The 72,089-nt window shown below is 46.5% G+C and overlaps 2 protein-coding genes across 3 annotated transcripts; one reads left to right on the top strand and one right to left on the bottom strand.

The window, feature by feature from the left end:
• Positions 1 to 41,560: 41,560 nt before the first annotated feature.
• Positions 41,561 to 45,731, top strand: LOC123397686 (alanine aminotransferase 2-like). 2 transcript variants are annotated; one of them, XM_045092224.1, is made up of 15 exons: positions 41,566 to 41,731; positions 41,813 to 41,863; positions 42,134 to 42,184; positions 42,279 to 42,344; positions 42,456 to 42,517; positions 42,714 to 42,792; positions 42,942 to 43,046; positions 43,146 to 43,256; positions 43,468 to 43,605; positions 43,722 to 43,796; positions 43,878 to 43,998; positions 44,098 to 44,252; positions 44,760 to 44,834; positions 45,007 to 45,210; positions 45,327 to 45,731. In XM_045092224.1, exons 1-15 carry the CDS (start codon positions 41,681 to 41,683, stop codon positions 45,465 to 45,467), a joined length of 1,485 nt encoding a protein of 494 aa, XP_044948159.1. In that variant the 5' UTR covers positions 41,566 to 41,680; the 3' UTR covers positions 45,468 to 45,731. The 2 variants fall into 2 exon arrangements, with proteins under 2 accessions (XP_044948158.1, XP_044948159.1); XM_045092223.1 differs by having other exon boundaries at positions 41,561 to 41,731; positions 42,942 to 43,256.
• A 233-nt stretch (positions 45,732 to 45,964) lies between these two features.
• Positions 45,965 to 52,981, bottom strand: LOC123397685 (AT-rich interactive domain-containing protein 4). The gene is made up of 16 exons (XM_045092221.1): positions 51,741 to 52,981; positions 51,398 to 51,633; positions 51,133 to 51,321; positions 50,622 to 50,675; positions 50,329 to 50,417; positions 49,992 to 50,247; positions 49,833 to 49,889; positions 49,086 to 49,117; positions 48,607 to 48,742; positions 48,333 to 48,503; positions 47,488 to 48,084; positions 47,256 to 47,393; positions 47,047 to 47,145; positions 46,636 to 46,736; positions 46,458 to 46,548; positions 45,965 to 46,381 (listed from the first exon to the last, which is right to left on the bottom strand). The coding sequence occupies exons 2-16, from the start codon at positions 51,563 to 51,565 to the stop codon at positions 46,244 to 46,246; spliced, it is 2,316 nt and encodes a 771-aa protein (XP_044948156.1). The 5' UTR covers positions 51,566 to 51,633; positions 51,741 to 52,981; the 3' UTR covers positions 45,965 to 46,243.
• Positions 52,982 to 72,089: the final 19,108 nt, after the last annotated feature.

Raw genomic sequence — 72,089 nt, 5'->3', positions numbered from 1 at the left:
TGAGGATGCAGCAGCGACTAAGCATATATTTGGTGGCTAAACTTACGAGTACAAGAAATGAGAGGGGGAAGATCTACGCATAGCGGACGTAACTACTGATGATCAAATGAATGATCCTGAACACCTACCTACGTCAGACATAACCCCACCGTGTCCTCGATCGGAGAAGGAACTCACGAAAGAGACAGTCACGGTTACGCACACAGTTGGCATGTTTTAATTAAGTTAACTTCAAGTTACCTAGAACCAGTGTTAAACAAAGTTTCCACGTTGCCACATAACCGCGGGCACGGCTTTCCGAAAGATTTAACCCTGCAGGGGTGCTCCAACTAGTCCATCACAAATTACCACAAGCCGCATAGAAATCCTCAATCACGAAGCTCGCGATCTCGTCTGATTCCCTAGTGGAAAACCTCAACTCTGAGATCACCCAAAGCATCACCGAAATCCCGATGCACAAGATATCTCGTCAAAGGTAAAACTAATCCAGCAAGGCCGCCCGACGTGTCGACGATCCCGATAGGAGTCGCGTACCTCGTTCTCAGGACACGGCGGATGAGCTAGACGTCGGGATCGCTAAACCTCCGGGTGACCAGAGGGGCGCCGGACATCGCTCAGGTGGGACCAACACTCATGAGGAGCACTGGCCCGGGGTTTGATTAAATTTCCTCGGGTTAATTACTCCCTATGCAGTTCATTAGATATTAGGCAAATGTAGTACCAAAGTTGGGCCCTGACAGACCAGCTTTAATCTAAAACGAATTATCAAGGGGGTCCCCATAACAACCCCGATCGTGTTAGGAGCGCTCTTTTATGGAACATAACACCGGTAGCCGAAACTAAGGGGGCAAAGGTGGAACAAAGCACCAGGCTAGAAAGGCCGAGCCTTCCACCTTTTACCAAGTATATAGGTGCATTAAATTAAATAGCATTCATATGGTGATATAACAAGGAACCCATGTTATCACATGGAAGCATCTGCACCTGCAACTAGCAACGCTAACAACATGGGTAAGCAAGCGGTAACATAGCCAATCAATGGTTTGCTAGGTCGAACAGGTTGAAGGTATTCATGGCATTGTCAAGAGGCTGATATTTAACATGTGGTAGGCAACGATACATAATCGATAGCATCGAAATAACTAGCATGGCAATGATAGTAATGGTATCTGGGGAAATGATCATCTTGCCTGAGATCCCGCTTGGAAGAAGAACAACTCGGTGAAGTCAGCGAACCGACGTAGTCGAACGGTCCTCACATTCCGACACGCTTGCGGAACTCTATCAAGACGGAGGAAACCGGAAACAAACATCAACACAAGTATTCACTACCACAAAGCAAAACATGATGCAACCCTAATATGATGCACGAACAGGTCATCGTTGCACGGGATGGCACGGCAAAACACCTCACACATACACTACACATTAAATGAAGCTCGATATGCAACGGGTTGCATATCGACGAAACCCCACGTTTAAATATTTAATTAACTCCCGTTAATTATCACGGCAATATTAAATGTTGTTAACATGGCAAGGGGTGAGCGATGAACCTACATGACAACCTAGTCGACGGCACGTCGTACTTTGACCGGAGCTACGGCACAAGAACAAGCAACACAAAATATATACCATGAATGCGTCATGCATGAGAGTTCAACACATCACGACAAGGAGGGAAATAAACATGGTGTTGCCATGGCGAGGGAGAGGAAAACAAGGCGGCGAATCGGAAACGATGCGCCGGCAACGTTCCTATCCCGATACTCAACGAGATATCGGTGACAACGAATAGGGAGCGCGTGCGGGAACGGTAAATAAAGATGGGGTGATCCCGTATCTCGGGTTCCCGTGTGTCGATGGCTCGACGAAAAGGAAGACGACGTGCACGGGAAATAAACGGTGCAAACAAACGGTGCATACATGCATTCGACTTGTACAACACTCACATCCGTACAACACTAGCACACGGTACACGACATGTCCCTTCGGTATACCTTCGACGCGAGCGAATCGGAGGGGTTCGGTCGAAGCGGACATCGTGGTCGTCGTGGAAGTAGTCGTTCACGCGCCGGTAGTTGAAGTAGTGGTACACGGTCTCGTCGACGGTAGTCGTACGCTCGGCGTCGTGGTTCCCAGGTCTTCGGCGTCGGTAGTCGATCACGTCTCCGTCGATGCTCGGGGTCCGTCGATGTCGTCGTTGTACTTGCCGATCTCGTCGACGACTCACGGTAGGCGGGGATGGTCCACGCGGTGACGCAGGCGGCAGCACAAGCAAACAACACGGCAAGCAGGGCAAGCAAGCAACTGGACCTATCTGGCAGCCACAGCAATAAGCAGCGGCAGCTAGCGTCAGCCAGGCAAGGCATCGGGCAACAGCACTACAACTACCTAGCGGCGGCAGGCAAACTTAGCAGCTGTTAAGCTAGCTAGCAAAGCAAGCTAGCAGCCGGCTACCGCAAGAGCAAGAGCTATACGCAGTACAAGCTACATCTAGCCTCGGCTAGCAGCAAGCAGGGCAGGCAGCGATCAAGCATCAGCTAGCTCGACCAACATCTACAGCAAGGAGCTAGCAAGCAATGGCAGCATGCTCAGCAACAACAACTAGCGTAGGCAAGCAAAAACGGCAAGCAGCGGCTAACGACGACGGCAGCAGCACTCGGCGACACCCATCGGCAGCAGGAGCAGCAGCTAAGCACAGCAACAGCAAGATGCTCAGCAACAGCAAGACGCCCAGCAACAGCAACGGCAACCAGCAACTGCACACGGCAGCAAGTAGCGGCGCACCACACAGGCAGCAGCATCTACAGCAGGCGGCGGCCACCACAAACACCAGCAAAAGGCAGCAGAGTCTTCATGGCGGCACGGCAGCGGGGAACCAGCGCAGGAGACGGCGGCCACGCGAGCTCGGACAGGACGGCGCGGCGACGGGCATGGCGGCGGCGCGGGCAGGCGGTCCGAGGGGGTGGCGCGCGCAGCTCGGGAAGGCGCGGGCGAGGCGGCGAGCGGCGCAAGAGCTAGCGAGGCGGCGCGGCGTGCGGGAGACGGAGCAGGCGGACGCGGCGAACGGCGCGCGGCGGCGGGCATGGCGCGTCTGGAGCCGGCGAGCAGGCGACTGGAGGCGGGGTGCTGCGAGGCAGGGGTGAGGCGGCGGAGGAGAGGCCGGCGACGCGGGGCTGGCGCGGCGGAAGGCGAGGGCGGCACGGCGGCGTGCGGGCGCAGGCGGCGGGGAGTGACGCCGGCGCTGCGTCGCAGGGAGGCGGAGCAGGCGGCGCTGGGAGGCGAGGCGCGAGCTGGCGACGGGAGGACAAGGCGGCGGCATGAGGGGGCGCTGGGGCGCTCGGAAGGAAGAAGGGGACGAGGGGAACGAGCTGGGGAACGCTAGGGTTGGGGCCGGCCTGGGCCTTGGCCGGCTGGCCTGGGCTGGCTCCTCCCCCAAATGTTTTTTTTAAACACTTTTAAAACAAACAGTTTTTTAACTAAAAAAAAGGCTTTTAACAAAATAAAATAAAAAAAATGTTTCACCCCTTTTTGAAAAAATTATACCCCAACTCTAAAGATAGTTTGGGCATTTTTAAACAATAAAATGAAACCCCTTTTACGAATTAAAATAAAACCCTACTTAAAAGAATTTAAAAAAAAATCAAAACCCTTTTTAAAAGAATTAAAATCACAACCCTTTTAAAAAGAATTAAAAATAAGCTCTTTTAACAAGAAGATAAAAATAACCCCTTTTCGAAAGAATTAATTAAAACCTCTTTATTCAAAGAATAAACAAGAGCCTTTTAAAGGAGAAAATAAAACGACAGGGTTTTAAAAATGAAACAAACGGAGAGTAAAATTAAAACCTAAGGGTTGCCCCTACGTTTAATAAAAGGACTTTTTTTAAAAAAGAAGACGAATATTTTGGAAGAGGGGTAAAGTTAGAAATCTTTAGCAATACCACAAAACAACTTAGGAGGGGAGAGGAGGGGAGAAGGTCTGCGGTGCAACGGGGTTTAGCGGTGGCTCTCACGCTCCCTCGTTCATCGCGCCAACAAACGACGCCACTCACGAAACACTAACACCCAACAACACGAAGCCACAAGCAACACCGATAAAACACAGATGACATGATGCCATGCATGATGCGATGATGCAACTACATGACGATGCAACGAATAAAACTAAACACACGACGAAAACGGAATAAAAGGGGGGAATCTTCTGGAACATCGGTCTCGGGCTATCACACAGGGTCCGACTACGGACGAAACAAATGATAAAAGCACGACATCCATCGTTGCTATCCCAGGTTGTCGGCCTGGAACCCATCCTATATCGATGAAGAGGAAGAAGAAGAAACTCCAAATAGAACAATCATCACGCTCACATCAAAGTAACCTTTTACTTGTATCTGCAACTGGTGTTTTAGTAAACTGTGAGCCACACGGACTCAGCAATCTCATTTCGAAAGGTATCAAGACTAGCAAAGCTTAATGGGTGTGGTATGGTTAAGTGGTGAGGCTGCAGCAAGCGACTAAGCATTTATTTGAGTAGCTAACTTATGAGTACATGAATAAAGAAGGGATGATCTATGCATAATTGGACGTGAACTAATACTGGTCAAATGAATGATCCTGAACACCTACTTACGTTAGACACAACTCCATCGTGTCCTTAGTCGGAGAAGGAACTTGCGAGAGAGACAGTCACGGTTACGCACTCAGTTGGAAAGTTTTAATTAAGTTTACTTGAAGTTATCTAGAACCGGATGTTAAACAAAGTTTCCAAGTTTGCCACATAACCGCGGGCACGACTTTCTGAAAGATTTAACCCTGCAGGGGTGTTCCAACTAGTCCATCATAAATTACCAAAAGTCGTATAGAAAGCCTCGATCACGGAACTCGCGATCTCCTCTGATTCCTTAGTGGAAAACCTCAACTCTGAGAAATCCCAAAGCATCACCGGAATCCCGATGCACAAGATATTCCATCGAAGGTAAAAATAATCCAGCAAGGCCGCCCGACGTGTCGACGAACCCGATAGGAGACGCGTATCTCGTTCTCAGGACACGACGGATAAGCTACGCGTACGGTGGCCTGATAGAAATCACCCAAGTTATCGTGGGTTGGCCCCGCACAGTGCTCTGTTTTGGGCCAACACTCATGAGGAGCACTGGTCGGGGGTTGATTAATTATCCACGGGGTGATCAAGCCCTATGTGGTTCATTAGTTAATTAGGCGAATATAGTACCAAAGTTGGGCCCTGCCAGACCAGTTTTAATCTAAGACGAATTATCAAGGGGGTCCCCATAACAACCCCGATTGTGTTAGGAGTGCTCAATTATGGAATATAACACCGATAGCCGAAACTAGGGGGAGCAAAGGTGGAACAAAACACCAGGCTAGAAAGCCGAGCCTTCCACCTTTTACCAAGTATATGGTCCATTAAATTAATTAACAATTATATGGTGATATAACAAGGAACCCATGTAATCACATGGAAGCAAATGCACCCCCAACTAGCAACGCTAACACATGTTTAAGCAAGCGGTACATAGCCAATCAGTGATTTGTTGCTAGGTTGTAGAAAGGTTGATGGTTTCATGGCAATGTTAAGAGACTGACATTTAACAGGTGGTAGGCAACGAAACATAACAAAAGAAATGAGAGAACTAGCATGTCATTGATAGTAATGGTATCTAGGGAAATGGTCATCTTGCCTGTGATCCCGCTTGGAAGAAGAACGACTCCGTGAAGGAGACGAACCAACATAGTCGAACGGATCCTCACACTCCGAAGCGGTTCGGAAGTCTAACGAGAAGAAGCAAACCAGAAACAAGAATCAACACACGATATTCACCACGACACATCACGGTATGATGCACAACACATATGATGCATGTCCGGTCTAATGCAAGTCATGACATGACAATTCACAACAATCAAACACTACACATTAAGTGAAGCTCAATATGCAACGAGCTCCATACTGACGAAACTCCACATCCGAATTATTTAGTTCGCTCCCGTTTAGGTACGCAGAAATATTAAATTTTGCTAAACATGGCAGGAGGTTATGCGTAATTAAACTACCTATCTAGGTATTTTAAATGAGGTCGGAAACGACATATAGCATCTCTGAAATGACCCCATGCGTTAATTTATAAATCTGTCCAGATCTGACCTAAACATGTTTTATGTTCGTTAAACGACAAAATTAAGTGGTTCACGTGATTCTATACGCAATTCTAGTCGACTTACATATAGAGATAATTGCAAACGGAGCTACGATTTAAAAGATATGAACACCGCAAGATATGATGCCATGGATGCAATATGTATGGAAATGGCAGCCACAACATTCCAAACCATACAAGCAGCAAGATATTATGCAACTACACAAGATTCTACGCAAGTTTCATATATGACACGTTCAAAACGGAGCCACGGATCAACAATTACAAGCAAAACAAGAAATGACTACAATCTGCCAAAAACAGCAGCATGACATTTTCTACACCCTAAAACAACAAGCTACATAATTCTAAAATGCTCAAACAAGGCATGAGGCCGTAGTGGTCAAGATGCACAATAACCTTCTACAAAATACAACTACCATGGAAGCATGGACCACTAGCAAAAGAACTCACAAAATGGCAAGTTGCACACAGTGTCAGACTTACACAAAACAACAGTTTTGACAGTGCAGTTTTCAACCAGACGGCATATTGGCAGCAGCAAAACTATATTCAACATGGCATATAATTGCATGAAAATTTACAACATGCTATAGAATCTTAAGAACTAAAAATATCTCCATTACACCAATCCCAAAGGAGATGTAGATCACGAGAAAATCTCACGCTAAGACAACAACAAAATAATACAGATCCCAGACTTAGAAATATTTTAGCATCTCAAAACAACACTATTTTCTAGCATGTTGACAACAAGCAAACAACACCTAAACATGGATTTCTATAGCAACCAAAATTACCAGGGGCTAGCATACATATCCAAGGGCATATCTCATGTTCACAAGTAATTCATATCATGCACGGAATAATCCACCCGAAATAAACAAGAGGGCAACATGACAAAATATCATGCACACTAACTTACCCAAAATACAAAACTAAATATATAGTTAAATTCAATGGATTTTTCTACCCCGAAAACATATATAATATGTGGGGTTTGAAAATAAAACTAATGCCACCACACATATGCGAGAATATGACCTAAACCCGACATAGCAAACTATTTATGCCACCTACATGAAAACAACAAGACAACTATTTTTTACCATGCATGCAAATGCGATGCAAACAACATGAATATTTTACATACGGGGTTTGAGCAATCCGAATGTGCGCTTAAATAGCTATGGGATAATTCACCTAGACATGGTAGCACGCAAAAATATGCAAACAACAAGTTAAACAGTTTTAAATATGCATGCAAGTTGGAAAATATTAATCTACACGAAATTTTACATGTTTTACATATATAACTTATCTCGATACATCGCACTGATTAAAAGATATAAGCATTTTAATATATGCTAGTTTCTGAAATCCCTCGTAATTGGAAAAAAAACCACAAGCCGTTAAAAAAAATCTACACGGGGGATAGAGGCTCGGGTTTCCCACCTTGGTGGGCCTCGTCCCGGTGGAGAAGAGAGGAGGCAGGCCGGCGCTGGAGAGGTGGGCCGACGGCGTACTAGGCCGGCTGGCTCATGGCGCTGGGGACGGGCCGGCCTCGGCTTCGGCTGGACCTTCCAACGGGCCGCGAGGAGGCGATGGCGCGCCCACCTGGCGCTACGCTGTGGTGCATCGGCGCCTTGACCTCCCGCACGGGGCGAGGTCAACCGCATGGCGGCGGCGGCGGGAATGCACCAGTGGTGGTTGGGAGGAGTTGGAGCGGCGCTGGACAACGCGGGAGGGCACTCGGGCGTCGGATTTGGCGGGTGGGGCTCGGATCTGGCCGGCGTCCGATGATAGGTGGTGCAACCCGGTGGGGACGGTGGTTTCCGGCAACCCGACGAAGGTTGGGGACGGGACCTACAGTGAGGGGAGGTGGCTGCTGGCGCTGCGGCTCCGGCCAGCGGGCAGCTGGAAGCAGCGCAAGGCCACTCCGACGAGGTGGTTGGCCGGCGCAGTGAGGGGCGAGGCGGGGTTGCAGCTCGGCCATGGGGAGCGCTGGAGGGAGCTCCCGAAGCTCGGCCTCGCCGGGCACGGCGGCGTCGGCTTCGGGCCCGGGAGGGCCTCGGATGGGCCTCGCGGCCCGCTCAAGGTGGGAGGCGGCTGAGGCTATGGGAGGTGACGGCTAGGGTTGGTGGGGGTGCGGATTTTGAGGAAAGGCTGGTTTGTTTGTCTATTTATAGGCATGGGCTAGGGTTAGGGGATTGGCTCCGTTTTTGGACCATGGGATCGCAATTAGACGGCTTCGATCGAAGGGTGGTTTTGGTGGGCTGCAGTAGGATGTGGAGAGGGGTTGTGGGCTGAGAAGAGAGGGAAGGTGGCAGCCCGTAACAAAGTTTTAAAACACCGAAACGTCCGACAATTAAACATGCTATAATGCCCTATATATTTAACAGTACGGGTATCAAACAAACTCCGATTACGACAAAATTTGGCATGCGGCCTACATACATTAGAATAAAACTGCACACCAAGTTTCAATCCAATCAGAGAAAGTTTTATACACACTTTTAAAAATAATATTTTAAAGATGTCGCGGGCGTGTGCGTGTGTGGTTGGTCTTAAAATGTTCAACGACGAAAACGAAGAGAAATGGCAACTACTAACGGATGCAAGTTTCGAAAACTGGCGGCAATGAAGTGCCAATGCAATGCAGATGATGCGCATGATGTGATGATGAATCCGACAAACAATATAATCACAGGGCGGCAACGGAATAAAAAAGGGGAATCTTCTAGAGTGTCGGTCTCGGGTTGTTACAGAGTAGATACTCCTCTTTGTTGTCTTCATGGGTTTCAATATGAAAATCATTCTTACGGATATCTCAATAACTGATTAGGGTACGTGATGAGTCGGGATACAATAAAGCATCCTCTATCGTCACTTGTGTACCACTTGGGAGGGTGAATATGGCACGTCTAGTACCAACAATCATTGTATTGCGTCCAGCGGTAGTTAGAATATCTCCATTCATCTTTTTCATAGTTTGGAAATATTTCATCTCCCTCATATGGAGTTTGTGGTACCACTGTCCATAAGGCATAATTCCTCTTCCATCGGATTGTTCCCATAGATAACTATATAAAACAAAAGAATTTTCAATAAGAAAACCTTATGTTAATACATAGAATACAATCTTATTATATCAAATGTGCTGATACAATATAATACAAAGACAACAAAAAACTTATGTTCTTATTACAATCATCACAAATGGACATAATTAAGTACATCACTAAGGAGATCGAGGGACTAGTCAAAGTCGCCAAAGATATTGTTTGAGGTGTACTAAATCAACATGGCCTCCGTTTCAGCATGGTCCTGGCGTTGCTCGGTCCAGGAGGAACTTCGTGCGAATTGCCAGCTCCATTTGCGCTATGCGGATGAAGGTTGGAGTTAGCTTCAGGCCTTTTCCCTTGAGGTGCTTTGCGTCCCCAAGATTGCTGGTACAACATAACCAGATGCTTGGGCATTGAGCACTTTTGAGTAGAATGCGTGTAGCATCCACACTTGTTGCAAAGCTTAGATTTATCAAACTTGGCTTTGAAGTGCCTTTTCCCTTGCCTGAGTTTCTGAATTTTCTGTTTCCATTGCGCTTTCTCTTGTGCTCGAAATTGGACTGTTTACCCTGAAAGGTACCATTAAACTTCTGTCTATTTGCGACATTTAAATGAACTTCAGGTAAAGTTGTGCCCCAACTGGGCGCTGCGAGCCATTCTTAGCGAGTGGCTCATCATGCTTTTCACCCTGAATTAACATGTGAATAAGCTAGGAATAGATAGTGTAGTTATGAGCACGGTATTGCTGTTGGAGGATCTTGTCTGAAGGGAGCATGGTAGATAGAGTTTTTTCTATCTTCTCCCCCTTAATAGGTTCCTTCTCACGAAAGCGCTGTTTGGAACATATCTTATGAACATCATGAGTGTACTCACCAATGGACTTAAAATCCTGAAGGCGGAGATGAGTTCAATCATGCAGTGCTTCTCGCATGACTACTGCCTTCTGCTGTTATATCCTGAAGGCGTAGATGAGTCCAATCATGGAGGGCTAGAAACAGAGTACTAGGAGATTCCTCATGTAAATACTCAGACTTGAGATCTGGATGAATATGGTTCCTTATAATGAATACGGCAGCATAGTTCTGTTGTCCTATCAGCGGTGTGGCTTGAGCCGAGAGAGGAGTCTTCGGGGGCTGGATTGCACGCGCTATCCCACGGGATGCAAGACTGATCTTGATGTCCATAGCCCATGTAGGGTAGTTGTGGCCATTGAGGGCAAGCTCCTCAAACTCTTTGACAGTCATCTTTGCCTACATGGGGAACCAGAGATAATTAAAGTTTACGAACGATAAATTAAAAACATCATGGTTGTGTAATAAAAATGCAAAAAATTGATAGTCAAGTGAAAACTTGAAAAATTATCAACCTCAATTGTGTGAACATAAATAACATATTGAAGATCACTTAGATCTCAAAGTAATGGTCCACATTGCGATTATCTTGTGTATGCTACAATTCAGATATAGGGAATACACTATGGAGGTAATTGCTTGTCGAGATTGACAAAACGTAAACCTCACATAAGAGAGGATAGTGTGCAAATGAGCACTAGATCCTAACTCATTACCTTGTGATTCCAATAATACAGGAGAAAATATTCAAAAATTTACAAGTTTGACACGCAGGAGAAGCTGATCTCAATCGCAAAAAACATGTTCAAAAATATGTGGTAAACACATGGAACATGTCATACTTCTCGGATGAAATCCGGTACTTTTATATTATCAAGCCATTGCATAATATAAACATACTAATAATTACACAAGTCCTAATCTATAATAAATCTAGAACTATACTAAATATAAATAGTCAAACTAGTCACTAAACAATACTAGATATAGTCTAACATTGCACTAATACAATAATTAATACTACTATTTAAAGAAAGAAAAACAACTCCAGCCCGACAGCCATTCGGCTCACAACCACGGGGCAGCCTAAAGTCCAACCTCGCGTGGGCCTGGGCCTGCATGGCTTTTGGCCGGCCCTCGAACCGCCGCACCGCATAAGAGGTGGGGAGGGGGCGATTCGGATAAGGCACGGGCGGCCCGCACTAGATCCCCACCTCCCCCACACCACCAAATCGAGTAGAGCCTGGTCCCCAAATCGAGTAGAGTGGAGGTGAGGCCACCGGACCTCGAGCGCCTCCGGTGTTCACTAGCACATCACCGACGACCCCTCCTCATCTAAAGAAGAGTCAACGACGATGGTGTCAAGGCGAGCTCCTAGTGGCGCGGCCCTGGCGAGGCCGAGGCTCGCCAGAGCCCAAGAACCGGGATGGCGGTCAATGGCAGCAACGGCAAGCCCGAGGAGGCGCCCGAAGCTCCGTTCCTCGCGGTTTCCCGAACTCGCGGCCATATTCTGCTGAGGTGGGGCGATGGTGTCGATGCCCTCCATCCCGGCTTCAAGGCGCACGATGCCGGAGGCGCCGGTTGGCGCAGAGATGAAGGCGAGGGCCTCCTCGGCCTTCACCTCACAGCGCATGAGCACCGGTGCATAGGCAGGCGGGCCGTGACTCGGGCCAGCGGCCATGGCTTCAGGCGTTGGCGTCCATAGTGGGAGCCATGCCTCGGGTGGAGGAGGGGGCGGGGGCAGATATCCAAGGGCGGTGCAGGTGCGGGCATGACCATGCGCTCCATGTAGACAGGATGGTCGCGTCCATCGGCGTGGGGGCCGCATCCAGGGGCCTCGGGAGCGGCAGGGTGATGTAACGACTAAGATACGACCCTTTCCTTATTTGGGGGCGAGGCCTCAAAAGGGGAAAGGGGTGTATCTACGCGTTTTGCAAATGGGATAATCATCACATTACATAAATAAAGATTAACAAGTAGGGCATGCACTTGCCATCTGTTAAGAATATATCATAGCTTACAGACATACATTATTCAGAGTAGCAGCAAGTCCAGCTACGGACTTTAAACTGAAAAACAGATGATCTAACACATCCCGCATGCTAGCCCACGATCACGACCACGGCCTCAGTCTTCCGGATATTTCACATACAAACAATCAGAGTCCTCATGGTACTCCCACTTCAGCTCGTTGCCACCAGGATCTCCTGCATCGGGCATATCTGAACCTGTTGGGGGTTTGAAGTAATCTGTGAGCCACTAGGACTCAACAATCTAATGACCTTGGTACTGAATCTAGTCAAGTTATTAGGTGAGGAAGGTATAGTGTATGGGTTTGCATCAACCTAAGCATATATGGTAGCTAACTTACGATGATCAGAGAAATTTATATGGTGGTCTACGCGAGCGATCGAAGTCTAGATGAACACTAAGTGATCCTGAACACCTACTTACGTAATACATGACCCCACCGTGTTCCCGATCGAAGAGAGGTCTTCGAAGGAGACAGTCATGGTTACGCACGTAGTTGGCAGTTTTATTAGAGTTACTTTAAGTTGTCTAGAACCGGATGTTAACAAATTATCCATGTTTGCCACATAACCGCGGGCACGGCTTTCTGAAAGATTAAACCCTACAGGGGTGCGCCAACTAGTCCATCACAAACTTCCACGGGCCGCAAAGTAATCCTCTATCACGAAACTCGTGATCTCGTTGGATTCCTTAGAGGAAAACCTCAACTTTGAGGAGACCCAAAGTTTCACCGGGATTCCTATACGCAAGATATATCGCTAAGGTAAGACAAATCTAGAAGGACCTCCCGTCGTGTCGACGACCCCGATAAGAGCCGCGTATCTCAGTCTCAGGACAAGACGGATAAGCTACGTGCACGGTGGCGTGATAGAAATCACTCAAGTTGCCCTGAGTTGGCCCTGCACAGTGCTCTAGTTTGGACCAACACTCATGAGGAGCGCTGGCCCGGGTTGTTGATTAAATCCTCGGGGTAGCTATTCCCTATGCAAATTATTATTAGGTGATTAGCAAATTAAAATCAATGTTGGGTCCTGTCGGACAAGCCTTAACACTACATGATTTATCAAGGGGGTGCCCATAACAACCCCGAACGTGTTAGGAGTGATCAGTTATGGAATCAAACACCGGTAACGAAACTAAGGCGGCAATAACGGAACAAATCACCCGGCAAAAGGCTAGGCCTTCCATCATTTACCAAGTATATATGTGCATTAATTAAATAACAGTTTAAACATAATGATATCAAAATACTCATGTTATCACATGAGACAGCTGGCACCTGCAACTAGCAAAGCTATTATTAGAGGATGAGCAAGCCTACTTAGCCAAACAACAATTGCTAGGAGAGGGAGGTGTTTCGGTTTCATGGCAATGACAGGTGGCAATTATATCAAGTGGTAGGCAGCGAGCATATATCGAAGCAAACGTGATTCTAAGCATAACAAAGCTAGATACGATATCAAGGTCACGGTCATCTTGCCTGTGATGTCTTCAACTTGGAACAACTCTTGATATTCCTACACGTACTCTCCAGAATCCACGTACTCGCTCTCCGATCCTGAAGATACCCAAGATAAAATAACAGCCAATGAACACCAACACAACATGATGCAACAAACAATATAATGCATGAGTGAAGAAGGAAGCATGCATCCCTATTCTAGTCACTTTCATATGCATTAGTTGAGTTAATAGCATTCTGGACAGGACTTCATATTAAGTTATCTTGACATGCATGATGATGGGATGATCATGTGCATCACGAAAAAACGAGGCAAAAAACATATAAAGAACGTAGAGAACGGAGCTACGGATCAACCGGAAACTACGAAACAAGATATGGAGACCTACGGTTCAAATCCACCACAAGCACACTCCAATGGCACTCTCCTGGTATTACCAGGTTGCCAAATGATCAAACAATCAAGTATAAGTGGGGTGGTGCATGGAAACACACCAAACCATCAACAATGCCCACACAAGCTTCAAATCAACAAAAACATGCAATATGTTTTTAACAGCATCATAGCAGTTTGTCCACAACATTTAAAGTACCTACAGCCACCCAAATGAGCCAAACAAGGTATGAGGCAAAACCCATTAAAAATCTCTACAACCATGTGCAAGAATTTAATACAAAGGAGTCACACATGAGCAGATCTACAGGCACTAACTTGGACAAAAAATTACAGATTCTGGGACTTAGTGAAAATCTCAGATTTTCACCAGCTTCTTATGCTCTGAAGCATTTTGGCAGCCTCCAAAATGATATCTACAGGAAGTGAATAAGCATGAAATTTAACAGAGAGCTAGACAAATATAAAAGCTCACAAACTTCAGTTTGTTGCATGGGCTGATTCCCAACACATGAGCTATTGTAACCAAAACAACAAGGGAAGAAAATAACAGCAGATTCTCAGACTTAGTGAACATCACAGATTTTCACACAAAGGTGTGAGTTTCAGCCAAGTGTCAACTTTGACAAGGCACAAATGGTGCATACAAATTCCTATGAACAAAACAAAGACCCCATTCTGTAGAGGGGTTCACCCACTACCACTACATCAAGGATTCATCCTCATATGGTCAAGGCACCACATAATACAAAGCACTAAACATGGCATCATGACAGAAAATGACAGTCTTATGAAGTTGCTCTAAAGTGAAATCTGATACCACCAATGGATGCCTCGGATGATTCTACCCAAAAATCATATAATATACATGGGTACTTGCATGTAACATATAGGCACAAAGCTAGCTCGAAAAACAAGCCTAGAATCCAATATGATCAAATAGGAACATTATCACATGTAGATATAGCACAAGTAGCAACACCTATGCCTACACATGCACACACACAAGCTCATACACCACTACATGACCCCAAAGTGGCAAGAATGAGGAGTTAGCCCTCATTCACAAGTGCATATGTGCACCCATGCCCACACACACACATGCATGAGCACCTACACTCACATATGTGCTCACACACACACACACACACCACAAGGTGCAACATGAGGGACTATGCCCTCTTGCACATGTGCATGTGCAGCCATATGAACACACACTCACATATGTGCACATCTCACTCATGTGCACACACACACATCCACACACATATACACCTAGTGCACACACCACCTACACACACTAGTGCATACACATGCACTTGCACACACACATATATGTTATCCTAGGCATTAAAATAAATACACACCATGGTCTAGCTAAAAGAAAACCAAGCATGCTTGTTGCCAAAGAAAAGGAATAGGACAAAAAAATGAAGAAGGGAACAAAAAATATAATGGGGAGCCCCTGGACTCGAACCCAGGTCCCCCTAGTGCAACACACAAGCACACACCACTACGCTAGCACGCTGCTCTCTACTGATAAGGGGAAGGAACCCAGGTAAGCTAGCACTGCCAAGCACTACCACTAGCGAAACAGGAAAATAAAAAGGGCCCGGCGGGGATTCGAACCTGCGTCGCACCGTTCTGCATGCAAGGGCCAACCAATTGAGCTAGCGCGTGCTACTGTCCCACACGGGGATCCCTAACCAGGTAAGCAAGAAAAAAAGGGGCGGCCTTGCTCTGCTTTTGCAGAGAGGCGCCAGCGATGAGCTCATCGGAGCGGGTCGTCCTACACACGCACATACATGTTGCGGGGCTACCTCGCCTGTACTACGACTACGTGGGGGAACGCGTCGGCCATGAACAGAGGGACTACGCCCAAGCAACAAGCAACAACAAGCAACAACAAGCAATAGCAGCAACTGCATCAACATGTCGGTGCAACTTCGGCAGGCATCAAGCAGAGGGCTCGGACACGGCTAACGGAGAGGCGAAGCGGAGGAGAGCAAGGGCCTCGCTCACCTAGCATTGAGAGGAGAGGAGCTCGCCGGAGGAAGAGGTGTCAACGATGAGGTGTTGCAGAAGGGGCCGTCATAGAGGAAGAAGAGGAGGTCGTCGAGGCCGTCGGTGTAGCCGCTCCCGTCGCTTGATCTTGTCGGGAATGGAACCCCCGCGTCCACCACGTGCTCTTGATCCGGTCGGGGTAGAATATGGGGCGTTGATCTGCCGACGACGAGCTCACCAGGAGCCGGGCATGGGGCTGGCTCTGCTCGGGAACGCCCCCGACGGCGCCAGAGAGGAGAGGAGGAGGAAAACAGAGACCTAGGGTTGCGGGGAGGGGGCTTGGCTGCTTAAATGGTCTCAGGAAGCGTGCTTGGAGCCGCAAGATCATGGGGGAGGAAGATCAATGGCTTGCCTTCGGTCGTACACAGTGACGTCGCGCGAGGAAGGAGACGGACAGGGGATGGGCTGCGCGCTTAGAAAAAAAGGAGATGGGCCAGGGGAAGGAGGAAGCCAGCCAAGCTGCGCCACTCTGTGTACAACAAAAGCGGTTTTTTTCTTTTTAAATACAAACCTCAAACAAAATTCACACAGCCACACAGGGGTTTGAAGAAACAAAAATAAAAATACCTAGGGCATAAAGGAATTATGCCTTATTTAAATAAAATATAAATCTGATTTTTGGAGCAACTAATTTAAATGCAAAAACATAATTCCTATGTTGTTTTTGTATTTAAACTCCCATTTAACTTAAGTTTTAAAAATCCCAAGTCAATGCCCCTCAATCACAAGATCACACACTAAAATATCACACATTTTCAAAACAGGTTTATAACAAGCTAAAACATGAGCTCAAATAATAATGGAGAAGGGGTTATTTGAAACCTAGTTTGAAAGCAACATAGTTTGAAACCATAACTTGGCAATCACCACATCATCACACACTACATGCACTCATCATGGATCAAACAACAACAACAACACAAAGGAATTGACATGAATGCAATGAATGCCATGATGCAAAGGTGATGACATGAAACAAAGCCCCATGAAATGACCACATGAAATGATAACTGTTATAGCATTGGAATCATGGTTCCAAAAAGGAAAGGTTTCCAAATATGGCAAGCGTTACATCTGGGGCATTACAAACTCTCCCACACTACAAGAAGATCTCGACCCGAGATCTAGGACTGAAAGAACTCTGGAAATTCGGAACGGAGGTGATCCTCGCGCTCCCAAGTGGCCTATTTATCGAAATGATGTGACCACTGCACCTTGAGAAACTTGATTGACTTATTGCGGGTCTTGCGCTCAGTCGTCTCAAGAACTGCAACTGGATGCTCATGATAGGATAGGTCGGGTTGAAGGTCGATATCCTGAAGATCAACTATGCCATCGGGAGTCTTAAAGCATCTCCGGAGCTGACAGACATGGAACACGTCATGCACATTTACGAAGTTTGAAGGGAGCTCAAGTTGATAAGCAAGGCCACCTCTCTTGCCAACAATTCGGAAAGGCCCAACAAAACGAGGAGCAAGCTTTCCTTTGATGCCAAAACGTTGAGTGCCCTTCATAGGAGACACTTTGAGATAGACGAAGTCATCGAGCTCATAATACATGTCACGATGCTTGCTATCATAGTAGCTCTTCTGACGGGACCGCGCTGCTTTGAGATTATCCCGAGTGACACGACACATCTCTTCTGCTTCTTCAATCAAGTCATTCCCAAGAATCTGACGCTCGCCAGTCTCTGACCAGTTGAGCGGGGTACGACACTTCCTGCCATAGAGAACCTCAAATGGATCTTTGCCTGAACTTGCCTGATAGCTGTTGTTATAAGAAAACTCAGCAAAAGGTAGGCAGTGTTTCCACTTTATGCCAAAGGAAATGACACAAGCTCTTAGCATATCCTTGTGGACCTGATTGACTCTCTCAACTTGCCCACTAGTCGGAGGATGAAAGGTTGTGCTAAATCGAATCTTAGTACCCATCGCAGACTGAAATGAGTCCCAGAACTTGGAAGTAAAGATTCTTCCGCGGTCCGAAGAAATCAGCATTGGAATACCATGCAATGAGACTATCCTCGAAGTGTACAGCTCTGCAAGCTGAGCTGCCGAGATAGACTCCTTGACTGGAAGGAAATGAGATACTTTGCTCAACTTGTCGATGACGACGAAGATGGCATCATTACCCTTCTTGGACTTCGGAAACCCGGTTACAAAATCCATCTCAATATGGTCGAACTTCTACTCGGGAATGGGCAATGGATGCAAAATACCTGTTGGACGTTGATGGTCTGCTTTCACCCTTCGACATACATCACATTCATTTATGAACTGAGCAATTTCACGCTTCATGCGAGTCCACCAGAAGGTTTGTTTCAAATCCTGATACATCTTGGAACTTCCTGGATGTATCGAGAGAAGAGAGTTATGAGCTTCTTCCATGCTAACCCTTCTGAGATCCCCTTTCGGAACGACAAGACGATCCTCAAAGAATAATGTATCTCTGGCATCAACACTGAAGCACTTATATGTGGGAACTCCCATTGCCAAGCCAATCTTAACTTTCTTCACCATTGCATCAAGAAGTTGAGCTTGTCGGACCTGGTCTTCCAAGGTAGGAGAAATCTGAAGATTAGCAAGAAATCCCTGAGGTGCTAACTGAAGGTTGAGCTTTCTAAAAGATCCACAAAGGTCAGGCTGGAGAGGCTTCAGAATGAGATTGTCGCAGTAAGGCTTCCTACTCAAAGCATCTGCCACGATGTTAGCTTTGCCTGGAGCGTACTCAACGCTCGGATTAAAATCTTGGAGCATTTCCACCCAACGAGTTTGCCGAAGATTGAGGTTAGGTTGGTTGAAGATGTACTTGAGACTCTTGTGATCGGTGAACACTTCAACCTTTCTTTCCAACAAGAGGTGTCTCCAAGTCATCAGAGCATGTACCACTGCCGCCAACTCAAGATCATGAATGGGGTAATTCTTCTCACTTGGCTTCAACTGCCTCGAGGTATAAGCTACCACTTTCTTGTCTTGCATCAACACTGCACCAAGACCTTGAAGAGAGGTGTCGCAGAACACTTGATAAGGTTTGGAGTCATCAGGAGGAACCAAGACTGGAGTAGAAGTGAGCTTCTCTTTGACTGTGTCGAAAGCCAACTGACACTCTGGAGACCAGACATACTTCACACCCTTCTGAACAAGACTTGAGAGAGGCTTAGCAATCTTGGATAAATTCTCAACAAATCTTCTACAATAGCTTGCAAGCCCAAGAAAGCTTCGAAGTTGCTTCACATTTTGCGGAGGCTCCCACTCAACAATGGCCTGCCCTTTCGACGGATCAACTTTGATGCCCTCGGCAGAGATGATGTGCCCAAGGTAGACAACTTCTTTCAACCAGAACTCACATTTGGAAAACTTAGCATAGAACTTATGATCTCTTAGCTTATCAAGCACAAGCCTGAGATGTTCTTCATGCTCTTCCTCAGTTTCCGAAAAGACCAGAATATCATCCAGATACAACAAGACGAATTCATTCTTGAATGGGGAGAAAGTATAATTCATCATTCGACAGAAGGTCGGTGGAGCATTGGCCAGACCGAAAGACATCAATGTGTACTCATACGAGCCAAAGCTTCTCCTGAAAGCAGTCTTTGGAATGTCCTCTTCGCAAATGCGAATCTGATGATAACCCATCCTGAGATCAAGCTTCGAGAAGATCTTAGGCCCTTTCAATTGCTTGAACAACTCATTGATGTTAGGAAGTGGATACTTGTTTTTAATCGTGTTCTTATTCAATGGGCGGTAATCGACACAGAGTCGTTCTGTACCATCGTTCTTCTTGACGAAAATAACTTCACAGCCCAAGGAGATGAGCTTGGTATGATCAGACCCAGACGCTCCTGCTCATCAAGTTGTTTCTTCAGCTCCATCAGCTCTTCTGGACCCAGTTTGTACGGTTGTTTGCACACAGGCTCAGTACCCGGTTCAAGCTCAATTACGAACTCAACTGCTCGGTGCGGAGGCATTCCTGGCAGTTCTTCCGGAAAAACATCTTCATATTCGTAGACCACTGGGACTTGCGAAATTGGAGAGATCTCACCCTTCTCATTCAAGGAAAACAGACGGACCGTGTCATCACGCGCTGCGAAGATAATCACATCCTCCGAAGAATGAGTTAGTTTAACTTATTTAGCTTCGCAATCAATAGACACCTTGTTCATAACCAACCAATCCATCCCAAGGATCAAATCAATATCAGAGTTGCCAAGGACAATAGGAGAAGCCAGAAAAGCGTAATCACCCATCTTGACAGAAACATCCGGAATTACCACATTAGAACTCATCAACATACCCGGGGAAATCACACGGAAAGGTTTGTCCAACGTCTTAGAAAAGGAATCATGATTCCATGCAAATGGTCTAGGCATGAATGAATGAGAAGCACTAGAATCAAATAAAACCCTTGCAGGAATATCATTAACGAGGAGATTACCCATAATCACGTCTGAGGAGTTCTCTGCTTCAGCTGCATTCACCATATTGACTCTTGCGGACCTGGGGTTGAACTTCACTATAGCATTGCTTGGAGGCTTCCCTGGAGAAGGAGGCGGAAGACGTAGCTGAGAGGTGCACTTGTTGGCATAGTGACCCTTCTGCCCACACTTGTGACAAGTAACATCTGTCGGCTGATGGAACTGCGTCTGAGGATTCCCTTGCTTTTGCTGCTGAAACCTCTGCTGAAAAGCTGGGTTGGGTGGGTGGGAAGAACCACGACCACCTGATTGCTTGAACTGTTGAGTCTGCCGAGGAGGAGGAGGAGACACCGAGTATTTCTGCTGCTTCGGAACCACCTGAGTTGAGGAAGATGAACTAGACTTTGTGAAACGCTTCTTCGAATTCTCCACCCTGAGCAAAGCTGCCTCAGCCCTGAGAGCCAAGTTATAGAACTTATCAAACTCATCAGGATCGTGCAAGGCAAGGGCCAGCTGCAAGTCCTCTTTCGGACCACCTCTGAACTAATATATCTTGCTCTTATGATCTAGAATGTCCTGCAAGGCATATCGGGCCAGCTCGTGGAACTCGACGTTGTACTTGTACACGGAGGAACCACCTTGCTTCAAGCGCCTGAACTTCTCACGCATCTCCTCCACAAAGCTAGACGGGATATAGTGGGACCTGAAATCTCTACAAAACTCATCCCAACTGATCAATCTGCCACCCCTGGAGTCCTTCAACTACTGCCACCAAACTGCTGCCTGCCCCTTGAGCTGAAACGTTGCAAACTTGACGAAGTCCTCTGGACGGACATTGCTGCACTCAAAGTGTTTGTTCATGTCCCGAATCGAGTCCTCGGCGTCAAACGGCTGATCACATGACGTGAAGGTCTTCGTCTGATTTGCCAGGAATTGACTCAGAGATGCAAACTGATTACCACCATGGTTGAAATTGCCCTGCTACTCATTTGTCCTCTCTTGCAACAGCTAGATTAACATCTGGGTGTTAGCATTTGTTGCAGCCATCACCGCTTGCCAAGCCTCTGTAGGAGGAGGCGGCGGCGGAGGAGGAGGCGGAGGTGGTGGTGGCAGAACATCAGCACCCTCGCGACCCGGATTCTGACGAGTTGGTGGAGCCATCCTGAAGACGGACAACACATTAGACCAGAGAATAATATTGAAGGTAAAGCTGAATCAAAAGGCAGGAATATCTGAACAAGAATATTAGCAATTGCACTCGAACAAAATAGTAAGAATGCTTCCTCAAAGTGACTGTCGACAAAATCTGATTAAAGACCACTTGCAAACCAAGTATGAGCTAGAACTGCTCGGAACAAACGTATGACAGAGATTCCATCCGATATCTTCATGGATATGATCGCACGGGCTCGAATTTACAGTAGCCATCCTGTGCAAGGCAATTCACACGACTTACGAAGCATCCCCGAGTCGTAGCAAGCTACAAGGACTCTTTAAGACACAACGAGAACCACTGTAAGACGACCGTGAACAAACGTACCCACTGGATGTCGAATCCCAACCTCACATCATGCATATGTAGGAATATTGTCCTATAAGTCACTACTTGATATCCCACCTATGAATTCCCGAAATATTTGGTCATGCAATCTGGTATACGGATACAAGGAGCAATATGTCACACAACTCCTATACGAACCCGTACAGTGTATCACATCCGTCAACACATAACCAGAATCTCGGACCTTCATCTACTACAGACCCTTGTGATCACAACGATACAAAGTGTGGCGAAACATCCGGAACTCTCTGCACCAGTACTAGGGAAGCCAGACTCCTCTCGTCACAACTAGTATTGAAGCAATTACGAACATCCTCCGTCCTGAGATACTAAGAAATCAGAATGATGGCGATGTGCACAAGAATCCCCTGGAGCTCAACTCCCTGGAAGAAATCAAGTCAGACACGAGGCACCAAGACAGAACTCCGTCACATCGATATCATATAGATTTCAAAATACCCGCATGATCCTAAAAAAAATTTGAGCGAGAAGAGGAGTAGAATTAAGATTTCCTAAGTCGAGAACCTCACCAAAGCATAGAAGAGGAGAAAAAGAAACCTACTCTCCGATATAACTAAGACTCAAAATATTTTAACTAGACTCGACTTGGCCAAGTTCGATCACACAAAGGCTCCTATGATCGTAAGGCTCCGATACCAACTTGTAACGACTAAGATACGACCCTTTCCTTATTTGGGGGGAGGCCTCAAAAAGGGAAAGGGGCGTATCTACGCGTTTCGCAAAAGGGATAATCATCACATTACATAAATAAAGATTAACAAGTAGGCATGCACTTGCCATCTGTTAAGAATATATCATAGCTTACAGATACACATTATTCATAGTAGCAGCAAGTCCAGCTATGGACTTTAAGTAGAAAAACAGATGATCTAACACATCATGCAAGCTAGCCCACGATAACGACCACGGCCTCAGTCTTCCGGATATTTCACATACAAACGATCAGAGTCCTCATCGTACTCCCACTTCAGCTTGTTGCCATTAGGATCTCCTGCATCGAGCATACCTAAACATGTTGGGGGTTTGAAGTAATTTGTGAGCCACAGGGACTCATCAATCTAATGACCTTGGTACTGAATCTAGTCAAGTTATTAGGTGAGGAAGGTTTAGTGTATGGGTTTGCAGCAACCTAAGCATATATGGTGGCTAACTTACGATGACCAGAGAAATTTATATGGTGGTCTACGCGAGCGATCGAAGTCTAGATGATCACTAAGTGATCCTGAACATCTAATTACGTCACACATGACCCCACTGTGTTCCCGATCGAAGAGAGGTCTTCGAAGGAGACAGTCACGGTTACGCACGCAGTTGGCAGTTTTATTAGAGTTACTTTAAGTTGTCTAGAACCGGGTGTTAACAAATTATCCATGTTTGCCACATAACCGCGGGCACGACTTTTCGAAAGATTAAACCCTGCAGGGGTGCGCCAACTAGTCCATCACAAACTGCCACGGGCCGCAAAGTAATCCTCTATCACGAAACTCGTGATCTCGTCGGATTCCTTAGAGGAAAACCTCAACTTTGAGGAGACCCAAAGTTTCACCGGGATTCCTATACGCAAGATATATCGCTAAGGTAAGACAAATCTAGCAGGACCTCCCGTCGTGTCGACGACCCTGATAAGAGCCGCGTATCTCAGTCTCAGGACACGACGGATAAGCTACGCGCATGGTGGCCTGATAGAAATCACTCAAGTTGCCCTGAGTTGGCCCCACACAGTGCTCTAGTTTGGACCAACACTCATGAGGAGCGCTGGCCCGGGTTGTTGATAAAATCCTCGGGGTAGCTATTCCCTATGCAAATTATTATTAGGTGATTAGCAAATTAAAACCAATGTTGGGTCCTGCCGGACAAGCCTTAACACTACACGATTTATCAAGGGGGTCCCCATAACAACCACGAACGTGTTAGGAGCGATCAGTTATGGAATCAAACACCGGTAATCGAAAGTAAGGCGGCAATAACGGAACAAATCACCCGGCAAAAGGCTAGGCCTTTCGTCATTTACCAAGTATATAGGTGCATTAATTAAATAGTAGTTTAAACATAATAATATCAAAATACTCATGTTATCACATGAGACAGCTGGCACCTGCAACTAGCAAAGCTATTATTAGAGGATGAGCAAGCCTACTTAGCCAAACAACATTTGCTAGGAGAGGGAGGTGTTTGGGTTTCATGGCAATGACAGGTGGCAATTATATCAAGTGGTAGGCAGCGAGCATATATCGAAGGAAACGTGATTCTAAGCATAAAGTTAATACAAAGGAGTCAAACAAGATATGAGGAAAAATCCATTAAAAATCTCTACAACCCTGTGCAAGAAGTTAATACAAAGGAGTCACACATGAGCAGACTTAGTGAAAATCTTAGATTTTCACGAGTTGCTTATGCTTTGAAGCATTTTGGCATCCTCCAAAATGATATCTACAGGAAGTGAATAAGCATGAAATTTAACAAGGAGCTAGACAAACATAAAAGCTCACAAACTTCAGTTTGTTGCATGGGCTGATTCCCAACACATGAGCTTTTGCAACGAAAACAACAAGGGAAGAAAATAACAGCAGATTCTCGAACTTAGTGAAAATCATAGATTTTCACAAAGCTGTCAGTTTCAGCCAAGTGTCAACTTTGACAAGGCACAAATGGTGCATACAAATTCCTATGAACAAAACAAAGACCCCGTTCTATAGAGGGGTTCACCCACTACCACTACATCAAGGATTCATCCTCATAGGGTCAAGGCACCACATAATACAAAGCACTAAACATGGCATCATGACATAAAATGACAGTCTTATGAAGTTGCTCTAAAGTGAAATCTGATTCCACCAATGGATGCGTGGGATGATTCTACCCAAAATCATATATAATACATGGGTACTTGCATGTAACATATAGGCACAAAGCTAGCTCGAAAAACAAGCCTAGAATCCAATATGATCAAATAGGAACATTATCACTTGTAGATATAGCACAAGTAGCAACACCTACACCTACACATGCACATGCACACACACAAGCTCATACACCACTACATCACCCCAAAGTGGCAAGCATGAGGAGTTAGCCCTCATGCACAAGTGCATATGTGCACCCATGCCCACAAACACATGCATGAGCACCTACACACCCATGCCCACACACACCCATGCCCCCACACACACATAGTGTGTAGGTGTAGGTGTTGCTACTTGAGCTTGTGTGTGTGTGTGCATGTGTAGGTGTTGCTACCCATGCCCACACCCACACATGCATGAGCACCTACACTCACATATGTGCTCACACACACACACCACAAGGTGCAACATGAGGGACTAGGCCCTCTTGCACATGTGCATGTGCAGGCATATGCACACACACACACTCACATATGTGCACATCTCACTCATGTGCACACATACACATCCACACACATACACACCTAGTGCACACACCACCTACACACACTAGTGTATACACATGCACTTGCACACACACATATATGGTATCCTAGGCATTAAAATAAATACACACCATGGTCTAACTAAAAGAAAAACAAGCATGCTTGCTGCCCAAGAAAAGGAATAGGAGAAAAAAATGAAGAAGGGAACAAAAAATATAATGGGGAGCCCCTGGACTCGAACCTAGGTCCCCCTGGTGCAACACACAAGCACACACCACTACGCTAGCATGCTGCTCTCGACAGATAAGGGGAAGGAACCCAGGTAAGCTAGCACTTCCAAGCACTACCACCAGCGAAAGAGGAAAATAAAAAGGGCCCGGCGGGGATTCGAACCCGCGTCGCGCCGTTCTACGCGCAAGGTCCAACCAGTTGAGATGGCGCGTGCTACTGTCCCAGAGGGGGATCCCTAACCAGGTAAGCAAGAAAGAAAAGGGGCGGCCTTGCTCTGCTTTTGCAGAGAGGCGCCGACGACGAGCTCATCGGAGCGGGTCGTCCTACACACGCACATACGTGCTACGGGGCTACCTCGGCTACACTACGACTGCGAGGGGAAACACGTCGGCCACGAACAGAGGGACTACGCCCAAGCAACAAGCAACAACGAGCAACAGCAGGAGCTGCATCAACCTGCCGGTGCAACTCCGCCAGGCCTCGAGCAGAGGGCTCGGACGCAGCTAACGGAGAGGGGAAGCGGAGGAGAGCAAGGGCCTCGCTCACCTAGCGTTGAGAGGAGAGGAGCTCGTCGGAGGAAGAGGTGCCGATGACGAGGTGCTGCAGAAGGGGCCGCCGTAGAGGAAGAAGAGGAGGTCGTCGAGGCCGTCGATGTAGCCGCTCCCGTCGCTTGATCTTGTCGGGAATGGAACCCCCGCTTCCACCACGTGCTCTTGATCCGGTCGGGGTAGAAGACGGGGCGCCGATCTGCCGGCGACGAGCTCACCAGGAGCTGGCCATGGCGGTGGCTCTGCTTGGGAACGCCCCCGACGGCGCCAGAGAGGAGAGGAGGAGGAAAATGGAGACCTAGGGTTGCGGGGAGGGGGCCTGGCTGCTTAAATGATCTCGGGAGGCGTGCTTGGAGCCGCAAGATCATGGGGGAGGAAGATTAGTGGCTGGCCTTCGGTCGTACATAGTGACGTCGCGTGAGGAAGGGGATGGGCTACGCGCTTGGAAAAAAAGGAGATGGGCCAGGGGAAGGAGGAAACCAGCCCAGCTGCGCCACTCTATTTAAAACAAAAGGGGTTTTTGTCTTTTTAAATACAAACCTCAAACAAAATTCACACAGCCACACAGGGGTTTGAAGAAACAAAAATAAAAATACCTAGGGCATAAGGGAATTGTGCCTTATTTAAATAAAATATAAAGCTGATTTTTGGAGCAACTAATTTAAATGCAAAAACAGAATTCCTGTGTTGTTTTTGTATTTAAACTCCCATTTAACTTAAGTTTTAAAAATCCCAAGTCAATGCCCCTCAATCACAAGATCACACACTAAAATATCAACATTTTCAAAACAGGTTTATAACAAGCTAAAACATGAGATCAAATAATAATGGAGAAGGGGTTATTTGAAACCTAGTTTGAAAGCAACATAGTTTGAAACCATAGCTTGGCAATCACCACATCATCACACACGACATGCACTCATCATTGATCAAACAACAACAACAACACAAAGGAATTGACATGAATGCAATGAATGCCATGATGCAAAGGTGATGACATGAAACAAAGCCCCATGAAATGATGACTTTTATAGCATTGCAATCATGGTTCCAAAAAGGAAAGGTTTCCAAATATGGCAAGGGTTACATCTGGGACATTACAGGTGACCACTTCCAGCAGCATGGAGGCCGCGTCCAGCGGCGTGGGGACTTACGGTATGGTCGCGTCCAGCTGTGCGGTGGCCACAACGGGCGCCACGTCCAGCGGCAGGACAGCCGAAACAGCGGATGGCTTGCATTCGGCACCAGAATTGACGGTGGCCTCCAACCCCATGGCGACGAAGGGCAATGTGGCGGTAACGGCGACCGTCCTCGCGGATGAGGCGGAGGAAAAAGGAGGTGAGGGACGACATCTCACCGGCGGCAAGCCCTCTTTCCCTTCCTTCTTTCTCTGTCGCCTTTTGTGCTCTCGCTAGTAGACAAGTGCTGATAAAATGTTAAGAAAAGTTGAATTTATGTTTTATTAATGTGCAGGAATTTGGAATTTATACATAAGGGGGAGACACGATGATCCGAGAGGATGCGTCGGTTTTAGGAAGACACGATGCATGCAAGGGACACACCCGTGCGGGTGCATGTCGGTTGGGCAAAGGAAGATTCCCCTTAATTACAATATATCTATACCTAATAATAAAGAGACTATTGTTTCCGTCGGAAAACTCACCGCGACATTTTTATAAAAAAGTCCATGTAATTTTTGTTATTCAACTCACGCTCCATCATTTATCTGCAACGCAAAAGAAAAAACGATTCACTGCAAAAATTATACCCGTACGCATCGCCTCCTCCCGTCGACCCTGGGCCACCCTGGCGTGTGTCCAGGCCACCGCCACACCACTCGCCGCCGCGGCCGACCTCAACCGCCACCGCTACCGATCTCAACCCACCCGCCTCCGCGGCCGTACCTCTCCCCGCTCACTGCCGCCGTTGCGGCGCTCGAGCGCATCCCGTCGACCCTGGTCCACCCTGGCGTGTGCCCAGGCCGCTGCCACACCACTCGCCGTCGCGGCCGACCTCAACCACCACTGTCGTCGATCTCAACCCACCCGCCTCCGCGGTCGTACCTCTGCCCGCTTGCTGCCCCCGTTTCGGCGCTCGAGCACAGCTTCTGGATCAAATCAAAGCGACAGCTACAATGAGTGGGGATGATGCGTCTGCTCGATGCAGAACGGCGGTGGCGCGGTGGAGCGAAGTACTTGCAGGTGGAGGCGGGCCTCCATGGCTCACACGGGGAACTCCGAGGTTATGGCGCGGCAACGACGACTCCTTATGGCCAGATAGAGGCGCATAACCCTTGCTCCCCTCATCGTATCCCTCCTCCGGCAGAACTCATCATCTGATGAGATCCCCTCCCCATGCCTCCAACCGTGTGCCAAGCATGGCAGAAAAAAATATTTTGTGGGGATTTGTTTGCTGATGAATGAATCTATTGAATGTAAGATTGTATTGTTGTAGAGACAGAGAATGGAACACCACCTTCAGTTTGTCATCTGATCCCACATTCTCTACCCCATGAGTGAAATAAGATAACAGTCCATTGATCAATTCACGTAGCCTCTTTGTTTTGCTTTGCTTGTCCCGCTCAATTTCTCATCATGGTGGAATTAACAATGAATGGGTTGATTTTTCAACAAAATAGGATAGGACTGACTACATTAGTTAGTTAGCTTATTATTTTAATAAATCAAAATGATTATAAAAAAATTAAAAGCGTGTGGTATTGTTTTCTCCTGTTGCAACGCACGGGCCCTTTTGCTATGTAATTAATCTTAACAGATAGCTAGGTTAGTGTGGGTGCTAGGTTCATGTATGCGTTGAGTGTATTTGTCGTGTGTGCTGCATGGTGGGCGCATTGGGTGTGGCCTGCTTTTCCAGAGTTACTGACGCAGCCCTTTCTAATGGCCGCGGCGTCACCATTAAACCTGCTGAACTGTGCAACCCCAAAGACCTTATTGCCAAGCCCCAAAGTCGGCCCGATGACTGAAACCTGAAGTTAGTCTGCACGTGTTTCAAGTTCAGTTCAGTAGCTACCTACAATTGTTCAAAACGCAGATCGACGTGCGAAACAAAGGCAGAGAAGGAACGACCAGTATGCAAGGTTTGTGCTAACACTCAATCTAATGGATTACAATCTTGCTTACTCGATGTTCACGTTATTGTAATTTTTGCACCTAAAAGGTACTTAACTATGTAAACCTTGTTTAATCACTATAAGTAAAACATGGGCGAACAGAATCCAAGAATTTGCTCAAGCAGTTTACTATTTCATCACGGGTACACAAATCCAGCAAGAGGCCCTACTAGAGCACTGTAGCATCTTGTCATATAAAAAAAACCATGTTTTCCTTCTCCATGTAATGCAGTTTTGCATTTTATAGAATAAATGAGAGTTTCAGAGTTCAAGTATTTCTTTTGAGAAACCGATATATTATAAATTATTATTTAATATTATATTTCCTCTTAAAATTGTTTGGCTTAACACATTTCAAATAAACACTGGATGCTTTAAGTATAGACTAGGACAATTGCCCGTGCGTTGCAACCGGAGATTACATTACGAAAAACTGTCATGGTAACGAAAACATGCTAAGAAGATTTATTTGTACATGGAACAGAGTCACATACAACTCACCATCAGTTCTAAAAGATGTACATATAGGTATGATCCGATTTTCACTTTGTTGAACTTTTAGACCTTAAGTGTGCTCAGACGGGATTAAACAGACCCAATTTACATCCCTACATTGCATACAACCGAGTATCACCATGTTCATGTTGTTTATCTCTAGTCTTTACGATAAGTAAAATCATATGCATGGACGCACCAAGTAAAAATATACCCTACTAATCTCACATAATATTTCCTCCACCTTTGTCTCAAGCATGCATACTTATAGAAAACACCAAATCTCAGATCCTTCAAAACTATATGAATATATGATCGATTATTATAGAACAAAAACTGGTCAACTGACTTTTGATATCATAATAATATGAGAACTACAGAACTCATTGCATGTACACTTCCATTAGTAAGAGTTTCCTCATAAGTCAGCGATCCTGGTAATTAGCAGAAAACTTACTAACTACTTACACATTCTGATGCAATAGAATGCATGCATCAGATCAAATAAAATAAGGATTGAACTGTAGAACCTCTAGAAGGGAGAGCATGATACTCCAGTTGGCTGAATTGGAGAGGAATATAACAGTTTCAAATGCACCTGAGCTCTTGGGCCATCGTTTATTTGATTCGTACTCACTTGAGGGTTTCAGCAAAAAGACATATGCATAGACACACCAAGGAAGTATCTGTGTTCTCACTTGAATTTTGGTTTTTCCACCTACTTTTAAAGAATTAACTACCCTGCACCATAAACTGAAACCAATAAGTACACCTCATACAAAGTAGCTGACATATTAATTTTTTAGTTACAGAAATAAGAAATTTGCTCTTGTACATCCCAAAGGTCTTGGTTCCATATAACCTATGGTTATCATGGTGGACATGTAAATAGGATAAATAAAAAATGTCTAACCACTAATCATTGACAGAATGCTACGTATTTCTCAGCTCAACCGCCCCACACTTTTGATGTTCAGATCACAACTAATGCTAACTCAACACTAAATGTTTTGAATAACAACTAATAATATAATCTCTCAGGTAAAGCTTTGCCAAGACAACACCATCTGGAAAGAGTCCAGGTATGTATGCTGAAGCAGAACTATATGGCCATGTTTGATATCTTATTTATCACTATAACGGTGTGCATAACTTTTTAAAAGCTCCACCAGCTACCACAAAATTCAGTGTAGTTCGGCGAGGGATAAATATATTTATCATGTCTACCTTTGTTTGCAATGCAAAGTTGGCCATCTTTGCATGTTCATGAGATTATTTCACAAAAGTTTAAAAACCAGAGGTGGCATAATCTGGCCAAGGTTCGAAATATGGTTATGTCTCCCAAGATACCCCAAAAATAGAAACAATTAGTTGGTGTTGAAAATACAATGTATAAGGAGATCTAACAAATTTCCGTTGTACATAAGCATTGGTGCTCCCAAAAAATGATAAATAAAATATTAATGTGATCTTTTTTGTAGGATAATTTCAAAGTATCCCATAACAATTCCCACAAGAACTCCATTGACGCCCAGAAATCTCCAAAGTGTACTGTCCAGGACCTTTTGGGCAACCCTTTCATCATCAACAATGCAGCCGAAGGGAAACCAAAGATGATGAAAAATATATCTGAAGCACACAACAGTACTGTCCCAAAAGAAAATTCATGCAAAGTTGTGCTATCAACAGCCGAGAAAACAAGCATATTGGGATCACAATCAAAGCCCCAACCTAGGTAGTAGCGAATTTTAGAGTATGGTGGTGAAACAAACATGCCATACATAACAATCAACTTCAAAAGGGCAAGCACCACCCAAATCATTGAACCTTGTATTGGTTACTCATAGATAAACTCTTACACATTAGTACACAGCGAGTAGAAGCGTAAGAAGCACCAAAAATCAGTAAACTCAATCACCATAAAGCATTGTCCATTATTGAAAAATGTATTCGATATATACGGAAACTCTATGTTACAGATCTTATTATGAACAATGTCATTAGTAAAATAATAAAATTGGTTACCTAGCATCTCAACTCACGAGACTTGTCATGGAGCAGCCACACAAGCGCCTCACATCGTTGAGGAAGTCAATGAAACCCTTTCAATCCTGGGCGTAGAGGCCAACATAGGAGTAGAACCAAATCAGCGTACTCCTTTGCTGTCACTCTGACCAGCAGCGCCGCACTCCTCCATGCTCCCTCGACCGGTACCAAGATGCATTTTTTCTCCGCCACAAACCAAAGAACAAGGAGATGCAGGGGCGTGAATGACAGCACACGTGACGCCAGCGAGAGCACGCCCGCGTCGAGCGCGGCGTTGCCCGGATTTGGTCCGCAGCGCCGGCGAGAGCACTCCCACGTAGAGCGCGTCGTTGTCCGAATTCGGTCCGCGGCGCCGGCGAGAGCACGCCCGCATCGAGCGTTGGCGCTGTCCGGATTCGGTCCGCGGCGCCGGCGAGAGCACGCCCGCATCGAGCGTTGGCGCTGTCCGGATTCGGTCCGCGGCGCCGGCGAGAGCACACTCGTGTTGAGCGCGGCGCTATGTGGATTCGGTCGACGGCGAAAAGCGACGGGGGTGAGAGAGATCGGAAGAGATAGGGGTGAGGAGGAAAATCAGCGGCGGATTGGAATCACAGGTCTAGGTCCGACGGAGGCCGGAGAGAGGTGTCGGCGGTGCATCCAAATGGGGTCACGTGGGAGTGGATAAGAGGAAGGCGGCAAGGCGACCTCCATCCTCGCGCGCCGCCGCACCATAGCCGTCTCCGCTGTCGATCGACAAGACTGAGTGGATAAGAGGAAGGGGATGAACACGGTAAACACGAAACGTTATCTCAAATAAAAAACAGGACTTCCAGTTGATTACCATAAAACAAGAGGGCTTTTTTGTAAAACTGGTACGATGGATTTTCCGACAGAAACGATAGCCTCTTTATTATTAGGTAAAGATTATTATACAGTCTTCTCTGTTTGGGACACCGCTTTAATACAATTAAAATATAAAAGTATAATAAAACAAGTTTATGTCGATGCCAAGTATAATTTACATAAAAATAATTTTTCTTATAGAGCTATACATAATTATTCCTTTCACAATCCAATCCAGCAACGATGCGATCCTCTTTGCCTCCATTGTCCATTGTGCAAAATTACGAGCCAACCCCACCTATTAACAGTTTTTTCACAACCAAATGCTCTACCCAGTGCGGCTCCACTCTCCAATACCGTCAATACTGACGTATGTGTTGAATGTATTTTGTATGCATGAATGGAGATGGGAACCAGCGTGTGTTATTGATCCTCAAGGAGTACATTATACAGAGGTACAGAGGATGGGAGAGAAGACACACACGCACGCACTAGCTACAACAGAATCGGTTAGCGATCCTATATTGTAGGCATGACTGAGAAGATGACTTGCATGGATAAGCCATGCATGCGATAGAAGTGGCTGCCAAGTTATCTTCTAACACCCCCCCCCCCCCCCCCCCGCAGTCACAGCGGGAGGTTCACGGACGGTGAGACTGTTGCGAAATTCTAGGAATGCTGAAGACGGGAGGCCCTTGGTGAGGACATCGGCGAACTGCATGGATGTTGGTACATGGAGAACACGAACTTCACCAACCTGAACCTTGTCGCGAACAAAATGAATGTCGATCTCGATGTGTTTGGTGCGGCGATGTTGCACAGGGTTGGCACTGAGATAAACGGCAAACACGTTGTCGCAATAAACCACGGTAGCTCTGTGGAGCGGTCGGTGTAGTTCCTGGAGTAGTTGCCGAATCCAGCATGTCTCAGCCACGACGTGGGCAACGGCTCGGTATTCTGCCTCAGCACTAGACCTGAACACAGTTAGTTGGCGTTTGGACGACCACGAAATAAGATTGTCACCGAGATAGACACATAATCCTGTAGTGGAGCGGCGAGTGTCGGGGCAGCCAGCCCAATCGGCGTCAGAATAAGCGACAAGGGAGTGTGTCGATGATGAGGAGATGAAGGTGCCATAATGAAGAGTGTGGTTGACATATCGAACGATCCGGCGAACGAGGTTTAGGTGGGCGGTGCGGGGAGCATGCATGAACAAACAGGCCTGCTGAACAGCGTAGGTGATGTCGGGACGGGTAAGGGTGAGATATAGGAGAGCGCCAGTGAGACTACGGTATTCAGAGGGTTTGTCTAAAAGATCGCCGTCGTTGATAGAAATCTTGGAGCCAGAATCGATGGGAGTCGAGATGGGGTTGCACTCAGCCATACCGGCGCGTTGGACAAGCTCAAGAGCGTACTGACGCTGAGAGAGATGCAGGCCGCCGGATGTGTGAGAGACAGCGATGCCAAGAAAGTGGCTGAGAGGGCCGAGGTCCGTCATAGAGAACTCGGAGCTAAGAGTGGAGATGATCTGTTGTAGGAAGGCGGGGGAAGAGGCGGTGAGAACGATATCGTCGACATAAAGCAGGAGATATGCGGTGGCAAAGGTGGAGTGTAAGTAAAAGAGAGAGGAGTCAGATTTGGAGGCAGAAAAGCCAATGGTGGAGAGGAAGGAAGCGAACCGGGTGAACCAAGCGCGGGGAGCTTGTTTTAACCCGTATAAAGATTTTTGAAGAAGGCAAACGTGAGTGGGGTGAGTGGCGTCTTCAAAGCCGTGGGGTTGCTGGCAGTAAACAGTTTCGGACAAAGTGTCGTGGAGGAAAGCGTTTTTAACGTCGAGTTGATGAATCGGCCAGTCGGACGAAACAGCGAGAGAGAGGACGATGTGAATGGTGGCTGGTTTGACGACGGGGGAGAAGGTTTCGTCGTAGTCGATCCCGTGTTCTTGAGAGAAACCGCAGACAACCCAACGGGCTTTGTGGCGAGCGAGCAAGCCATCGGAGTGGAACTTGTGGCGAAAGACCCATTTGTCGGAGACAACGTTGGCGCCGGGAGGCTTGGGAATGAGCGTCCAAGTGTTGTTCTGTTGGAGAGCGTTGAACTCGGCGCGCATGGCGTCGAACCAGTTGCTGTCAAGCAGAGTGGCGCGACAGTTGCGGGGAATGGGAGAGGGAGGCGTGGTGACGGAGAGATCGAAGATCTTCCTGGGGCGAAAAACATCGGCCTGCGATCGAGTGCGGATCGAAGAAGGAGCGGGCGGCGGCTTAAATGGGCAAGGGGGGAGCCGGCGCGCAGGATGGTCGCTGGGTGGTGGAGAGGATGCACCGGGAGGAGTAGAGGTAGGAGCTAGCTGGGTGGGAGGTGGTGATGCGGGGCCAGGTTGGTGGGTTGGTGCTGGCGGGAGATGGGGTGCATGGGCGCGGGAACCGGAGGCATGTAGGGGAAAGGCGGGACCGGGTTGGTGGGATGTGGGATGGGGCGACGTGGTTGGTGCTGGTTGGGCTGCATGGGTGTGGGAACCGGGGCCATGCAGGAGAGGGGATGCACCGGACGTGGGGGAGGCAGGCGCGGGTGTCGCTGGTTGGGCTGCATGGGTGCTGGGACCGGGGCCATGCAGTGGAGGTGGTGCACCGGACGTGGGTGGAGCTGGCGCGGGTGGAGGAGAGGCAAGGTCAAGCGTGGGGGAAATGACGCCTGGGAGAAGGGAGTTAGCGTGGTGGTGAGGAAAGGTGTAGGAGGAGGGCTCGGGAGTGTAGCAAGCGGAGAAAGGAAAGACGTGCTCGTCGAAGGTGACATGGCGAGAGGTGTAGGCGCGGTTGGATTGCGGGTCTAGGCAGCGGTAACCTTTGTGTTCAGTGGCATAGCTGATGAAAACGCAGGCAATGGAGCGAGGAGCGAGCTTGTGGAGGGTTTGGGCGGTGATGTTGGGGAATCAAAGGAAACCGTAGACGCGAAGATGGTCGTAACGTGGAGGGACATGAAATAATGCTTCATGTGGTGTGGAGAAGGATAAGGGTTTGGTGGGGCGAGTATTGAGAAGGTGAGTGGCGGTGGTGAGGGCTTCGGCCCAATATGGTGGAGGCATAGAAGCTTGAATGAGGATGGTGCGAATGACATCGTTGGTTGTGCGAATGGCACGCTCCGCTTTGCCATTTTGAGGAGAGGTGTAAGGACAGGAAAAGCGAAGGGTAGTCCCAAAGGGAGCGAGATATGTACGGTTGGCGACGTTGTCGAACTCTTTGCCGTTGTCGCATTGGATGGTTCCAATGGAGCAGTGGAAATGGGTTCGGATGAAGGCGTGAAAGTGGGAGAGAGTGGTGTGAACGTCGGATTTAAAACGCATAGGAAAGCTCCACATGAAATGGGTAAAATCATCAACGATAATCAAATAATACTTGCAACCGGAAATACTGGGTACAGGGGCAGTCCATAGATCACAGTGTACAAGTTGAAATGCAGCGGAAGTGGTACTAGTTGATGAGTTGAAAGGGAGGCGCGTGTGCTTTCCTAGTTGACAAGCATGACACAAACCGTCGAGTTTATTACAAGGAAAGGATTTATTGAAACTAGAGGAGGCGCCAGGATGGCCGAGGCGGCGGTGCCATATGTTGGAGGCGGCGGTGAGGAGCGGGACGGTCGGGTCGATGGAGGTTGACGGGAAGAGCGGGTAGAGATCGCCGGTGCTGTTACATCGCAGAAGAAGAGCTCCCATGCGAAGATCCTTCACAGAGACACCAAAAGGATCAAAAGCCATAAAACAAGGTTATCAATGGTGAAGCGACGAACAGAGAGTAAATTCTTGATGATGTGTGGTGCAACAAGGACACGTTGTAAGTAGAGAGGGCGGGAGAGAGAGGGGATGGAGGTGTAACCAAGATGGGTGACAGGGAGGTGGTCGCCATTACCAACGATAACCGGGGAATGATTGTCAACAGGTGTAGAGTGAGAGAGATTACCTTGCGTGGCCGAGAAGTGAGCAGAGGCGCCGGAGTCGGCATACCAGCCGCCGGACGAGGCGAGGGACGTGTCATGCAGGGCACCGATCAGGGCGGACTGCTCAAAGCTTGGTGCTGCCTGTGGATGGAAAGCTGGTGGAGGCGGAGCAGCTTGTGGAGGCGCAGGTGGCGTGCCGTTCGGCAGGGGTGAGAGGCCCAGTGGTGCGGCGTACGTCGGATGGGGGTGGAGCGGGGCGTACATGGTGTACGCCTGGGGTGAGAGAGGGCGAGAGCCAAGGATCCCGGGGGCGCCGGCGGGACGAGGAGGAGTGATCTGTTGCGGCCAGGCTTGAACGACACCGGTCCAGGGACAAACGCCGTTGGGAGGAGTCCAGCCGGAGCCTGAGCCGTAGACACCATGGTTGTTGAAGCGCTTCCGCTTCGGTTTGCCCTGGTTCGGCGATGGGGAACCAGGGCCGTCGGAGCCGCCGGTGTTGGGGTTGGAGGAGGCGTCGGATGGGCCGTAAGACCCCTGACCACCGTGGCTGCCGGTGGGCGCAGGGCGATGGGCCACGAGAAGGGCGGTGTTGGTGGCGAGCCGATCTGAGGACTGCTCCATCGTCTCGTCCTGGACGAGCATGTTCTGCGCTTCGGCGAAGGAGATCGTGGCCGACTCCCGCTGGATGATCTTGGCGGTCATCTTGTGACGGGCGTGGAGGCCGCGGATGAGGGCGATGATCAGCGCGTCGTCCGTCTGGGGCAGCGCGACGTCGGCGAGCGCCTCACCGATGGCCTTGATGCGGCCGCAGTAGGAGGCGACGGGCTGTGTGCCTTGGACCTGGTGCAGGAGTTCGGTGGTGAGTTGCATCTGGCGAGCGCGCCGGTTGCCGATGAAGATGGCGGCGAGGGCGACCCACACGTCACGGGCGGAGGAGTTGCCCTTGACCATGGCCTTGAGCTCGTCGGAGATGGTGGCCAGGATCCATGACTTGATGTCGAGATCGAGGAGACGCCAGGTGGTGTCGCCGGGCGGGGCGGTGGCGCCGGGAGCCAGGTGGTCGAGGAGGCCGAACTTGGCGACCTGCAGCTCCATGTCGTCGTGCCAGGTGGAGTAGGGGGCGGTGTGGAGATCCAGCTTATAGTCGATGACGACGCGGATGCCGAAGAGGCCGAGGGCGTAGGGGTTGGGGCCGGAGGAGGATAGGCCGGCGAGCTCAGAGGAGGAAGAGGAGGAGGAGGAGGAGAGGGATGCAGCGGTGGCCGCATCGGCGGCGGCTGTGGTGGGAGGCATGGAGGCCAGAGGACCTAAACTGATACCATGTTGAATGTATTTTATATGCATGAATGGAGATGGGAACCAGCGTGTGTTATTGATCCTCAAGGAGTACATTATATAGAGGTACAGAGAATGGGAGAGAAGACACACACACGCACTAGCTACAACAGAATCGGTTAGAGAAGATGCCTTGCATGGATAAGCCATGTGTGCGGTGGAAGTGGCTGTCAAGTTATCTTCTAACAATATGTAATTACATCTATGTTTCCATTAGCAATCCTATTGCCAATGATATCATGGAGGAATGTTTTGCATACACGAAAGAAAATGAGCATCTCTTAATCAATACCGGACGACTGGACCTACTCTATATACCAGGTCTTTGTTTGCATCTAGAGAGTAAAGAACACTTCTTTATACTCTTATTATACATAGAGCAAATCGAGCAAGAGGTGGAGGAAACCAATGAAAAGCACGCTGTGCGGAAACAAAAATAGAAGAAGTTGTGGACAAAGCAAGCAGCATCCTTGCAAACTTGAAAGCACAAGGAGACATCACTATGGTTTCATCAGCCTATAATCGTTAATTTATGGAACATAAAATCACCTTAACCTATCTACTCCCTTCATTTCAAAATAATTGTCGTAAACTTAGTATTAAATTAGTATAAAATTTATATTAAATCAACGATATTTATTTTGAGACGGAGGAAGTATATGAGTAGATTGGAGTTGTCTTTTTCCTTTGTTTTCCTGGTTTTCTCTTTGGTATCTGGGCCATCCATTGGGATAGTTCTGCTTTTTTATTCTAGTCTACATTCTTTGCATATTATGTATTTTGGTTAGAGAGCAAAAGAAAAAATGAAGGGGTCTAAAACTATGAGTATTTAGATACAGAGGGAGTAAATGTGAATTTACCTATAAATCTTCCTTTTGGCATTGTACCAAGTCTTGCTGGGTTGTTCCCATGGTCAGCTTTCATCTGTTGTTTATTCCTGCTAGTGGCTCACCAATTTCAGTATGTTTCACCCTCCGCTGTCTGGAGTATAAAACTGATAAATTGTACCGTGCAAAATGCCAAAATGTACATGTCAAACATTCTAAATCTGTTCCCAGCTATTTTGCTGGTTCTTTACTCAGGCCGTTATTGAATTTCTAGATGATGGGACACCAGGCCAAGGACGAGATTTGTTTGGGTTGTCATCATAATGGCCTCCCTTGACAGCTGCATTTGGACATTGTATATGGGCGTTACTGAATTTTTTTGAAGGTTTAATTTTGCATCAGTCTAAGTTCATGTTTCATATATGCATGTGTACGGGTTTGGCGCTTACTCCCTGCGTTTTTAAATTTAAGTTTTAAAAAAATATCATTATAAACTACATACGAAACAAAACGAGTGAATATACATTTTAAAATATGCTTATATACACTCGTATGTAGTTCGTAGCGAAATCTCTAAAAAATACTTATATTTAGTAACGAGGGGAGTAGTATACATCTAAAGCTTGGATAAGAAATATGTTGTCAACATTATTTTGAGAAAGGCGAAAGCTAGGAAGCTTGATGTATCTATCTATCTTTATGGTTATCATCCGCACGAGCTCCACTTGTCTAAAATCCTGCAAGACGAACGCAAACACTTCTAGTTGCCACTTCTTCCTGCCACATCCGTCACAAGTGCCACTTCTCAGTAAAATGAAAGATTTGTATCCCGATCTATGTTCAAAGCTTCTACCATAGACCTAATTCAAGAAGACTTGATAGTCCTAAGAAAGGTGAGGAGGAGTTATGGGTTCATATGACCGTCATGTACGCATCGACACCGCGATCCCACCGAAACTCCTCTCCGCATGTGGCGTTTGCCGAGCATTCATGCCGGTGAACCCGCTCCAGAGTGGACGTGACTCAAGGACGTCTAGATGTGATTGGACGAGTGGAGGTGTTTCTTTGATGCCGACACGACGACCGAGAAGCATACTCTAGCTAGCTAGTGTGTCGCATCGAAGCGAGGTAACCGTCCATTCACCCGGACGTAGGTATTTAAGCGTGGCTCGGATGGCATCCGCACCACACTACATCATGTATCCTCTCCTCTCCGCTCATAGTCGCTCCGCCCTTCTTCGCTCACCGTCGTCGATGATGTTGAAGTATTGGTTCTCACTATTGACAGGTGGTAGACCCAGATCTCCTTCCTGATCCGGATCATGGTGTCGCCACTGTTGTCATCTAGGACAATCGACCGGCTCCTTCAAAAGGATGATATCATCATATCCTCCAGCGATGAGGAGGAGAGGAGCAGGAGCCACAACAATTGTGCCTCCTCGTGGAGGCGACGAGGATGAACAAGGAGTACCAGGGGGGCAATGAAGATCATGATCAAGTGGTCGTTCAAGTACCGTGGTCTCGCGTCGAGCGCATCCTCGTCCCCGCTCCATCGTGTCAAGGCGGAATCGGCGTTGTTGCCTCGTCACCGTGTCAAGATGGAGCAGGCATCCCCCACTCCCCCACATGTCCAACCACGATGTCCCAATCGAACGTTGTGCGAAGGAGCCAACGTGGTCGTAGCATCCACGTGTCGATGTCTAGCATGGCAAGGCCGTGATTGAGGAGGTGCCCCCGACAATCGTGAAGGTTTGAGGGTGCCTCCACTACCTCGGTGACCGCAGGGGCGGTGTCTCCTTATCTTCACGAAGCATCGTGTCGAAGGAGGAGAGGGCGGACAGGGAGGCGACGCGGTGGGAGCAGCGCACCGCTCAGTGTATGAGAAGTCCTACGAGGCACCGGCCTAGGTCCTCGCGGACCATGACCTCACGGAGACCTGGGTCCATGACCGATCGTTTACCATTGTGAAGACGTCCCGTGACAATTGCGCTGCCTCGGTGGGGAGCTTGCCAAGATCAACGAGAAGTGGTCACTCAGCGGCAGCTCCGCCGCTAATGACAAGGGTAAGGAAAGGGACCACCGGCCATGACCGGCGTTGGCTGAGGCAGCCGTCCGCGTGGCGCAGGAGGAAGCCGAGCGGCTCCTCCGGAAGTGACAGGCGGCGGCGGGGCAGGGTGACGTCCCCCATGCCGTTTCGATGCTGGAACGACCACTCCGACGACGATGGTGACGGCACATACGGTGATGGAGATCCCCCGACCAACCCAAACATGCGTGGAAGGTCATCGTCCTCTACAAATTAGTTTAGGTGTTTTTTAACTTGAATTACGTTTGAACTTATGTTCATTTGTATGAATTCCCGTCATGTTTGCATAATTTATATCGAGATTAGCTTATATACCACGGGCAGAAGTTTGAAACAAGTGTTGAAGAATCGGGTCACGTATCATTGTCCGCGGGCTCCCTTCTGTGACCGGCGTTGGTAGATAAGATTTGGGAAGAAAAACTGCTTTGAGATTTGGAAAGGCACATGGCATCTTCGAAAAGCTCGGCGTGGAGCACTCCTAATCCACTCCCTTTAATACCACTGTCACAATACTGTTTCAGAATGGCAGCCGAGCCCCCAGGTCGGACGGACGCGCGGCTCTCTCGGCTTGCTTACACGCCGCCGAAGGCCCAGACTCAGAGGCTTGTTCCCACGCTGGACGTGGCAGCCACGGCCTGCCAAGCAGTTCCCACTTCCACCACCGCCACCGCCTAGGCTCCACCCCTTCACCCCGGGCTCTGCCAAGTGCCACCCAGCAGGCCAGCACAATCGCTCACTCTCCTCCTCTGCGCCACCTTAGCTAGCTCTCCTCCTTCCTCCCACGCTCTCGCCGCCATGTCGTACAACAAGACCGCCTCCATCACCGCCGAGACCATAAACCCCAAGGTGCCGTACCGTACCTGACGCGCGCCTCCTCCTCTGGTTTTCACTTCATTCTCCATGTTGTTCTTTCTTCCTCGCTCGCAGGTCAAGATCTTCGACTACGAGCCCTGCGGGGAGATCGCCAGGCACGCAGAGGTAACAGCAACAAATTCCTTGCGTCTAGCACCGTTTACTACCTGCTGCATTCTGCGTCACATCCAGTTCAAACGACGTAGTAGTATTACTTTGAGGAACGCGTCCAGCTCTGACGAACTTTAATTCTGGTAGCATTTCAGTATGCCTCTGTGACGTTCCTTCTTCTGGTAGCCCCTGAATAAATATGCCAAAGCACTGGCTTGAATTTGAATGTAAAGGTTTCCTTTCCTTTGATTTGGCATTCCTATACTTGTGGTTATTATGATCCAGCGGTTGGAGCAGGAGATGGAGAAGAGCCCAGGTTCTCGCCCTTTCCCAGAGGTGCGTCTTTCTTTACCCATGTTTGGTCTCTCTGTGTTCAACCCAGACTTCCAGAGCAGTAAGTAACTGATGATGGTGAATTGCTTTATTGAAGATTATATACTGCAACCTTGGGAACCCTCAGGCTCTCGGGCAGCGCCCGATAACCTTCTTTCGTGAGGTTATACGTCTTACTAAACACACACTCCAAAACAAAACAAAAATCTATTATGGCAAATGAGAATAATGCATTGATGTCTTATGCCTCAAATCAAATGTCATCTGCCTTCAGGTTATTTCTCTGTGTGACAATCCAGCTCTCCTGCACAGAGATGAAACCCGTATGTTATTCAGGTTTGTTGGACTCAAGTAATAGCTCAAGTCTGTTTACCAGATAGCACCACACCACTCGCACCTGTTCAAAAGAAAAAGCAGAGTCTTCGGCCATGATTGCATTTGCTTTCAGTTCTAGCACAAAACTTGGTATCATCATCTCGTGACGCTTTGATTCGGTCAAACTGACCGGTGCTGTTTCAATATGCCATTGCAGTCCATGTGCCATAAATAGAGCGCGGAAGATTATCGAGTCGATGCCCGGAAGAAACACCGGTGCATATACCAACAGTCAGGTATCATATTGGACTGCCTACTCGAGCCGTGAGATGTTCAACTTTTGGGCAACCTGGTCTTGGTGTTGTCATCTTGTCCAACAATGATGAAAAAAAAATAACCATCTTATTCTGCATTACGTTGTTGTAAATTCTTCTAACATGATCAGGGAATCCGAAGTTTGCGCGAAGCGGTTGCAAGTGGAATCGCTGCAAGAGATGGTTTTCCATCAAGACCGGAAGACATCTTTCTGACGGATGGAGCGAGTTCAGCGGTACGTACTACTCTGCGTTTAACAGCTCCATCACATCACATGCACTTGACCTATCTCACTATGCTGAACTGGGCTGCCTTTTTCATTTCTTCCTTCCAGATCAATTTGAGTATGCAGATACTCATTAGGTCCCAAGAAGATGGCATTTTATGCCCTTTACCCGAATATCCATTATACTCGGCGTCCATTATACTTCATGGTGGGACTATGGTATGGTGGTAGCTTTATGAAACAATCGATCAGCATTTGCAAATTGCACTTCTTCAGAGTTACTTAACTAGTTCGTTGCATTTCAAAATTCTAGATCAGAGCCTGACATTTTCTTCTTAAAAGGTGTAAAGTGGGAGTGCGTGTAGGTATAGAAGGGCTGCTCATTTTATTACATGCAAGAATTGACCAAGTTACTGAATTTCATTTGTAGGTACCGTACAATCTTAGCGAGGATGGTGATTGGGGGCTTGAGATTTTCGAAGTAAAGAGGTGCTTCGAGGAGGCACGCATCGCAGGTTTGACTGTTCGTGCTATGGTGATCATAAATCCCGGAAACCCAACGGGACAGGTATGCAAACAGATATTTATGTACCTTGCAATACCATAAATGTGAATGGGATGGAAAAAAATCTTAAAGGTTTGCTGAAATACTGCTGAAACTTAACATCTTCAACTTTGTTGTAGGTACTGTCTGTCACCAACCAGGAGGAGATAGTAGAATTTTGTCGGAAAGAAGGCTTGGTTATCCTTGCCGATGAGGTTTGCACTCGGTAAACAGCGGTAGTTTTGTGACGCGGGCGTGTGTGTAGACATCCTACATTTGTATAAATGTATCTACAGGTATACCAAGATAATGTCTATGTGGAGGATAGGAAGTTCAATTCTTTCAAGAAAGTTGCCAGATCACTTGGGTATGACGAGAATGACATCTCCATAGTGTCATTTCATTCGGTTTCGATGGGTAAATCTTTGTTCATCAGAAACACAGTTCATAGCCTCTGGAAAATAAAGCCTTAGAGCAGAGACCCATGGTTACTTTTTTATCATCTGAACTTGGCAGGTTACTCTGGAGAATGTGGCAGAAGGGGAGGCTACATGGAGATATGTGGTTTTGGAGATGATGTGATGGGTGAGATTCGCAAGGTGGCTTCTGTGACTCTTTGCCCCAACACAAATGGTCAAATTCTTACTAGCCTTGCGATGGATCCACCAAAGGTTCGTTCGTCCTGCCTTTCTTGGAGTATAATTTATTGTAATTATTACTCCCTCTGTCCCAAAATAAGTGTCTTAACTTTGTACTAGCTCTAGTATAAAATTGTACTAAGCTTGAGACAGTTATTTTTGGACGGAGGGAGTACATCTTATGCTGAAAGGATTATACAGCTGAAAACCTTTTGGTGAAATACATGACAGTACCTAAAAATTGCCGTAATTTGTATTAAAAAATCAGCATTTTTTTTCCTTGTTGACTTTTGCTGCAAGTTTCTTGGGTCAGGTTTACTAGATATTATGAATGTAAGATAATTCCCACTGTTTCGCATACTTGTAATCAGAACTGATTTTATGAAGCTTTGGTGAGATTTTTGTTCTGGTTTTTAGACAAGAGGTTTGTGTCCTTGCAATATTGGTTGCCCCTTAACCCTTACCACCTCTCACAAAAATTAACAAAGAATTACGCATGCGTGTGTGTTGTGTTTACCAAGTTGATCTTGATATTTGCAGCTAGGAGATGGTTGTTTCGAGGCTTTCATGGCTGAAAAGGAAGAAATCAGTACATCTTTGGCCAAGCGCGCCAAGGTTTGTATCCTCCTACATACACATTGTCAACAAGCACGCCGTCTTTCCTCTTCTTCCTCTTATCAGAGGAATGATGAAGATTAAGTGAGGCTGTGAGACACAAGCCTTGATTTTTCACAGATCTTGTACTAATAAATACCACATGTGGCATGCTCTCTTGTGCTCTCCACAGACCTTGGTGAACGCATTCAGCAGCCTGGAGGGAATGACCTGCAACAAAGTAGAGGGCGCAATCTACGCCTTCCCACGCATCCATCTCCCAGCAGCGGCGATCAAAGCCGCCAAGGCCGAGGACGTGTCCCCAGACACGTTCTACGCGTGCCGTCTTCTCGATGCCACCGGAATCGCGGTCGTCCCTGGCTCTGGATTCCACCAGGTCAGTCGGCCATTTTTCTTTTGTCGGGCCTGTGTTACATAAGCTGTTGTTAGTCAGTTGCCTAACTCTGGTGGCCTTTGATGTTGTTGCAAATGAATGCCATGGACGCAACAAAGATCTCTGGGCGCAACACGGCGACCGGGACATGGCATATCAGGTGCACTATCCTCGTCGCCGAGGACAAGATCGAGGCAATGATCGCGCGCCTCAAGGCCTTCCACGAGTCCTTCATGAACGAGTTCCGCGACCGAAGCTGATGCACATCTGCAGGTCTCAACTCTGGTGGCGCTGTGTTCTTCGCTCCCTGCAAATTATGTTTGTGTTGTACTACCAATAAACTTTTGGGGCAGTGTGTTCTTCTCTCCCAGTAAAACTATGAACTTGTGTTGTGATAAACATACTTTTTGTGCACAAATCTGGTATATGTATGTACTGAGTGAGTGCCTCCCTCTAAAATAACTTTGTGTTGTGCCAAAGTAGCACCCAGGAATATGTATTAGTAGTCTCACACTTTGCTCTTCTGGTACTCTCTTATGAGTTTGCTAGGGATCTGGATACTCATGCGTCTGATCAAACATCATTTCAATGGATAATTATTGTGCAACAAAACTGAGGTCAATGTACGCTCTGCAGCAAAACTAACAGCTCGATTTGCAACGGCGTTGGATGACTCCATCGAATGTTTGAAGAATTCAAATTTAAGAATTCAGAAAGTAGAGTAGGCAGAGGTCAGACAGTAGTAAGACAGGCAAACTGGCGACGGAAACCGGGGATACAGATTAACTTATATCAACAGGTGCTTACACTGAATCTGGCCAACTACTGCAGTAAGTAGCCTCCCTGTGTTGTCGGTTGTTACATGCTATCAAAGACTTAAGCTCCTACACTGAACCAAATTAATGGGATGATAATACAGATCAACACTACAAAAGCCTTCCCCGTCTCTATCAGGCCTATACCCTAACCACCGGCTCATCTCCCCGAATCCTAGGGCGGAGAGGCGAAGAACAGAAAAGGAAGAAAAGAAAGAGGATTAAACATTCCGTGATAAAGGCAGCACGGTATTCGCAAACCCGTTGGTTACTTTCTGGGGCGGAGGAGGCTTCTTCTTGTAATTCGCTATACTACAATGGGGGCAGATGTATTCCAACCCATCTGTCTTCGCGTAATCCTGCAAGGAAGAAGACCGATCGTTAGACGAGTTATCGTGGAGAGGGGGGTGGGGATCATAGAAGACAGGTTTTTACCTTGAAAGTGCCCAGCCCTTGCCGTCTATCACAGCCGAAATGAGCCCATTCGCCGCATAAACCACAGTTCACCCAATCTCCAGGAGCGCTACTGCAATTTTATCAAATAGAAAGGTGTTGGGTTTTGCAGTGACGAACTTGAAATCCAAAGCAACCATTATGACAGAAATGGTCGAACCTGTGACAAAGCAAACAGCACTCCCCATCCACATCGTCGTGCGATAGCTCATATTCCAGCAAGTAGGTCTCGTAGTGTCTTTTCAGTGTGTTCCCGACACCCTAAATATATACAGGCAAGTGCAAAATTAGAACACGTTCAGCATTTCGCTCGACCAGCAGCAGTAAACTTGCTAAGAAGGGAGCTAATGGAAGTAGTCATGAAATTTCAGAGAAAATGAAGATAGTAATTAATATGTTATCATTGAGACCAGATCAAAAGTAAACTAGCACATGTTCCAAATTGAATTGGAAAAATGCTTCTTCAAATGGTCCAGGCACCCAGGTAGTTCCCTTAGTTCCTCAGCATTGATAGCTAAAGGGTATTAACAAAAATTAATAATTCTAAGCGAAGTGAATAGTGGATACGTACGGTCATTCTATTTGTTACGGTATGGTTTCGCATCTTTGAAAAGACTTGGCCCTTCCAGTTTATACCATTGCCCACATAAAAGCCACCCCTGGACACCACCTGAAAAACAAAACCTTTGTTAGGGAACAATGTATTAACAAAATGTACATTTATTTATACCTCTCTAATCATTAGAATAACACTGTAAACCAGCAAAAGTGCAGAATTACCTCTTTGTACAAGTTATAGAGATCAAGGCGTTTTGCATTAAGGACTGCATCAGGAAATTCAGCTAGACCTCCATGAGGAACGAGTCGATGGTGGCCCCTCTGAATTAAAAATTGCATCACATCCTTCAAAAAGTCCTCCTGCAAAAGATCAACGAACATACCCATTATTCTAGCTTGGTGTAGTGTCTTAGTCTAGAGAGATTTCGTCCTCATCAAGCTCAAAGAAGCATACCTCAGAGCACACTTGGATAGGCAACCGATCACACCCATGTTTCTTCATTGGAAGAGGATTCAGCTGAATGATCGATTGAGCATGAGATGGCCCTGAAGTTGATTTCCTATGCGCTGCTGTAGAAGCAGGTGCTGAACTATGCTTAACAGGTGGAGCAGATGGCAAGTTTGGCTTGGCCTGACTAGTTTCGTGAACGTTAGCTTCAGGGAAACCCATAAAAGGATGCATTTGCTGCTGTCGAGAGTGAGGAATAGGTCTCATAGTTGCAGGCTTCAATTTTCCCTTAAAGGGTGTCAAAGAGGAAGGTCCTTCAACTGGAGCTTTCCTGTCCTCTAAAGTTCCATTCACACCTAACAAGTTAGATTTTGATTCCGAACCCGTCTTTGCTCTGTCCTTGGCAAGGGAGGCTGACCATCTTGGCAGATGAAAATATGGGCCACTTTCACCGGCTAAATCTTTCTGTTGGCCGGTGCAAAAGAAAAGAAGGCGGTCTGCATCTTGCCTATCGAATGAAGCAACAGGAGTAGCATTTATACAACCAACTCCAAGTGCAACTAGGCTCCTGTATGAAATTTCTGGTGCTAGATGCTTCAAAACCTAAATATCCAGAGAATATTGTTCAGACAGATATAAAAAATTGATTCATATGTAGCAACTCAGGTTTGATGCATAAAAAAAAGGTCATGATGAGTCTTCATAATAGGAGCATTAGAAGTAGCTGAACTGAATGACATGCATAAACAATGCGAATAGAAGTAACCAAGCGATGGCAATGATACACACATCAGCACACCCTGAAATTCTAATTTGTTGCATATCTGTTGCATTCAATCTATTAAACCAACCTGTGCTGCCCACTTAGGAAGGGTCATCCAGACTTCAAAGGTAGAAGCCCCACAAGCTGTGGACATAGAAGTGAAAGGCTCAGTCGATGATAGCTTATCCTCACTGTTCGGTAGTGCACGGACTAGCTGGCTCTTCTCGATGAGTTCATTTTTTATGTGGCTTTCTAGAAGCTGCAGATATAGTAAGCACCATATTACTTCATGTGGTCAAGCCAGAAAGGTATTACTTCATGCGGTCAAGTCAGAAAGGTCTCAAGTATGGGCTAATCTGTACCTGGTCATCAAAACAAGTTTGTGCACTCCCAGAAACAAGAAGTGACACATGAGAAGAACTGCAAGTAGTCATATCGCAACGCATGGTAACCATTCCACGTGGTACAGATGCTGCTTCAAGAGGCGGTGGAGAAGCACTGTCACATATGAGAACACCCGATCAGTTTCTGCTTTACCCGTAAAGAATCTCTGATGAAGATAAAGTTGGGAGCAGAAAAGAAACTGTAGATGGAAAGACTTCTTGCACGGGGTGACGATGTACTTTTAGTTAGCAACTCTACCAACAAAGGCTCACTGGTTCTTTTATATGAAACAACAATCTATTTCTAGCCCTCTCCATCTCTTTCATCAAGAGTAGGTAACAATAGTTAGGTGCTAGCTGAGGATGCAAAATGTATAGTAAATAAACTTGATTCATCACTCTACAGGAAGGTTATCAGGTAAGAATTCGCAACCCCAACAGACAGAAAATCAACACACCTGATTCGATTCTGAAGTTTACTCCCACGAATCTGCCCAAAACAGAATCAAACGTTACATATGAAAAGTATAATGAAACAAACAAAAGTGGTACAGAGATTGATAGATAAGAATTAGCTGAACAAATCCTGGAGCATCTAACATTGGCACATTTGTGTTACGGGGTCCCTTGTTTTATTTGTGTACCCATGTGCTTACCGACAATATAGTAAAAGAAATAGCTAAATAGTACAGTGTTTTTGGATGTGCATCCATCATAACAACAAAATGTAATCTGGTTTTGTCGCTTCACATATAAGACAAAAGGATGCATTTTCTTACTAGTCTTCTTGTTTTGTGTATAAACTGAGTGAACTCAATCTGTGTATCTAGTATTTCATTTATGTGCAGTGTTTAGTGCCGCACATCATGATGGATTTTAATTTTATGTGATGCTTGCTTATTGTCCAATGAGAAGTGCAGCCTCTTCTCGCTATTGAAACAAGAGCATAAATGTGATAACATCCATGTGACTGAGAAAACAAACTTGCCAACATATAACATGTAAGATTATACTTCTGTAAACAAGATTTCTTATAGATTGTCTAAATGAAGGTTGTTGTTAGAATCATTATACCACATTTTTTTCCCTTTAGCAAACAGTTTAACATTTGTTCCATGACTGAGAAATCATGTTCATTCGAGACCAGACATAGAAGGACATGGAGCACAAGAAGTATTGTTGAACTACAATGCTTTAATCCATACTTCGATATTTAGAAGAGCATTCAGACCATCTTCTAATGAGCCCAGCAAACAAGAGTCCTGCACAAAAAAAGAGAAGACATTAGGAGGCAGTTGAATTGAGTAACAAACAATATAAGATGCAAGAGATGTGGATAATTCATATAATATATCAAAGCTTACCAGCGCGCTTGGTACTCCACAAAGAAGAAATTTCATGTTGATGTCATCATCATATATCTTTATGGCTGGGGACACTTCAGAAGAAGAACCTTCTTCCTCAGCCATTTCATTCTCGGGAATGACGACATTGACCTTTGGAGCATCCCCAAGTAGTCGAGGCCCGAGCTTAACACTTTGAACATGATTGTTTCTTACACAGTATAGTCGAAACGATGCATGAGCAAGCTGAAAGGAATCCCAAGTATGGCTCACCGAACTACATCCAAGCATAACCAGAGTGTTACATGTCATTGATATATGATGATGCTAATGAAAGGTGAAAAGGGGGTGATGGTACCTTTGAACTACCGAAAACAATGCATTGCGAAAATGGGATGCCGCATAAGATGAAAATGAATTTCTCCAGTATATTACGTATGGAATACCCTGAAATGAAATAATCAGCATCAATGATTGTGTAGCAAACTACAATATTATATAATGACTAAAATAGAGTAATTTTCTTTTGTGAAACTTAAGACAGATTACTAGATACTTCTGTGTGCAGCCACCTTTCCAACTACACTCTGAGAAATGGACAATAGGACTCTAGTTGCTTGGGCAAAATGTTGCAAAGAATAATGTGTCTACCTTTGAGTGAACTGCTTGGGCAAGTTTTTCACCAATAGGAACCTCCAGATAGACCTGTGTTATAACCAAGCCACAGCGTTAGCATCACCCACACACGGACAAAAAGAACCAATAGAATCTGATACAGACTCCAGTAGCACAAGGCAAAGAAAATCCAAAATGCTGTATGGAGAGGAAATCTGTCTGTGAGAACGTAATAGCTAATATGTACATCATGCAATGAAATGGAGAAGACATTAGCTACCCTATTGGTATTGGCAGTCTTAGACAAACCGTCTTATTGCGACAAAATAAACAGACATACTTGGACAAGTTTCTTCAGATTCATACAGCAGCTGCAGTCAAACATGCTGATTGCAGCTATGGAACTAGAATGCTGACTCAAAAACATGTCAGCGGGTATCATGCAACTAGGAACTCAATTCCATCAACAGCCAATAGCACTGCAACTTGAACTTGCCTCCACCACTCAGCCAAGGAATAGATAGTTGAGAGAAATTTGTGCGCTTACAATGGTGGGGAACGGCGGGCTGATGAGACAGACAAACGACTGCGGGTCAGACATGTCGGCGTCCCCCCAGACGAGCGAACCAATCTCCTCGTCTTCCAGCTGCTGGCCTTGGATGTAGAAGAAGTTGGGTTGCACGACCCGCTGCGCCTCGAGGAACTGCTCCGGCGTTGGATTGACCAGCGTGTGCACCTGCACCCAAAAGCCCTCTACCATGAGCAAACGAGTAAAATCCAGGCACAACAAGGTGAGGGCACTGGTAACTGACCTCCAGCCTCCCCGCTGAGCTGAGCTCAGGAAACGGATAGGACGGCCGCAGCCGCTTCGCCTCCGGCCCCGACCTCCCCGGCGGGGTGCGCTGCTGCTTATCGGCGTGCTTGCCGCAGAGCACCGCGAGCAGCACGCAGCTCCTTGACAAGCTCTGGATTTGCGACATGGCCGCAGGCAAAAACTGCGAGGAAGACGCGGAAATTCACCTCGGCAGGGCGTCACTTCATGGAACCCCTGCAACCGCGAAACACAAGGGGGGAGGGATCATCAGGCCAGAAATCCCCCCGAAAAATCCGACCAAATCTGAGGCAGGAACCCTCGAATCGGCGCGAGAAACATACCTGGACGCGGATTTTGGCGGCCGAATCGGGGGCCGGCGGGACGGGCGAAACCGGATCCGGACGGGGAGCGGCGGAGGTGGGGGGAGGATTGGATTCGGGGCGCGCAAAGGGAGGATAGCGAAAGAGTAAAGCGTGGGGGAGAAGACGAAGACGAAGACGAAGACGGAGGAGGGAGAGAGCCCTAATGAGAATCGCGGAAATAGCTCCTCTCACAGCGCAAAGGCAAATCCCACTCCTGGAACAATAAAAAAGAGGCGTACTTGTGCTGGCTGTGGTGGGGAATTGGACGCGAGCCCAACCCAGCAGCAGCCCCCGCCCATCCCCGACCCGATGAACGAACCAACCAACGAATGAATCCAAGAAAGAAAGAAAGAAAGAAAGAAAGATAGAAGCCGACCAAACCGGGGATGAGAATCACGCGGAGATTCGCGGATTAGGCAGCAGCGATTAGCAGCAAACCACCAACCGGGGTCTGCCTGCCTGCGAATAATAATTATCGCGGAGCCGCAAACAAAAAACAAACCGGAGGGGGAGAACAGTACTGGATGGGGAGGGCGAGGCGTCCGTCCCCCGTCAAAGATTGGATTTTGACGGCTCGGGCAGTGGGGACTTTTTCCTTTCTTTCTTTCTCTATCCCTTTGGTATGGATGGATGGATGGATGGATTATTTTGTGCTTTGCTCGCGCATCTGTCTATCCTGCGCTTCCTCCTCCGTCGATGATGCTGCTGCTGCTGCCTGGTGCGCTGATGTTGTTGTTCTCTCGGCCTTGGCCTTGGCGCTTTTCGTTTTCGCTGCGGCCGCTGCCTCGTCCTCCTCATTACTGCTGGGGCGACGGGGAGGAAAAACAGAAAACTTAAAAGATTAGACTAGACTAGACGGGATTTCGGGGAATGGGATTGGGGAATTTCTTTCTTTCTTTCTTTCTTTTGCGTTGCCCGATCGGATGGATGCTTGCTGCTTTTTGTTTTGGTTTGGGCCTTGGTCTTGGTTTTCTGGCTGGGTGGAGGACGTATGTATGTATTGATGGCGTCGTTGATCGCCATCGGATCTGCCCCTGGAGGCGTGGTGCAGCGTACGATTGGGCTCCTCGGGCTGCTGCCCGTGTGCTTGGGTTGTTGCTTGCTCGTGTGGGGAGGGGAGGGGAGGGGAGGACCCGTTTGATCCGTTTCGCGTCCAGTGTCCGTCCCGGACGATGGAGCGAGCATTGTGCCTGCCAGCGCTCACGTGTGCTGCTCTCTGTCTCTATGGACTGTGGGTCCTGGGGCAGGATTGTGCTTTGTCTCCTGCCACAGCCACATACATGAGGTGGGCCCACTAGCAGCCCATGTGCTCTTCTGGAGTTTTCGGCCGTCTTATTTCCTGCACAAAGTTTGCAACTACAACAAAAATATTCTAAGAAGAATCTTAATTTCGTTGGACAAATTCCCTCAAAAAATGAAAATGCTTTTGTGCGGTGAAATATGATGTGGATATTGGTCGCTCTGTGTGTCATCTTTTTTTAAAACCCAAATAATAACTGCCAGACGTTTTTACAATTAAAATTGTCAAAAAAAGAAGTTAAAAACTAAAACTTACCATCCAAACAGAAAGTTGACATGCTTCACAGCTAAAGTTGTCATCCTCGGATAACTAAACTTGCTAACAAAAAAGCCAAGGCGAAATTACTTCGTGAATTCACGCTCGCTATTACACTCTCTTGTTTCTCTTTTGCATTTATATGGCGGTTTGCGGGTATGATTGTTAATTCGTAGTCAAATTTGAATATGAAGTGTGCTTGGTAGATATACTGAAATTATTAACACGTGAGCTTTCCTAAGACACTGTTTGGATGTAGACATTGAAAGGCTTGGTTGCAGTGTTTGCACGTATTATTGTTCATCCAGTTCTTTCGACCGATTTTCCCACAATCTTAAGAATTGGACCTCCCCGAAATACCCCCAAAATCTTGAACCCATGTTTTTTTAAATCCTAGCTAGTTATGATGTAAATAGTTAGGATTGTCAAAACATATAGGCTCAAGATTTTGGGGAAAACTGGATGGAGGATTGATTCTCAAGATTTTGGGAGAATCGGATAAAGGAACTGGGCCACAAATCTAGTTTCAATGTCAATTTTGTTGTTTGGTTGTGTAAAACATTCACAATTGGAATAAAACGAGCACTGGTCCCAATTTATTTTTCGATGCAAAATTGTTAAATTATGCATCATTCAATTGTTCTTCTTTTTCCTCTCACACTTAGCCGCACTTCTCATCTTTTCCCCTTAGTTCTTCACCCTCACCCAGTCACCCTCCTCCAGCGGCAAAGAGCAGTGATGGTCGGCAGCTCTGAGAGGAAAAGTTTGGGAGTGGCAGCAGAGTCAAGCGAGATTAGCAGTATCAGCTCCCGGAGGAGGTGGCGACAACGACAAAGCTTAGACACAACGGTTATTGTAGTTGCGGTGCGAAGAGGTCCCGAGCTCTCCTCTTCCCTGTGATTCTATCTCCCTTACAGGTCCTACATCTCGTCGTTGCATCTCCCTCGAGCGATATCAACACAACCACCATGTCGTCAAGGTGCATGCTCTGAGGAAACGTGTGGTCGAGTTCACCCGTCACACCGCGCCATGGCTTCCTGAAATGACTTCCGCCCCTAATAAGTGTTTTGGTGTTAATGGCAATAGAGGTTAGACAACTAACTACGTTTCGAGCATGTTTCCTTCACACCTATGGAAAAGAAACATATGGTTGGTCGGCGACCCCCGAAGTTAAAAGGAACAAAGAAGACAACACGTCGAATTTTCATCAACGATTTATCAGTTTTGAGTGATAGGTGTGTCGTTCTTGACACGCCATGGATCAAGTGTGGGAACCATTGATAAATTCGAGATAAATACATCTACATCCCATGTGAGTAAGAGCACTCAAATGTTCATTTGTTTTGCCACTAATTTGGTTGTCTACGCCGGAATATCTGACTTTTGTGGACCTATATGAAAGCACATACTTCCCCTTTATGGTTTTGATAATTCATGACAACATACATTATATCTTAGACTAATAGTTCTACCTAGTTTGTATCAGCTTGAGTCCAAAGATTGCAGTGGTTAGGAATTGTGAGGAGGATCCACAAGAAGGAAAGGAACATGTTTGACAAAATCTTCAAGCTTCAAGACTCTATATTTTATATTTAAGTGAAAAATCACATTTGAGTCCATAGAAAAGAAAATACTATTAAAAGTGGATGAGGTATCTATGATGATCTTGTTGCTAAAGTACTTCGAGATTAGCCACCAAAAACCTCAACATTTCTCCCACAGAACATTCTGTCCAAAACCCTCAAGATCAAATTCGGTGCCACCAACAATTACCACATCGGCCACATCGAGTTTTCCTTATAAAGAACCCAACCAAAACCCTAGCAAATCGTTACAACCGAGATTCGCTTCGGTATAGCTGAAAAGCAATGACCAACTTGTTGTTGCCCATTTGCATAAAATCGGAAATTCTGAGTTTTGCTGAGCGGTCTCACCTAGATCAATTGAATCAGTCTCACCGACGTGCTTTATATCGGTCTCACCGAGAACCAAAAAGTGATCGTTTTGCACTAGTTTGTGCAACCGAGTTTTTACTTCGGTCCCACCGAGTTGGGAAACAATGTTGTAACGGTTAGATTTTTGGAGATGGCTATATATGCCCCTCCACCTCCCTCTATTTCTTAGAGAGAGCACTCAGAACAAGCAAACACATCCACCATTCATTTTCTGAGAGAGAACCATCTACTCATTTGTTGAGATCAAGATCTTCTACACCAACCATATGAATCTTGATTTCTAGCCTCCCCAAGTTGCTTTCCACCCAAATCAATCTCTTCTACCAAGCCAAATTGTGTGAGAGAGTGATTTAGTGTTGAGGAAACTATCTTTTGAAGAACTAGAGCAAGGAGTTCATCATCCATACCACATTTATTACTTTTTGGAGCATGGTGTCTTCTATATTGGTTAGGTATTGCTTGAGAGCCTCAAAATCGTGTGGAGTTGAACCAAGAAGTTTGTAAGGGAAAGGAGATCGCCTACTTCGTGAAGATCTACCCCGAGTGAGGCTAGTCCTTCGTAGATGCAAGCCATGATGGATTAGGTTGCTTCTTCGTGGACCCCTTGTGGCTGGAACACTCCATGGACTCGCGTAGTTGTTACCCTCCATGGATTGAAGTCTCCATAAATATGGACGTACGATAGCACCACCCTCCAAACCACGCCAAAAATCTCTGAGCCTTCATTGTGTTTCATCTTCCTATCTATACTTCTTACTTGCACTTGCATGCCTTTACCTTCTTCTTCTATACTCATAGACATGCATGGGTAGGGTGTGCTAGACTCGATAGAATTGCTAAAACTTTACAACCATTAAATTGGGAAAAAGCTTAGGTTTTTATTTTGTCGAGTAGGCAATTCATACCCACTCTAGACGCATCTTCGAGATCCCATAATTAGTATGAGAGCTTTGGTCTCCATTGCTTTGGTTTTACCACCATTGGAGGAAGATGGATGTGTCTAGTTTGGGTAGACTTAGTGATGGGGAACGACCCATGGGCAACAACAAAAATTCCTACGCGCACACAAAATCTATCCATGGCGATGACCATATACGAGAGGATAGATTGTATCTACATACCCTTGTAGATCTCTAAGCAGAAGCGTTAAAGAACGTGGTTGATGTAGTGGTACGTCTTCGCGATCCAATCACGATCTGTCCCACAAACTCCCGATCGAGCGCCGAACGGACGGCACGTCCGCGTTCAGCACACGTACAGCTCGATGACGTCTCCGCCTCCTTGATCCAGCAAGCGAGGGCGGAGTAGTAGATGAGTTCTCCGACAACACGATGGCGTGGTGGCGGCAGTGGTGGTGCTATCCCGTCAAGGCTTCGCCTAAACACTATCGGAAAAACTAGAGGAGAAATCGATCTAGGGAGAGAGAGGGGCATCAAGGGCTTCATGTGTCCTCTTCGGGCGCCCCTCCTCTCTATATATACTGGAGGGGCGTGGGGAACAGTCCCTCGAAGCCCTAGGGCGCAACCAAAGGGAAGGAGGTGGAATCCTAGTCCCCTTCCTTCCCTTCCATACAAAGGTGGACTTTCCACCTTTCCGAGCTGCATGAGCCTTGAGGGACTTGTGTGCTTAGCCCAATAAGGCCACGACGTCTCCCCTCAGGCCATGCAAACCTTTGGGACATGGTGCAACCCTTGGTGGACTTCCGGACTCCTCCCAAATTTTTCGGAACCTTTTAGAAGCTTCTCGATACAATATCAAAAAAAACCAAAACTTTTCCGGTAGCCAAAATATGACTTCCCATATATAAATCTTTACCTCCGGACCATTATGGAGCTCCTCGTGCTGTCCAGATCTCATCCAGGACTCTGAACAACTTTCGGTTACTACCACACATAACTCATTAATACCAAATCGTCACCAAACCTTAAGTGTGCAGACCTTGCGGGTTCGAGAACTATGCAGACATGACCGAGACACTCTCCGGCCAATAACCAATAGCGGGACCTAGATGCCCATATTGGCTCCTACATATTCTATGAATATCATTATCGATCGAACCACGATGTCAAGGATTCAGTCAATCTCCTATACTATTCCCTTTGTCTATCGGTATGTTAGTTGCCCAAGATTCGATCATCGGTATCTCTATACCTAGTTCAATCTCGTTACCGGCAAGTCTCTTTACTCGTTCCGTAATACAAGATCTCGTGACTAACTCCTTAGTCATTGCTTGCAAGGCTTGTTGTGATGTTGTATTACCGAGTGGGCCCCGAGATACCTCTCCGTCACACGGAGTGACAAATTCGAGTCTTGATCCATGTCAACCCAACAGACACCTTCGGAGATACCTGTATAGCACCTTTATAGTCACCCAGTTACGTTGTGACGTTTGATACACACAAGGCATTCCTCCGATGTCCGGGAGTTGCATGATCTCATGGTCATAGGAACAGATACTTGGCATGCAGAAAACAATAGCAATAAACTAATACGATCATATGCTATGTTCATAGTTTGGGTCTTGTCCATCACATCAGTCTCCTAATGATGTGATCCCGTTATCAAATGACAACTCATGTCTATGGTCAGGAAACCTTGACCATCTTTGATCAACGAGCTAGTCCTTAGAGGCTCACTAGGGACAGTGTGTTGTCTGTGTACCCACACATGTATTTGAGTTTCCAATCAATACAATTATAACATGGGTAATAAACGATTGTCATGAACAAGGAAATATAATAATAACTAATTTAATATTGCCTCTAGGGCATATTTCCAACAATCTCCCACTTGCACTATAGTCAATAATCTAGTTCACATCACTATGTGATTCACACCCAATAAGTTCTGGGTTTTTTCATGCTTTGCTTGTGAGAGAGGTTTTAGTCAACGGGTATGAACCATTTAGATCTGTGTGTGCTTTACAAATCTCTATGTCATACTATAGATGTTGTTACCACGCTCCATTTGGAAATATTCCAAAGGACTGCTCCATTATACGGATCCGGTTTGCTACTCAGAGTCATCCCGATTGGTGTCAAAGCTTGCATTGATGTAACCCTTTACGACGAACTCTTTTATCACCTCCATAATCAAGAAAAATTTCCTTAGTCCACTAGTCTCTAAGGATAACTTTGACCACTGTCCAGTGATCCATTCCTTGATCACTCTTGTACCCCTTGACAGACTCATGGCAAGGCACACATCAGGTGCGGTACATAGCATGTCATACTACAGAGTCTACGACTAAAGCATAGGGGACGACCTTCGTACTTTCTCTTTCTTCTGTCGTGGTCGAGCTTGGAGTCTTACTCAAATCCACACCTTACAATACAGCCAAGAGCTCCTTCTTTGACCGATCTATTTTTAACTCCTTCAAAAAACTTGTCAAGGTGTGCATTAATTGAAAGTTTTATCAAGCGTCTTCATCTATCTCCATAGATCTTGATGCTCAAAGTTCAAGTAGCTTACTCTAGGTTTTCCTTTGAAAAACACTTTTCAAACAACCCTATACGCTTTTCAGAAATTCTACATAATTTCCGGTCAACAATATGTCAACCACATATACTCATCAGAAATCCTATAGTGCTCCCACTCACTTTCTTAGAAATACAAGTTTCTCATAAACTTTGTATAAACCCAGAAGCTTTGATCATCTCATAAAAGTGTATATTCTAACTCCGGTATGCTTGCTCCAATCCATAGAAGGATCGCTGGAGCTTGCGTACTTGTTAGCATCCTTAGGATCGACAAAACCTTCCGGTTTGTATCACATAGAACCTTTCCTCAAGGAAACCATCAAGGAAACAATGTTGTGACATCCATCTGCCAGATTTCACAATTGAAAAATGCGGCAACTACTAACATAATTTCAACAGACTTTAGCATCGCCATGGGTGAGAAAGTCTCATCATAGTCAACTCCTTGAACTTACCGGAAACATCTTTGCGACAACTCGAGCTTTCTTAACGGTGACATTTACCATCATCGTTCGTCTTCCTTTTAAAGATCCATCTGTACCTAATAGCTGTATAACCATCAAGTAGTTCTTCCAAAGTCGACACTTTGTTTTCATTCATGGATCCTATCTCGGATTTCATGGCCTCCAGCCATTTGTCGGAATCCGAGCCCACCATCGCTTCTCCATAACTCGTAGGTTCATTTTTGTCTAGTAACATGACCTCCAAGACAGGATTACCGTACCACTCTGGAGCAGTACGTATCCTTGTCGACCTACGAGGTTTGGCAGTAACTTGATCCGAAGCTTCATGGTCACCATCATCAAGTTCCACTTCAACTGGTGTAGGCGCCACAGGAACAATTTCATGCGCCCTTCTACTCTCTGGTCGAAGTGATGGTTCAATAACCTCATCAAGTTCCACCATCCTCCCACTCAATTCTTTTGAGAGAAACTCTTCCTCGAGAAAAGACCCGTTTCTGGAAACAATCACTTTGCTTTCGGATCTAAGATAGGAGGTATATCCAACTGTTTTGGTTATCTATGAATATGCATTTTTCCGCTTTGGGTTTGAGCTTATCAGGCTGAAGCCTTTTGACATAAGCATCGTAGCCCCAAACTTTAAGAAACGACAACTTAGGTTTCTCCAAACCATAGTTCATACAGTGTCATCTCAACAGAATTATGCGGTTCCCTATTTAAAGTGAACGCGGTTGTCTCTAATGCCTAACCCCAAAACGATAGTGGTAATTTGATAAGAGACATCATAGTATGCATCGTATCCAATAGGGTGCGGCTATGACGTTCGGACACACCACCACACTATGGTGTTCCAGGTGGCATGAGTTGTGAAAACAATTTTCACATTGTCTTAAATGTATACCAAACTCGCAAGTGAGATATATATTTACCTCCACGATCACATCATAGACATATTATCCTCTTGTCACGACGATCTTGAACTTCGCTCTCAAATTGCTTGAACTTTTCAATATTTCAGACTTGTGATTCATCAAGCAAACACACTTGTATCTACTAAAATCATCAATGAAGTAAGAACATAATGATATTCACTGCGTGCCTCGCACTCATTGGACTGCATACATCAAAATGTATTATTTTCCAACAAGTCATTTACTCGTTCCATCTCACTGGAAAAACGAGGCCTTCAGTCATCTTGCCCATGTAGCATGATTTGCATGTCTCAAGTGATTCAGAATCAAGTGAGTCCAAACGATCCATCTACATGGTGTTTATTCATGCGTTTACACCAATAGGCATGGTTCGCATGTCTCAAACGATTAAAAAGCGAGTGAGTCCAAAGATCCATCAGCAAGGAGCTTCTTCACGCGTTTTATACCAATATGACTCAAGTGGCAGTGCAACAAGTAAGTGGTACTGTCGTGGTTTTGTCAAGGAAATCACCCTTGGACGAGCCATGCCATGGTGAAATCACAATTTACGATTGTTCATTGTTTTTGAGATAGCTCACCATCCATGTTGGTGGCTCCGGTGGGCAAGGAACCTATGCTCCTGTATATTGCAGCCAATTCCAAGGCAGTCAGCATGGCAGTAGTTGTCGAGCGGAAGGAAGAAGGAAAGGAGTATCCGGTCCAGTGAGGTCCTCACCCTCTCCAAGCAACGTTACCCACATTGGCAAAAGCTGGTTTTTGGGGTGTTTATGGCGAGTCGGAAGCTGAAGCACTACTTCCAGGAACACCCGATCACGGTCGTTAGTTCCGCCCCCTCAGCGACATCATACAGAATCGAGAGGCCACTGGACGGATTGCTAAGTGGGCCATCGAGCTCGGATCCCATCATGTGCGGTATACGCCTCGGACGGCCATCAAATCTCAAGCACTCGTATATTTCATCAATGATTGGACCGAGTTACAAATCCCGGAGGAGAGGCCCGATCATACTTATTGGATCATCTATTTCGATGGGTCCAGGCAATTGGAAGGCTCGGGGGCTGGTGTGGTGATAACTTCGCCTCAAGGTGACAAGTTTTGCTATGTCCTTCGGCTCATGTTCCCATGTACCAATAATGCAGCGAAGTACAAAGCCTTGCCCCATGGTTTGCTACTCGCCAAAGAGATGAACCTCACGCGAGTCAGGTGTCTGGGCGATTCAGATCTGGTGGCACGGCAGGTTTCGGGCACCTGGGATTCACGAGACCCTTTGATGGCGGCTTACAGACGAGGTCTATGAGATGTAGTGGGTCACTTCAATGGTTATCAAGTGTATCACATCGATCGGCGACTTAACGAAGCAGCGGACGCTCTTTCCCGTCTTGGTTCACAACGTAAGCCAGTTCCTCCCAATGTCTTGTTGGATGTATTGCATAACCCCTCGGTAAAACTGCCCTCAGAGGAAGATTTAGCAGTGCCGAACCCCGAGTCTCAACTTGTGGCGGCTCTTCATGCTACTCCAGACTGGGCGACTCCTTACATGGCATATCTCACCAGAGGCGAGTTACCTGCCGACGAGTTATTAGCTCGCCAAATCGTCCGTCGGTGTAAATCCATGGTCATACACAATGGCGAGTTACACAAACGAACCACCTCAGGGGTATTTCAAAGATGCGTCTCTCCTGAAGAAGGATGTATGATCCTTAATGAGATTCACGCGGGCGATTCTGGTCATCATGTTGGGTCCTGATCCTTGGTTTCTAAGGCCTTCATACATGGGTTCTATTGGCTGACGGCTCACGCAGACGCAGAGAAGATCGTTCGCCTATGTGACGGCTGCCAAAAATTTGGACGCCAAATGCATGTGCCGGCTCAGGAATTGCGGATGATACCAATCACTTGGCCGTTTTGCAGTCTGGGGGCTTGATATGGTTGGCCCTTTCAAGATGTCTTCCACTAAAAAGACTCACTTATTGGTGGTGGTTGACAAGTTTACCAAGTGGGTGGAGGCGGAACCTGTTAGCAGCTATGATGCAGATACGGCCGTCAAATTCTTGAAGAAACTGATTTTCAGATTCGGATATCCTCATAGTATCATTACTGACAATGGTACTAATCTATCCAAAGATGCAATGCAAGAGTTTTGATCACGAGAGCATATCCAGCTTGATGTTTCCGCGGTTGCACATCCTGAGTCTAATGGGCAGGCGGAAAGGGTGAATCAGGAAATATTGCGGGGGATTAAGCCTCGGCTCATGGTACCTTTGGAACATACTCCAGGGTGTTGGGTGGAGGAATTGCCGTAAGTATTATGGAGCATCAGGACAACTCCAAATCGCTCCACGGGTTTTACTCCTTTCTTTCTGGTCTACGGAGCAGAAGCGGTGTTACCAAGTGACATCAAACACGATTCACCATGAGTCGCCGCCTATGTGGAACAGGGCAACGAGCTGGCGCGACAAGACTCGTTGGACGCCTTGGAGGAGGAACATGACTTAACCGCATCACGATCGGCGATTTACCAACAAGACTTGCGACGTTACCACAGCCGCCGGGTCAAGAGCCGGACTTTCCAAGAAGGCGACTTGGTGATCCGTTTGATTCAAGATCATACTGGTATGCACAAACTATCACCTCCGTGGGAAGGACCGTTTCTCATCAGCAAGAATCTTCGAAACGGCTCATATTATTTGGTGGATCTTCGCCCGGATCGGCTAACTACAGAGGTTGAGACAACTCGCCCCTGGAACATAGCCCATCTGCGGCCTTACTACACTTAGAGCCATGAGCTCCCTTTTTCACCAGTTTTCAGAAAATTGTAATCCATGAATTATGAAAGCAATAAAGCCGGTAACCAAAATTTCTGGGTCCTTTGTCGTTTTAGCTTTTGAAAGCAGGAGTCTTTTTTGTTCTATAAGTCGGTCAAACATGGACGCTATCAAATTCAAAGAGCGTAAGTCGCCATGCTGCACTTAATTCAAAACTGGGCCTTGATAAAGCCAAAGAGGACCAACGTTGCCACGTCGCACGGTTCAAACATAGGCGCCTTATGTGGTTTTGAGAATTAAGCCGACTTACTTGGGGGCTACTAGTCCCCAAGTCGTTTCGCAGTAAGAGTGTATACGCTTCTGTGATCCTATGCCCGGCTTTTTCCTGAATCATAGGTCACTTGGGGGCTTCCACTCATTGAGTTCAGCCTGAATACCCTCTTGGCTAGCGAAAAATTACCGCATTACAAATGGTTATACTGGACTATGTGTTGAACAAGTCGCCACATGGACCTATGTACTCAGGGCGAGTCAATCCGTCATTTGGACCCTGAACTCGCCTTGGTTAAAACATAAAAGGTACCGGCTAGAGTCACACATGGGAAATAGAGAAACCATTGGTTCATTGAACCTGCTTCACGGAAGCTTGACTCGCGCGTGATCAGCCGGTCTAAAACAACAAGAATTTTTGCAAATACCTTCTAAGGGTAACACTAGAGTTCTACAAACTCGTCTTATCCTATCGTAGCTCACTGAGTCAATAAAATTTTATTTCTTGATGGCAAGACCACAAGGTTTCCTAATATTTTTGAGTCGGCCTTTGGTTATAACTCGCCCCGACTCATTTTTCTTAACCACTATTTGCCATAGCCCAGGGGGTGCTACTTTTCAAACAACAGCGCGAGAAATTGACACGTTGACAGAGACTTGCTTGCGTTGGTTTTCCCTTGAAGAGGAAAGGGTGATGCAGCACAGGAGCAGTAAGTATTTCCCTCAGTTTGAGAACCAAGGTATCAATCCAGTAGGAAAATCTCGTCAAGTGCAGAGTACCAACACAAACACAAAAGAGCTTGCACCCAACGCTATAAAGGGGTTGTCAATCCCTTCAAGATTGATTGCAAAGTGAGATCTGAAGGCGGAAAGTGCAACGAAGTAAAAGAGTAAGGCTGAAAATATGGTGTGAAGTAGACCCGGGGGCCATAGTGTTCACTAGAGGCTTCTCTCAAAATAGCAAATATTACGGTGGGTGAACAAATTACTGTCGAGCAATTGATAGAACCGCGCAAAGTCATGACGATATCTAAGGCAATGATCATACATATATGCATCACGTCCGAGAAAAGTAGACCGATACTTTCTGCATCTACTACTATTACTCCACACATCGACCGCTATCCAGCATGCATCTAGTGTATTGAGTTCATGACAAACAGAGTAACGCCTTAAGCAAGATGACATGATGTAGAGGGATAAACTCAAACCAATGATGAAAACCCCATCTTTTTACCCTTGATGGCAACAACACGATGCATGCCTCGCTACCCCTTCTGTCACTGGGTGAGGTCACCGCACGGTATGAACCCAAAACCAAGCACTTCTCCCATTGCAAGAATCATAGATCAAGTTGGCCAAACAAAACCCACAACTCGAAGAGAATTACAAGGATATGAAATCATGCATATAAGAGATGAGAAGTAACCCAAATAAGATTCATAGATAATCTGATCATAAATCCACAATTCATCGGATCTCGACAAACACACCGCAAAAGAAGATTACATCGGATAGATCTCGATGAAGATCATGGAGAACTTTGTATTGAAGATCCAAGAGAGAGAAGAAGCCATCTAGCTACTAGCTATGGACCCGTAGGTCTATGGTGAACTACTCACGCATCATCGGAGAGGTCATGGTGTTGATGAAGAAGCCCTCTGTATCCGAATCCCCCTCCGGCAGGGCACCAGAACGTGCCCCAGATGGGATCTTGCGGAGACAGAAGCTTGCGGCGGCGGAAAAGTACTTTCGATGATCTCCTGATTTTTCTGGAATTTTTGGGAATATATAGGCGAAAGACCTAGGGCAGAGGAGGCCCAGGGAGCCCACAAGCCTAGGAGGCGCGGCCCCCTGGCCGCGGATAGGGGGCTTGTGGGGTCCTTGGTGGCCCCCTGCCTTGGTTCTCAAGTTCCCCGATCGTCTTCTGTTTCGGAAAAAATCTTTTTGGAAGTTTCGTTCCGTTTGGACTCCGTTTAAAATCCTCCTCTGAAAAGGGTGAAAAACACGGAAAAAACAGGAACTAGCACTTGGCACTGAGTTAATAAGTTAGTCCCAAAAAAGATATAAAAGGCATACAAAATATCCAAAGTTTCACAAGATAATAGCATGAAACCATCAAAAATTATAGATACGTTGTTGACGTATCAGGGGGCTGATCTATTTTTTTTGCCATAATCCAGGGGGCTGGTTTATTTTTTGCCATACACTCACTAAGTCGGCTTATGTTTTTCCTGACACATAAGGCGATTCACGCATAGATTCAAGGAATAAAAGTGGTTTAGGAAAGGTTCCATCAAAAGGTACTACTGACTGAATGTTGTTCCACAAAATCTAACAAGCTATTACATGGCTCCATGGCCAAAACGGGTGTCATCCCCCAGTAAAGAAAGGATCAGATTGTCTTTTTAAAGTCACACCTAGGGACGAATCAAGCCGCCTCCGAGTTACCTTGCCTTGAGCTCTCTCCGCCTTCGATTTGTAAGTCGCCCAGTTTCCAATTACACTTGGATAGGGCAACGAACTCATCTCCATCATCAAGGAAGAGTGATAGGTCCATGTCAAGGTCAAAAGGATTCTTGGGTCGACGAGGAACCAAGCTAGCAGTTTCATACGAGGGAGGCGCCACCTTCTTTTTCTTCTCGTCATATGCGGCTTGGTATTTATTCAAATCCAAGCTGGCTGCGAGTTGAGTCGCCGAGAAGCGGGATTCTATGATAACTCAATGGTAGTCCTCCTTGGTGAGCTCTGACCCGTCATCCTTTAGCTCAGGGTAGCCAGCGGCTATTTCTTCTGGTTTGAGCTCCGGGGCATAGGCTAAACACCGACTCAGGGTGTTCAGGACTCCTTTCCGGGCGACTGATCTTTTCAGTTCCTCTATTTGAGGAGGCAATGTGGACAGATAGCAGAGCATGTTCTTGATGGTTTTGACTGGCTCCTTGCTGCCCATCACCGCCTTAATCATCAGCACGCCCCCGGTATATAGCTGCTCGGTGAAGGTATATATAGCCTTTAGCTTCAGCATGCAGTCATCTGGAAGATTGGCGGCTCTTGAACCAACAAAGGACACATCAGTATTTGATAGTTTTTTGGAGACCAGATTACTTCTTCAAAAGGCAAGGGTTAATGCTTACGGAACATAGCAACAGTCATGTTGGAAATGTGCTTTTTTAAGCCGGACAACTCTTGTTGGGCGGCTTCCAATTTTTCCTCAGCTTGCTTAGCACGCTTAAGGATGGTGGCTTGGTCAACTTTGGCTTTCTTCTCCAGTTTTTGATGGTCAGCCTTCATCCTCTCCAGCTCAGCCAGAATCAAGCGGTATTTCCTCTCTGACTCAGATTGTGCATCTTGTTGTTCAGCCAGATTCTTCCTTAAGTCGGCTAAAGCTGACTCAGTCTGGGTCACAGACTCCTGCACATAAAATTTGGGGAGACAAGTTTCAACATTATTGCAAGCAATACTCTTGACACTTGCGGGCTAATGTATAATTTTATTCAACGTCATACCATATTCAAGATCTGACTCATCTTTCAAAAGATGACCCGGTCCTAGGGGGCTACAGGTTGAAGATTTTTAACTATAGTCAAGATGGCTCATCTTTCAAAAGATGACCCGACCCTTGGGGGCTACATGTTGAAGATTTTAACTATACTCAAGACCCGACTCATCTTTCAAAAGATGACCCGACCCTTGGGGGCTACAGGTTGAAGATTTTAACTATACTCAAGACCCGACTCATCTTTCAAAAGATGACCCGACCCCTGGGGGCTACAAGTTGAAGATTTTAACTATATTCAAGACCCGGCTCATCTTTCAAAAGATGACCGGGCCCTTGGGGGCTACAGGTTGAAGATTTTAACTATATTCAAGACCCGACTCATCTTTCAAAAGATGACCCGGCCCTTGGAAGGCTAATGGGTGGAAGAGAATACATAAGTAGACGTACCTCATGCTTAACCTTCATAAGATGAATCAAGCTTTTGTTCATCTCATAACTCGTCTCTAGGCGACTTACGAAGCCAGAGCAAAGTTGGTCAAATTCCAGCTTCTCATAATGGGAGAGCTTGAATTTACTGGTGTCTTGATCAGTGGAAGGACGAGATTCCTTGGAGGTATGCTTAGACAATACCGCAACTGGAGGAGTGGAGTAGCTAGTACCGGTGACTATGACATCATCTGGATCTTCAGTCGCCTTGAGAGGGCTTGGCGGGTTAACCTTGTCAGCAGTTTCCTTCAAAATTACGGGCGAGTCATCCCGGACATCGAGAATATCGTCCACATGAATATCATGAGCCGCCGCTTGCTCCTCATCAATCTCTAGGACAGAGGCGCTCGTGCATAAGGCCTCAGTTGTTTTAGGAGCAGAAGATAAGTCACCAGTTTTCCTTCTCTTCGCTTGCGCTCTGAGACAAAGGCACCAAGATTAAAAGCACATATCATTGTTTAGAAGAAATTGGGATTAACAAAGGGACTCACCCTTGCACACGAACCATCGGCGGGAGAGCTGACATTGATGAGTCGCCAGATGTAGGGGGAGAAGTCTGGTAGAATAAAGGCTTAAAAGTTAAGGAAGTTGAGAGTCATATTTTACACAAGGAAGGGTATGGTAAAACAAAAGTGTACCTCGCTGGTGCGCTTCCGGCCGGTTGTCTTCTGAGGTAGTCCGGAGATTAAGTCGCGAGAGTGACTACGGGTTTTGCGCTTGGGGTATATCTTGCTTTCTTCAAAAGGAAATCAGGTTCCATATAAGCATATGGGTGAGTCATGGGCACTTTCCCACAGATCCGTCTGGCTGGTCTAGGAGAAGGGGAAGGTGAGTCAGAAGAAATAGAAATTACCTCGAGCGCGTCATCTTGGCTCTCATTGTCCTCGCCCTACACATAAAGACACATGGTATATGCATGAGTCGGAATACACAGGTAATGAGTGAGGGGGATGTTTTACCTCTGATTGCTCTTCGTCAGCTCGTGACTCGCCGACAACAGATGAATCTTTGGCGGCGGCTTTACCTTTGCTTGTTTTCTTCTTCTTCTTTGGTGGCGGCTTAGTGTTCTTTTGGGCGGTCACTTTGGGGCCCCTTTGCCAAAATGGATCACTTTTCTGATGAATAGAAGTGAATTTCAAACCAAGAGCATTGGTAAGTATAAAGAAACAAAAGGTAGCTTGGATTCTTACTGGCGGCACCGGGTTGGAGCGGCAGAAGGCCTTGAGCCCAATCTTGGCACATTCTTCCAAAGGCTCACTAGTTAGCTTCTTGATGATTCCAACAATGTCACTCTCTGAGAGTCTTTTGTGGTGGAAGCACTGCGGATGGTTTACCGTACCATTGTATTCATATATTAACCCGTCTCGGCGACTCAAGGGAAGAATATTCCACTCCACCCAGCAGCGAAACAGATCAATCCCGATGAGCCCGTTGTTGGTCAAAGACCGTAACTCGGAGAAAATGGGGATAAATTCCGACTCTTCCTCTTCTGTGAGTTTCTCGGGCAGTTTGAAGTCCATAGGCAGGCGATCTTCTCTGAAACCCGGGAGTGGGTTTTCGCCAGGTGGAGAGGTGTCTCGACAATAAAACCATGACTCGGCCCAGCCCTTGGGATGGCTGGGCAGAAGGACTGAAGGAAATCCACGGTCGCGACGTCTTTGAATGTTGACTCCTCCAAGTTCATGGTTGGGACCGTTGGTAAACTCAGTCTGGCGATTCAAATGGAAGAAGTTCCAAAATAAAGGAACTGTGGGCTCTCTCTGCAAGTATACCTCACAAAAGACCTGGAACTGGCAAAGGTTGCTGATGGAGTTGGGTCCGAGGTCTTTAGGATGGATGTTAAGGAAATGCCAGACGTCTTGAAAAAACTTTGACCCAGGCGGTTTAAAACCTCGTTCAAGGTAGTCGGTAAAGATGACTACTTTTCCTGCAGCAGGATTGGGAATCAACTCGCCCGGGGCGGTTCTCCAACCAATGGTTTCCTTGTTGTCAAGAAGACTCGCCTTAACAAACTTCTCGAGAGTAGCGTCATCAATTTTTGTTGGTAACCAATTGCACTTCGAGATAGCCATGACTACAAAAGAAAGGGGAACAAGGTGATTCAGTAAAAACTATGAAGTGTTCCAACCGGCGAGTGTGGGTCTACAATATGTTCAAGAAGGATTTGGTGACTCGCCAATGGGTGACATACATCATAACTCGCTACTCGGGTGGTTCATGGAAGTATGTTTGAAATATTGTAACTCGATCTTCAATTGGAAAGGAAGGGGGCATAACTATGGTGATAAATTTAAGTCGCTATGGAAGCGGGAGCTAAACGGCGACTCTCAAGGGTCCTTTTTCCTTAGGGATATTCTCGGGAGACGAACAAACATGTTTCTAAAAATAAGCAGTAAACTATGGATCTACGAGTGGATCAAAATAAAGGAATAATGCTCGGAAAAATGATGAAAGGCTATGAACATAAGGTAGCGACAGTATTGGATCCACGGCGTGAAGGCTTAAGATATCGAAAGGACGCGATAAAGTGGCCATGGTTTGCCACTGCCTGAATCTACTACGAAGATATAAAGCGGATCTAAAGCAGTAAGGAATGTTTGTCGCGTCATGGAGCTAGCTTGCGAGAACAATGGCCATGGAATTCTCAGATTAATCCTAATAAGGGAATGTGTGTACCTGAGGAAAGGAGACCGGTGTCGGGGATGAAAGCGGAGAGCTTCGCGCTTCTTGTTGACTTGAAGGCGCCCGGAAGACCACGGTCAACGGAGGAGCTTCAGGAGCCGGTGACGACGCCGGGGTGCTGGCGGAGGAAGAGGAAGAGCGCGAGGAAGACGAGGGAAGAGATGGAGGTAGGTGACAGAGCTTCCCCCCATTTCTCTTGCGGTTATTTAAAGGGTCGGAATGGGAATCGAGGTTGTCAACGCGGAGATCCAGGCGACAAGTCAGAATCTGCGATAATGGCGCCTAGGTTTTCGGGGTAAGTGAATATGGAGGAAAATATCCGTTGGGTGGTTGCGGTATTAAAAATCCCAGAATTAAGGGGATAAGGTGATGTCATCAAAGATTACACGGCGGGTTAGATAAAATTACAACGGGTGGCGACTTATCGTTCGTCGAAAGATAGAGATGGTAAGAGTCGCCCCAAAGTTCGTGAAGGTTTATTGACATGAGTGAATTCAAGACAATCTGGGGCCTAATGTTGGGGATATTACCTGCGGATAACCCACCCTTAGTGGGCCGGGTCATCAAAGGGGCGACTTACCATTCGAAGCATGTCTTGTGGCCCAGAAGCTGGATGGCGGTTCGAGAGGTCGTGCAGATGGTAGATTACCAAGGGAGTTCCCAATCGTGGAGAGCACGGCGACTCAGAGATAGGGAAAGCTACATGGAGTAGCATGGCAGGACTTTTGTAAACCCTAGGGCCTCGACCTGTATATAAAGGTGAGTCCCGGGGAAAGATTAGGCGAGTTAGAGAGAATCGAGAGCTAGGTCAGGCGAGTTACGTCCTCCTTGTAATCGAAAACCATCACTAATCCACACAAAGCAGGACGTAGGCTTTTACCTCCTCATGAGGGGCCGAACCTGGGTAAATCTGAGTCTCGCTTTCTCTCACCCCCTTCGGGTCACCACCAAGGTGCGATGGCTCCATCTTTAAGTCCTTTCACGAGGACATCTGCCGTGACAAAACCACGACAGGTACTATCACTACTACCTTGTATCTTTTGGCATGAATATTATGAACATGTGTACCACTAGATCGAGATTCAATAAACCATTCATATTAGGTGCATGACCATTGTAGGTTTTATTCAAGTAAATGGAGTAACCATTACTCTTTTAAATGAATAATCGTATTGCAATAAACACGATCTAATCATGTCCATGCTCAACGCAAACACGAAATAACATTTATTTAGGTTCAACACTAATCCCGATGGTAGAGGGAGCGTGTGATGTTTGTTCACATCAACCTCGGAATTACTTCCAACACACATCGTCGACTCACCCTTGCTAGTACACGTTTATTCCGCAGCTATAATTTTTAGTTACTAACACTTAGCAACTGAACCGGTATCTAATACCCCGGTGCTACTAGGAGTACTAGTAAGGTACACATAACTAACACATATATCCAATATACTTTTGTCGACGTTGCGAGCCTTCTTAACTACCAAGTATCGAGGGCAGTTCCTCTTCAGTGACCGATCCCCTCATAATAGAATCACTTAGTCTCGGGTTTGGGTTCAACCTTGGGTTTCTTCTTTTAGAGCGGCAACTGGTTTGCCATTTCATGAAGTATCCCTTTTTGCCCTTGCCCTTCTCAAAACTAGTGATTTTACTAACCATCAAAACTTGATGCTCCTGCTTGATTTCTACTTTTGCAGTGTCAAACATCACGAATAATCCAGGGATCATCTTGTTCATCCCTGATATGCTATAGTTCATCACGAAGCTCTAGTATCTTGGTGGCAGTGACTTTGGAGAACTATTTCAATCACTATCTTATCTAGAAGGTCAACTCCCATTCAATTCAAGCGATTGTAGCACCCAAACAATCCGAGCACATGCTCAATGATTGAGCTTTTCTCCCTTACTTTGCACGCAAAGAATCTTATCGGAGATCTCATACCTCTCAACACGGGCACGAGCCTGAAATCCTAATTTCAGCTCTTGGAACATCTCATATGTCCCGTGACGTTCAAAACATCTTGGACACCTCAATTCTAAGCCATAAAGCATGACACACTCAACTATCACTTAGTCATCAAAACGTGTATGTCAGATGTTCGCAACATCCACACACGACGCTTGGGGGGTAGCACACCGAGCGGTGCATTAAGGACATAAGCCTTGTGTGCAGCAATGAGGACAATCCTCAGTTTATGGACCCAGTCCGCATAATCGCTACTATCATCTTTCAACTTA

Source organism: Hordeum vulgare, chromosome 5H (assembly GCF_904849725.1).
Source record: "Hordeum vulgare subsp. vulgare chromosome 5H, MorexV3_pseudomolecules_assembly, whole genome shotgun sequence".
Lineage (NCBI taxonomy): Eukaryota > Viridiplantae > Streptophyta > Magnoliopsida > Poales > Poaceae > Hordeum > Hordeum vulgare.
The sequence above is the reverse complement of the archived record's forward strand: the minus strand, read 5'-3'. Positions and strand labels throughout refer to the sequence as shown.

Excerpts from the sequence above, each read along its gene's own strand:
- LOC123397685 (XM_045092221.1), bottom strand. The coding sequence starts at position 51,565 with ATGTCGCAAATCCAGAGCTTGTCAAGGAGCTGCGTGCTGCTCGCGGTG. Across the intron at positions 48,085-48,332 it reads TTCCTAAGTGGGCAGCACAG|GTTTTGAAGCATCTAGCACC; the intron begins GTTGGTTTAATA and ends CTGGATATTTAG. Across the intron at positions 46,382-46,457 it reads AAGGGCTGGGCACTTTCAAG|GATTACGCGAAGACAGATGG; the intron begins GTAAAAACCTGT and ends TCTTCCTTGCAG.
- LOC123397686 (XM_045092223.1), top strand. The coding sequence starts at position 41,681 with ATGTCGTACAACAAGACCGCCTCCATCACCGCCGAGACCATAAACCCC. Across the intron at positions 43,606-43,721 it reads CCGGAAACCCAACGGGACAG|GTACTGTCTGTCACCAACCA; the intron begins GTATGCAAACAG and ends ACTTTGTTGTAG. Across the intron at positions 43,999-44,097 it reads ATTTCATTCGGTTTCGATGG|GTTACTCTGGAGAATGTGGC; the intron begins GTAAATCTTTGT and ends TGAACTTGGCAG.